The sequence below is a fragment of the Spinacia oleracea genome, chromosome 4 (assembly GCF_020520425.1).
Source record: "Spinacia oleracea cultivar Varoflay chromosome 4, BTI_SOV_V1, whole genome shotgun sequence".
Classification (NCBI taxonomy): domain Eukaryota; kingdom Viridiplantae; phylum Streptophyta; class Magnoliopsida; order Caryophyllales; family Amaranthaceae; genus Spinacia; species Spinacia oleracea.
The window spans coordinates 169,978,613-170,046,850 of record NC_079490.1 but is presented as its reverse complement, the minus strand read 5'-3'; the positions used below and the strand labels follow the sequence as shown (position 1 = coordinate 170,046,850).

General features: G+C 36.5%; 6 protein-coding genes, 1 long non-coding RNA gene and 1 other non-coding gene across 10 annotated transcripts; 6 read left to right on the top strand and 2 right to left on the bottom strand.

The window, feature by feature from the left end:
- Nucleotides 1-14,832: 14,832 nt before the first annotated feature.
- On the bottom strand, nucleotides 14,833-15,670 carry LOC130472160 (uncharacterized). Its single transcript, XM_056842630.1, has 2 exons — nucleotides 15,252-15,670; nucleotides 14,833-15,163 (listed from the first exon to the last, which is right to left on the bottom strand). The coding sequence occupies exons 1-2, from the start codon at nucleotides 15,668-15,670 to the stop codon at nucleotides 14,833-14,835; spliced, it is 750 nt and encodes a 249-aa protein (XP_056698608.1).
- Nucleotides 15,671-20,285: 4,615 nt separating this feature from the next.
- Nucleotides 20,286-23,247, top strand: LOC110805374 ((R,S)-reticuline 7-O-methyltransferase-like). Its single transcript, XM_022010963.2, has 2 exons — nucleotides 20,286-21,116; nucleotides 22,461-23,247. The coding sequence occupies exons 1-2, from the start codon at nucleotides 20,367-20,369 to the stop codon at nucleotides 22,761-22,763; spliced, it is 1,053 nt and encodes a 350-aa protein (XP_021866655.2). The 5' UTR covers nucleotides 20,286-20,366; the 3' UTR covers nucleotides 22,764-23,247.
- A 1,456-nt stretch (nucleotides 23,248-24,703) lies between these two features.
- On the top strand, nucleotides 24,704-26,776 carry LOC130459936 (uncharacterized). Its single transcript, XR_008919684.1, has 3 exons — nucleotides 24,704-24,912; nucleotides 26,067-26,134; nucleotides 26,574-26,776. It is a non-coding gene; the product is annotated as an uncharacterized lncRNA (long non-coding RNA).
- Nucleotides 26,777-28,111: 1,335 nt separating this feature from the next.
- LOC110805383 (uncharacterized) lies at nucleotides 28,112-31,400 on the top strand. Of its 3 annotated transcripts, none has more exons than XM_056842806.1 (3): nucleotides 28,112-28,253; nucleotides 28,472-28,700; nucleotides 29,324-29,883. In XM_056842806.1, the coding sequence occupies exons 1-3, from the start codon at nucleotides 28,248-28,250 to the stop codon at nucleotides 29,530-29,532; spliced, it is 444 nt and encodes a 147-aa protein (XP_056698784.1). In that variant the 5' UTR covers nucleotides 28,112-28,247; the 3' UTR covers nucleotides 29,533-29,883. The 3 variants fall into 3 exon arrangements, 2 of the variants coding, with proteins under 2 accessions (XP_056698784.1, XP_021866669.1); XM_022010977.2 differs by lacking the exon at nucleotides 29,324-29,883 and adding an exon at nucleotides 31,124-31,400 and having other exon boundaries at nucleotides 28,155-28,253; XR_002538002.2 differs by lacking the exons at nucleotides 28,112-28,253; nucleotides 29,324-29,883 and adding exons at nucleotides 29,890-30,085; nucleotides 31,124-31,400 and having other exon boundaries at nucleotides 28,330-28,700.
- Nucleotides 31,401-50,287: 18,887 nt separating this feature from the next.
- LOC110805378 ((R,S)-reticuline 7-O-methyltransferase) lies at nucleotides 50,288-53,043 on the top strand. The gene is made up of 2 exons (XM_022010966.2): nucleotides 50,288-51,145; nucleotides 52,418-53,043. The coding sequence occupies exons 1-2, from the start codon at nucleotides 50,396-50,398 to the stop codon at nucleotides 52,718-52,720; spliced, it is 1,053 nt and encodes a 350-aa protein (XP_021866658.2). The 5' UTR covers nucleotides 50,288-50,395; the 3' UTR covers nucleotides 52,721-53,043.
- A 7,461-nt stretch (nucleotides 53,044-60,504) lies between these two features.
- LOC110805366 (uncharacterized) lies at nucleotides 60,505-61,905 on the top strand. Its single transcript, XM_022010955.2, has one exon. The coding sequence runs from the start codon at nucleotides 60,505-60,507 to the stop codon at nucleotides 61,903-61,905; it is 1,401 nt and encodes a 466-aa protein (XP_021866647.2).
- LOC130460152 (small nucleolar RNA R71) lies at nucleotides 61,051-61,157 on the bottom strand. The gene has a single exon (XR_008920096.1). It is a non-coding gene; the product is annotated as a small nucleolar RNA R71 (small nucleolar RNA).
- A 144-nt stretch (nucleotides 61,906-62,049) lies between the features above and the next one.
- On the top strand, nucleotides 62,050-63,964 carry LOC110805368 (uncharacterized). The gene is made up of 3 exons (XM_022010956.2): nucleotides 62,050-62,673; nucleotides 63,563-63,613; nucleotides 63,893-63,964. The coding sequence occupies exons 1-3, from the start codon at nucleotides 62,050-62,052 to the stop codon at nucleotides 63,962-63,964; spliced, it is 747 nt and encodes a 248-aa protein (XP_021866648.2).
- The last annotated feature ends 4,274 nt before the right edge of the window (nucleotides 63,965-68,238 follow it).

Below are 68,238 nucleotides of genomic sequence, written 5' to 3'. Positions count from 1 at the left end.
TTTATGGATTTAATGAACCACATTTTCAAACCATACCTTGACGAGTTTGTAGTTGTTTCCATTGATGATATTTTGGTACATTCTAAGAGTAATGAGGAACACGAGGAGCATCGGAGAAAAGTGTTAGATATGTTGATTGAAAACCAGTTATATGCTAAGTTGTCAAAGTGTAAATTCTGGCTTAAGGAAATATCGTTTTTAGGTCATATTATTTCTGAGAAAGGTGTATCTGTTGATCATGAGAAAGTAAAAGCAATCGTGGAATACCCTAGACCAACCAATGTCCCTGAAGTATGAAATTTTATGGGTTTAGCTGAAGGTTATCGAAAATTTATCTAAGATTTCTCTAAGGTTGCCTTACCCACAATCCGATGGGTTAGAAAGAATATCAAATTTATGGGGAATGATGATTGTAAATCTGCAATTTCAGAACTTAATAGACGTATCACAATTCCTATATCCTTGCCTTCCATCCGGAACTAAGAGATTTGTTATTTATATTAATACTTCTAAACATGGAATATGATGTGTCGAAATGGAACAGGAAGGTCATAGATGATTCTCTCGCCAACTCCAAGTCCCTGAATAGAACTACCTTAATTATGATCTTGATATACAATACCCTACCAGAAAAGCTAATGTTATTATAGATGCTTGAGTCAAAATCTTACCTAAATTCGATCCTACCTTTCTACGAGCCAACCAAGATGATCTGTAAAACCTAGAAGTTAAGATGTTAAGAATAAAGGAAATGTTTGTCTAAATGCGTTAAGTCAGTACCGAGACCAACTTTGATGGATGAGACTAAGGAAATATTTGTTAGGGAAGTCAAGTTCCTTAAGGATAAAGGAAACGTTTGCTTAAATGCGAGGCCAACTTTGAATTATGAGATTAGGAAAGCACGAATTAAGGATTTGCAATAGGAACAAATGATCGTTGTGAAAGTCATGACCATTAGGTTCGAGATTATTCTGAGCTATCACCATCAGCTACACGTACTAAAAGATCGTCTATTGACAACGAACATAGAACCATTGACATTGTTAGCATGCTTTAGGAACCCATGATTGGAGAAGATTCTTTGGCAAAACCACATGAAAAAGGCATAAATGTTACCAATGGTCCTTGTAATTCTCTTTTCTAATTATTTTGTATGATATTCGTTGGCATTCCTTCATTTATTTATTATTTGTCATACATGTTTAGAGTTTATACCAAATAGGTTGACATGTGTATGATAGTGAGTACTGAGTAACCTGAGAGTTCAGGCATATTGAGATGATGTAATGAAAGGATGATAGGTTGGAGATTATGAAGAAGATTGACATTGATGCGTATGAGAGAATAAGAGTAAATTACTCCAATGACTAAGAGACAAAAGGGTCGAAAATGAAAGGTTATCAGACAACTAGGGGAGAGAGAAAATTTTAGTTGCCTATAGTAAGTGCCCAAATATATTTCGAGAAGGAACCATGATAGACCTTTAATAAGAGAACAAGATTTTAGTTTTCAATGAGATGAGAAGAGTTAATTTGCGGAAATCATTTTAAGAATGATAACATGAAAATGTTACCTTGGGAACCCCAATCTTACGTGCAAGAAACGATAATGTATGAGTATTATTGAGGATTAAGGTAAGTTATCATTATGCGTCATATTCTGGTATCAATGGAATTGGTGCAAAAGTATTTTTGAAGGTTCGTTGAGCTATTAAGAATATAGTAGAGGTTGTAAACCAAATACCATAAAGTTAGCTGAAATTATTTTGGGATTATCAATTGTATGAGATATCTTGACGAATCACAATTAAGACCTGTGCTTTGATACATTTAGTAAACCTGCCTACGTATAGTTTAAGAATTATGGAGGAAACAAATTTGAGGAAAATACAGGAGTTCATGAAGTTTTGAAATATGTCAAATTGGCAAGAAAGTAGTTTCGAAGGCTATGAAATGGCAATCTAGAGTGAACAACCTAAACTAATCTATGCTAAAGTATATACCGTATATTTTGAGTATATGTAGAAATCTAAACCAGGCTATGCTCAAAGACATAGTCACGTAATTTGGGCTGAGCCCTCCATTGTGAAAGAATTTGACTTAGGTGGGAAATTGTTGAACACCATTGTTTTGAAGTGAAATCAAAGAAACGCATGTTGAAGGACTAAAAGATGATTGATATGCCTCTAGTAAGGAAGCTAAGAAGTTAAGTAGAAATGTTATGAACCCAACATGAGTTATGACAAAAGACCCATCTGAGTTGACACATGGATAAGATCTTGAGGATTCTACCAAAATAAGTTATCAAGAATTAATCTGTCAATAAGGTTGATGATATCAATGAATGTTAGAAATTCGAAAAGAATTATGAATGATTGAGGAATGCAATGGAATTGGGATTAGGAAATCAACATATGACATGTCTATAGGACCAGGTAATATGAACTAAGTTTTCTGGGAGCAAGATTGTTCCAAATAAAGGCACGCTTGAGGGCTTAGCATTCTCCTAAAAGAAAAAAAAATCCGAGGTTTTATAAACTATAAAGGATAAGTAGCAACGCCACATGTCTAACGATGTATTTTTAGTCACGTGTTTGGACTCAAACCCCTGCAACGAACGTGGTCAACGAAGTTATTTAACGTAGAAGAAAAGATCGAATATCGAAATCTAAACGAGTGAAGTAATGAAACTCAACGACAAGATTTCTGAAACAAAGAAGCCCAGTAGCAAATGAAAGCGAAATATCTTCAAATAGTTGCCAGAGAACGATATGATGTACGAATCTCCATGTTTTCTGTGAATGTGTAATATATCAACCATGCTTATGCGTGAGATCAAATGATTGGTTATGACATGCATGTTTTCGATTAGTGAATGACGAGTAGAACAATTAAATATGACTCGTATGATTTTAAGAATGGCAAGATCGACTGAGCTCCAGTTTCGAGGACGAAACTTTTTCTAAGGGGGTAAGGATGTAATACCCCGAAATTTTTAAACATGATTTTATTAAAATTAAAAATATTTATTAGCTTGATTTTGTTTTAAATAATTACGAATAATCGAATTTCGTTATTTTAATCGTTTTTACGATTTATTTTAAACGATAAATTTATAAACGAAGATTTATTTATTTTTCGTTAACGATAAATTTTATAAAATTATTTTAATTAAACATTTCTATTTTTAGTAAGTTTCAAAAATAGCAACAATTTCTGAAATTTTGGCCAAATAATGTGAAATTACGAAATTGCCCTTAAAAGAGCCAAAATCATCTTTTTTTCTTTTTCTGCTTGCTTTCCACGCACAAATGAGTGAAGAAATTTTCTTCCTTCTCCTCTTCCCTTGCTCGCCACGTACAAAGCAAAAGGAAACATTTTCCTTCATTCCTCTCTTTCCCACAATTCAGTCCATGTTCATTCCTTCCCATTTACTCTACATGGATACAAATTCAGTTTCTATTTCCTAATTGAAATTCAATATCAAAAATCAAAACAACAACCAATTTCACTCCCCTTTTGATTTCTCTGATTCGGACCAACGACCACCACCATAACCACCATTGTCCGCCACCTCAACCACCGTTAAACACCGCAACAACGACCCAGAACCGTCCCAATCACCGTCGGCCACCACCGCACACCCATATCGTCTCCCCTGCCTCTCCCTTTTCTCTTCGCTGCACCACCAACACCGACACCACGCCACCACACCACAAGTCTACAAACACATTACCACCTCCTAAACCCAACTCCATCCTCAATCTCCGGCGATACGCCGCCCAAAACCACCGCAAAACCCCACCCCCAAACTCCCCTGTTCTCTCGCCTCCTTCGCACTTCCCCTCCCTTTCTTTCGTCGTCCTACCGCCGCAGACCAGCCACCACCACCTTCGCCTTCACCGGAGATTTCTGGCGCCACCAAACCTAGCCCCATCTCCCCTCCTATTCGTGCTCTGCTCCGCCGTGCACCGCCTCCTTTCTCTTCGACTCTCCTGTTCCCCCTCCCCTGTTCGCACACCCCTCCTTTTCTTCCTCTTATCCGCGAGCCACAGCCACGCGGTCAGAACCGCCCAGCCACGTTGGAGTTTCCCCGTCGCCGACAACCGAGCCCAGCCACCCCAACTCCCTTCCTCCTCCGTGCCTTCCCTGTTTCACGCCCCTCCCATGTTTCTATTTCCCTTCCCAGAAAACCGAGAATCATGTTTCTAAGTGAAACATTGATTCTTATTCACCTCAAAGTCTCAAACTCGTATTTGAGTTGGGCTATTTTACTTTGGGCCTTTGGTGAGTTAAAAATTGAATAACTATTTCAGATTTCCTATTATTAAATTTCAGAATCTCTAAATTATTAATTTTCATGTTTTAATAAATTTTTATCATATAATTATTTACTAATAAATTGTTATTATTTTTAAGGTTTAATTATCGAATATCGATTTTACTAAAATAAATTACTAGCTTGAGTTAACAAAAACGGAATTTAAATAAGATTTTCATGAAAATCGATTTATCAAATATATATGTATTTCGATTGAAAATTTAATTAATAATAACATTTTCGTTAAAATTCGAAATTATAATTTATTAAAATTCGTTATTTATAAATTCATTACTTATAAAATTTATGATTTATAAAATATTAATTTTAATTATTTATCGATCTAATACTAATTCAATTATTTACTATTTTTAAAGAAATTGGACTCGGAGCTCAGGACGAACGAACCAGCGAAAATCCTTAGCCAAAATCGTGGAAGTGAGGTAACGGCTATTGCTAGTACCCGCAATTCCCTTATAAATGTAATTATGAAATTACAACGTATGATTGATTTATTAAATGAATGTTTTGACATGTTTTATGAATTGCGGGAAATAAAATATGATTTTATTGAATAATTTATTATAATATGATTTGATGGAATTATTCCTTATTTTATGATTGATTATAAAATGCTATGATGATTGATTGAATTTCTCATAAAATGTTGTTTATAAGAAACCAGGAAAGAAAGGATGTTTGATCTTATGATCCAAAGGAATTATGTTACTTCAACTGAAGTAAAAAGACTAAAATGTAAAATTAAACGAAACATGATAAATGAAAGTGAAATTCCTAGTCCGTTTGGCAGTATATGTTCACAGGTTACGATTCTCGGTCATGCATGTACCCATGGGGCATCCGCCCATTGAGCCAAGGCTCTCATGTTTTTCGGGCCAAGGCCCCATGTTTTATGGACAGCGGTCCATCGTGGAAGACGTTCCACCATGTCATACTTGCCACGACTAGCATGTGCACCCTAAAGTTATGAATGAATTAAATAAAGGACTTTATAAAATGCTTTACATTATTCTATTCTCCCTGTGTTATTAAATAAAATGAATTGAAATGAATTTACGTTGCTAGAATAGTTCGTTACTGAGTCTTCGGCTCACCGTTTTTGTTTTCTGTTTTAGGTACTGCTGGGAACGATGGAAACGAGTAGTGGCGAGGATTTCACTTTAATAATATTCACCTAGTTACGCTTAACGTTTTAATAGTTTAATTAAAGACTCGTAGTAAGTTATGTACTTTTACCTTGGGAATACAAAACAAGTATTATGTTAATTTTGGAGTTTAAATAGCTTATGATTTGATGGTTGCCTTGTAATTCCCAAGAGGGAGTTACGGCAGGTAATGTCCCGACCGAATTAGGTTAATTCCGCTGCTAATTATGCTTTATTAAATGAATTAGAGGTTGGGGTGTTACAGTTTGGTATCAGAGCCAAGGTTCTGGACCATAAGTGCTAGACCTTACGGGTTTCGCACGAAATAGAATTCATTAGGCTTTAAGTAAAAGAGTTTTAAAGAATAAGTTTAAAATGGGACATTCTTAAAATTTTGTTAAGTTAAAATGAATATGAGTGTGAGTGTAGGAACGGGATGAACGGGTTTATTTTCAACGATTTATTTGCTTCAACTTGTTAAATGTTGTCTATCGAGGCTATGAATAATGTCACCTAAGGCTCGCAACGAGCAATCTGTTCACAATGATTATGCCATATCGATGCAGTTATGAGTGTTTTCTTTCCTAGTGATTGTGAATTAGAAATTGTCTTATGATGTTAGAGAAAGTTGAATTTTAGTATCCTTTGATCTATCTAGATCTGATGTAATTTGGGAATGAATTAGTTGACTGAATGTGAAGCTAACAATAATTTTTTTTGGGGGCATAGTGTGACCAAAATGGCAAATGAGGATAGGATTTCGTCCCAAATGTTAGTAAAGAAAACCAATGATTCAAACTGTCTCTGCTTTGAAAACCCCTGATGACCGATGGTGAGTTTTTCTGGTTATCCTTGTAGTGTTGTCGATCACGTACCCATCACCGATACAACTATCGTCCGAGAATAGACAAATGTTTTCTAGAAAAGAAACATAGTATGCCTCGACCGAGAGAATTAAATTTTAGCATTAAAGTAATCACAAGACCCACCCTTATTCTTAAAGCACCTATAGAATGACTCCGACTGAGTTGCAAAGAATTGAAGAAACAATTAAATGATTTATTTGGATAGGGGTATATTCAACTGAGTGATTCACTTTTGGGAGCCCTGCCATATTTATGAGGAAAAATGATGAAACATCGAGGTTATGCATAGATTATAGAGAGTTGGACAAAAATAAATATCCTTTATTCCGCATTGATGATTTGTTTGACCAACTTCGAGGTACAAAAGTGTTTTCAAAGATAGATTTGAGGTCTCGATACCATCGACTTTATAATAAACTTGAGGATATTCCAAGAACAACTTTTAGAACCAACTATGGTCACCATGAGTTTGTTGTAATACCTTTTGGGTTAACTAATGCATCAGCTGTATTTATGGATTTAATGAACCACATTTTCAAACCATACCTTGACGAGTTTGTAGTTGTTTCCATTGATGATATTTTGGTACATTCTAAGAGTAATGAGGAACACGAGGAGCATCGGAGAAAAGTGTTAGATATGTTGATTGAAAACCAGTTATATGCTAAGTTGTCAAAGTGTAAATTCTGGCTTAAGGAAATATCGTTTTTAGGTCATATTATTTCTGAGAAAGGTGTATCTGTTGATCATGAGAAAGTAAAAGCAATCGTGGAATACCCTAGACCAACCAATGTCCCTGAAGTATGAAATTTTATGGGTTTAGCTGAAGGTTATCGAAAATTTATCTAAGATTTCTCTAAGGTTGCCTTACCCACAATCCGATGGGTTAGAAAGAATATCAAATTTATGGGGAATGATGATTGTAAATCTGCAATTTCAGAACTTAATAGACGTATCACAATTCCTATATCCTTGCCTTCCATCCGGAACTAAGAGATTTGTTATTTATATTAATACTTCTAAACATGGAATATGATGTGTCGAAATGGAACAGGAAGGTCATAGATGATTCTCTCGCCAACTCCAAGTCCCTGAATAGAACTACCTTAATTATGATCTTGATATACAATACCCTACCAGAAAAGCTAATGTTATTATAGATGCTTGAGTCAAAATCTTACCTAAATTCGATCCTACCTTTCTACGAGCCAACCAAGATGATCTGTAAAACCTAGAAGTTAAGATGTTAAGAATAAAGGAAATGTTTGTCTAAATGCGTTAAGTCAGTACCGAGACCAACTTTGATTGATGAGACTAAGGAAATATTTGTTAGGGAAGTCAAGTTCCTTAAGGATAAAGGAAACGTTTGCTTAAATGCGAGGCCAACTTTGAATTATGAGATTAGGAAAGCACGAATTAAGGATTTGCAATAGGAACAAATGATCGTTGTGAAAGTCATGACCATTAGGTTCGAGATTATTCTGAGCTATCACCATCAGCTACACGTACTAAAAGATCGTCTATTGACAACGAACATAGAACCATTGACATTGTTAGCATGCTTTAGGAACCCATGATTGGAGAAGATTCTTTGGCAAAACCACATGAAAAAGGCATAAATGTTACCAATGGTCCTTGTAATTCTCTTTTCTAATTATTTTGTATGATATTCGTTGGCATTCCTTCATTTATTTATTATTTGTCATACATGTTTAGAGTTTATACCAAATAGGTTGACATGTGTATGATAGTGAGTACTGAGTAACCTGAGAGTTCAGGCATATTGAGATGATGTAATGAAAGGATGATAGGTTGGAGATTATGAAGAAGATTGACATTGATGCGTATGAGAGAATAAGAGTAAATTACTCCAATGACTAAGAGACAAAAGGGTCGAAAATGAAAGGTTATCAGACAACTAGGGGAGAGAGAAAATTTTAGTTGCCTATAGTAAGTGCCCAAATATATTTCGAGAAGGAACCATGATAGACCTTTAATAAGAGAACAAGATTTTAGTTTTCAATGAGATGAGAAGAGTTAATTTGCGGAAATCATTTTAAGAATGATAACATGAAAATGTTACCTTGGGAACCCCAATCTTACGTGCAAGAAACGATAATGTATGAGTATTATTGAGGATTAAGGTAAGTTATCATTATGCGTCATATTCTGGTATCAATGGAATTGGTGCAAAAGTATTTTTGAAGGTTCGTTGAGCTATTAAGAATATAGTAGAGGTTGTAAACCAAATACCATAAAGTTAGCTGAAATTATTTTGGGATTATCAATTGTATGAGATATCTTGACGAATCACAATTAAGACCTGTGCTTTGATACATTTAGTAAACCTGCCTACGTATAGTTTAAGAATTATGGAGGAAACAAATTTGAGGAAAATACAGGAGTTCATGAAGTTTTGAAATATGTCAAATTGGCAAGAAAGTAGTTTCGAAGGCTATGAAATGGCAATCTAGAGTGAACAACCTAGACTAATCTATGCTAAAGTATATACCGTATATTTTGAGTATATGTAGAAATCTAAACCAGGCTATGCTCAAAGACATAGTCACGTAATTTGGGCTGAGCCCTCCATTGTGAAAGAATTTGACTTAGGTGGGAAATTGTTGAACACCATTGTTTTGAAGTGAAATCAAAGAAACGCATGTTGAAGGACTAAAAGATGATTGATATGCCTCTAGTAAGGAAGCTAAGAAGTTAAGTAGAAATGTTATGAACCCAACATGAGTTATGACAAAAGACCCATCTGAGTTGACACATGGATAAGATCTTGAGGATTCTACCAAAATAAGTTATCAAGAATTAATCTGTCAATAAGGTTGATGATATCAATGAATGTTAGAAATTCGAAAAGAATTATGAATGATTGAGGAATGCAATGGAATTGGGATTAGGAAATCAACATATGACATGTCTATAGGACCAGGTAATATGAACTAAGTTTTCTGGGAGCAAGATTGTTCCAAATAAAGGCACGCTTGAGGGCTTAGCATTCTCCTAAAAGAAAAAAAAATCCGAGGTTTTATAAACTATAAAGGATAAGTAGCAACGCCACATGTCTAACGATGTATTTTTAGTCACGTGTTTGGACTCAAACCCCTGCAACGAACGTGGTCAACGAAGTTATTTAACGTAGAAGAAAAGATCGAATATCGAAATCTAAACGAGTGAAGTAATGAAACTCAACGACAAGATTTCTGAAACAAAGAAGCCCAGTAGCAAATGAAAGCGAAATATCTTCAAATAGTTGCCAGAGAACGATATGATGTACGAATCTCCATGTTTTCTGTGAATGTGTAATATATCAACCATGCTTATGCGTGAGATCAAATGATTGGTTATGACATGCATGTTTTCGATTAGTGAATGACGAGTAGAACAATTAAATATGACTCGTATGATTTTAAGAATGGCAAGATCGACTGAGCTCCAGTTTCGAGGACGAAACTTTTTCTAAGGGGGTAAGGATGTAATACCCCGAAATTTTTAAACATGATTTTATTAAAATTAAAAATATTTATTAGCTTGATTTTGTTTTAAATAATTACGAATAATCGAATTTCGTTATTTTAATCGTTTTTACGATTTATTTTAAACGATAAATTTATAAACGAAGATTTATTTATTTTTCGTTAACGATAAATTTTATAAAATTATTTTAATTAAACATTTCTATTTTTAGTAAGTTTCAAAAATAGCAACAATTTCTGAAATTTTGGCCAAATAATGTGAAATTACGAAATTGCCCTTAAAAGAGCCAAAATCATCTTTTTTTTCTTTTTCTGCTTGCTTTCCACGCACAAATGAGTGAAGAAATTTTCTTCCTTCTCCTCTTCCCTTGCTCGCCACGTACAAAGCAAAAGGAAACATTTTCCTTCATTCCTCTCTTTCCCACAATTCAGTCCATGTTCATTCCTTCCCATTTACTCTACATGGATACAAATTCAGTTTCTATTTCCTAATTGAAATTCAATATCAAAAATCAAAACAACAACCAATTTCACTCCCCTTTTGATTTCTCTGATTCGGACCAACGACCACCACCATAACCACCATTGTCCGCCACCTCAACCACCGTTAAACACCGCAACAACGACCCAGAACCGTCCCAATCACCGTCGGCCACCACCGCACACCCATATCGTCTCCCCTGCCTCTCCCTTTTCTCTTCGCTGCACCACCAACACCGACACCACGCCACCACACCACAAGTACACAAACACATTACCACCTCCTAAACCCAACTCCATCCTCAATCTCCGGCGATACGCCGCCCAGAACCACCGCAAAACCCCACCCCCAAACTCCCATGTTCTCTCGCCTCCTTCGCACTTCCCCTCCCTTTCTTTCGTCGTCCTACCGCCGCAGACCAGCCACCACCACCTTCGCCTTCACCGGAGATTTCTGGCGCCACCAAACCTAGCCCCATCTCCCCTCCTATTCGTGCTCTGCTCCGCCGTGCACCGCCTCCTTTCTCTTCGACTCTCCTGTTCTCCCTCCCCTGTTCGCACACCCCTCCTTTTCTTCCTCTTATCCGCGAGCCACAGCCACGCGGTCAGAACAGCCCAGCCACGCTGGAGTTTCCCCGTCGCCGACAAACGAGCCCAGCCACCCCAACTCCCTTCCTCCTCCGTGCCTTCCCTGTTTCACGCCCCTCCCCTGTTTCTATTTCCCTTCCCAGAAAACCGAGAATCATGTTTCTAAGTGAAACATTGATTCTTATTCACCTCAAAGTCTCAAACTCGTATTTGAGTTGGGCTATTTTACTTTGGGCCTTTGGTGAGTTAAAAATTGAATAACTATTTCAGATTTCCTATTATTAAATTTCAGAATCTCTAAATTATTAATTTTCATGTTTTAATAAATTTTTATCATATAATTATTTACTAATAAATTGTTATTATTTTTCAGGTTTAATTATCGAATATCGATTTTACTAAAATAAATTACTAGCTTGAGTTAACAAAAACGGAATTTAAATAAGATTTTCATGAAAATCGATTTATCAAATATATATGTATTTCGATTGAAAATTTAATTAATAATAACATTTTCGTTAAAATTCGAAATTATAATTTATTAAAATTCGTTATTTATAAATTCATTACTTATAAAATTTATGATTTATAAAATATTAATTTTAAATTATTTATCGATCTAATACTAATTCAATTATTTACTATTTTTAAAGAAATTGGACTCGGAGCTCAGGACGAACGAACCAGCGAAAATCCTTAGCCAAAATCGTGGAAGTGAGGTAACGGCTATTGCTAGTACCCGCAATTCCCTTATAAATGTAATTATGAAATTACAACGTATGATTGATTTATTAAATGAATGTTTTGACATGTTTTATGAATTGCGGGAAATAAAATATGATTTTATTGAATAATTTATTATAATATGATTTGATGGAATTATTCCTTATTTTATGATTGATTATAAAATGCTATGATGATTGATTGAATTTCTCATAAAATGTTGTTTATAAGAAACCAGGAAAGAAAGGATGTTTGATCTTATGATCCAAAGGAATTATGTTACTTCAACTGAAGTAAAAAGACTAAAATGTAAAATTAAACGAAACATGATAAATGAAAGTGAAATTCCTAGTCCGTTTGGCAGTATATGTTCACAGGTTACGATTCTCGGTCATGCATGTACCCATGGGGCATCCGCCCATTGAGCCAAGGCTCTCATGTTTTTCGGGCCAAGGCCCCATGTTTTATGGACAGCGGTCCATCGTGGAAGACGTTCCACCATGTCATACTTGCCACGACTAGCATGTGCACCCTAAAGTTATGAATGAATTAAATAAAGGACTTTATAAAATGCTTTACATTATTCTATTCTCCCTGTGTTATTAAATAAAATGAATTGAAATGAATTTACGTTGCTAGAATAGTTCGTTACTGAGTCTTCGGCTCACCGTTTTTGTTTTCTGTTTTAGGTACTGCTGGGAACGATGGAAACGAGTAGTGGCGAGGATTTCACTTTAATAATATTCACCTAGTTACGCTTAACGTTTTAATAGTTTAATTAAAGACTCGTAGTAAGTTATGTACTTTTACCTTGGGAATACAAAACAAGTATTATGTTAATTTTGGAGTTTAAATAGCTTATGATTGATGGTTGCCTTGTAATTCCCAAGAGGGAGTTACGGCAGGTAATGTCCCGACCGAATTAGGTTAATTCCGCTGCTAATTATGCTTTATTAAATGAATTAGAGGTTGGGGTGTTACAGTTTGGTATCAGAGCCAAGGTTCTGGACCATAAGTGCTAGACCTTACGGGTTTCGCACGAAATAGAATTCATTAGGCTTTAAGTAAAAGAGTTTTAAAGAATAAGTTTAAAATGGGACATTCTTAAAATTTTGTTAAGTTAAAATGAATATGAGTGTGAGTGTAGGAACGGGATGAACGGGTTTATTTTCAACGATTTATTTGCTTCAACTTGTTAAATGTTGTCTATCGAGGCTATGAATAATGTCACCTAAGGCTCGCAACGAGCAATCTGTTCACAATGATTATGCCATATCGATGCAGTTATGAGTGTTTTCTTTCCTAGTGATTGTGAATTAGAAATTGTCTTATGATGTTAGAGAAAGTTGAATTTTAGTATCCTTTGATCTATCTAGATCTGATGTAATTTGGGAATGAATTAGTTGACTGAGTGTGAAGCTAACAATAATTTTTTTTGGGGGCATAGTGTGACCAAAATGGCAAATGAGGATAGGATTTCGTCCCAAATGTTAGTAAATAAAACCAATGATTCAAACTGTCTCTGCTTTGAAAACCCCTGATGACCGATGGTGAGTTTTTCTGGTTATCCTTGTAGTGTTGTCGATCACGTACCCATCACCGATACAACTATCGTCCGAGAATAGACAAATGTTTTCTAGAAAAGAAACATAGTATGCCTCGACCGAGAGAATTAAATTTTAGCATTAAAGTAATCACAAGACCCACCCTTATTCTTAAAGCACCTATAGAATGACTCCAACTGAGTTGCAAAGAATTGAAGAAACAATTAAATGATTTATTTGGATAGGGGTATATTCAACTGAGTGATTCACTTTTGGGAGCCCTGCCATATTTATGAGGAAAAATGATGAAACATCGAGGTTATGCATAGATTATAGAGAGTTGGACAAAAATAAATATCCTTTATTCCGCATTGATGATTTGTTTGACCAACTTCGAGGTACAAAAGTGTTTTCAAAGATAGATTTGAGGTCTCGATACCATCGACTTTAATGTGAAGCCATTTGAATAATGTGAAGCACTTTCTTTGGAATGAGGAACACCTGACTCCAATAAGTCTGAACATTTAAAAGCACTGCTCTAATCAGCTGCAATCTGCCCGCATAACTGAGCAATTTTGCAGTCCAAGAATTGATACGTTGAAGAACTTTAAGGATCAGAGGCTGACATTGCATAACAGATAACTTCTTAGTAGATAAAGGGACTCCCAAGTATTTGAAAGGGAAATCACCCTTCACAAACTGGAATTCCTCCAGAATACCATGCTGCACATCAGGACATACACCACCAAAGTAAATCGAGCTTTTGTTCAGGTTAGCCTTCAAACCAGAAGTAGTAGAAAACAACTGGAAAGCCTTATAAAGCTCTCTCACAGAATTTGCATCACCCCTTGAGAACAATAACAGATCATCAGCGAAGCAAACATGAGTGATGTTAAGCTTCTTGCATCTAGGATGATACTGAAATAGAGCATCATCTTTCAGAGATGAGAGACATCTATTTAAATAATCCATACAGATGACAAACAAATAAGGAGAAATCGGATCTCCCTGTCTGAGCCCTTTTTTTTGCTTTCATAGGCTCCGTGACTTCACCATTGACATTAAACATATAAGACACAGTGCACAAACACTCCATAATCCAATCAACAAACTTGTGTGGAAACCCAAGAAAAAAAATCAAATATCTGACAAAAGGCCACTCGACTGAATCATAAGCCTTCTAGAGATCGATCTTGATCATACATCGAGGAGTAATGTGTTTTCTATTGTACCCCTTAACCAATTCATGACTGAGGATAATGTTATCTGAAATAACCCTACCCTTTACAAATGCTGACTGACTCCCATCTATAAGACTAGGCAAAATATTCTGCAATTTGTTAGCTAGTACTTTGGAAATAATTTTATAAAGGATGGTACAACAAGCAATGGGTCGAAAATCTCTCACACGCACAACATTCTCAATTTATGGAATAAGTGTAACCAAAGTACCGTTTACCTGAGCTGGCATTTGACAGCAGTTAAAGAAGTCCTGAACAGCCACAACAATGCTATTTCCAGTGATGTTCCACGTACTTTGGTAGAACTGAGCAGTAAAACCATCAATCCCGGGAGCTTTACTCTTGTCCATCCCAAAGATAGCGTGTTTAACCTCCAAGCTTGTTACAGGAGCACACAAGGAAAGCTGATGTTGAGCCTAGAGCAAAGGCCCCTTCTCAACAATGGTTATGTCAACCATAGGAATGCTTTGGGCAGCAGTACCCATAAGCTTCCTATAGAAATCCACTATCTCCTCCTTAATTGAGCCCTGCAGACACACTCGGCTACCATCATCCTTCAATAACACCTTTATGGCATTCATACTTCTTCTCTCCTTAATAAAAGCATGAAAGTATTTAGTGTTGGAGTCACCTAGCTGAATCCAGTCCACTCTTGACTTTTGTTGCCAGATTTTCTCTTCTATCAAGCTCCATTTCTCCAAATTTTCCAAGTCCGACTTCTCTTCAGAAATCATTGAAATTATCAAGCTGCAAATCATATTGAGTCTGCTTTAATTTTTCTCTCAAAGTCTCAACTCGTTGAGTAACACCCTTGAAATGTTTGACATTAAGTTGCCTCAAATCAGGCTTTAAGTGCTTCAACTTAAACCAAATGTCTAAAAGAGGGTGCTTATGTTGTTGAATTCTCCATTGTGCATCAACAAGCTCATAAAATTCATTCACCTCAGTAAAGACATTGAGAAACTTGAACAAAGTATGCCTCTGCACCTGACTGTTCTCGAAATTGATTAGAATAGGGCAATGGTCAGACACATTCATGTCCAAGACTTCAGCAGTTACCATATGAAACTTATCTAACCAAAGTTGATTAGCCAAGCATCTATCCATTCTGGACACTATTCTGTTAGAACCATACTGATTATTACACCACGTATAATATGCACCAACAGTATGTACTTGGAACAACTTATTACTCTGAGTGCACATTTCAAAGTCCATGATCCCTGACCTCACTGGCAATAACAACATCTCCATTCAATCTATCATCTGTAATCACCACTAACAAGTAACGGCCCAGCGCACTGTTGAGCCATTTTAGAAAGGAAATCCCACAAAGATTTTCTCAATTCTTGGCTATTACAACCATAAACAGCAACAATAAACAAAGTAACATCATTGCCTATGATTTCCGCTTTAACACATAATGCTTGATCACAACTATCAATAAAATGAACATTCACCACCCTAGGATTCCAACCAAACCAAATCCTACCATTACTAGCATACTGATAGTTATGAAAAACACTCCATTTAGGGATCATTTTAGCCTTTATTTTCTCAAACTTACTAAGCTTAACTCTTGTCTCTAGAAATGCACACATATCAACTTTATTCTTCAACAAAAATGCTTTATTTTGTTTATGGGGTTTATTACACCCTCTGGCATTCCAAGTAATAAACCTCATGGTGGACCAGAGAGGAGAAGGTCCTCGCCCTGAACTTGTTTTCCAGTTAGCACCATATCATCAGAACCTCCAGTTACCTCAATAGGCAGAGATGCAAAATTATTTCCGATAATTACAGGAGTACCATTCTTCTGTTGCTGTACCGGCCTTGAAGCAGATCTCCGTGCCACCGTTGCCCAAGTCTCAGTAGCTTTTTCAGTTGCAGTAACAAGAACATGATCAGTAACAAGAACAGGATCAGCCTGCTGCCCACCAACAACAGGTGTGTTCTTAGCTAATGTTTGTCACTTTTACGCATGACAATACATAACTTTGATCATTAATATCTTTTTTTTTATTTTTAAGCAAAAATTAATATTTTAAAAATACACATGAAGACTAATCTAACAAGATCTCACATGACTATGTTTCGGATTCGGGGCGAATTTTGAGTGGATAGGTTCCAGTCCCCTTCCAATTGTTGTTGCGGGGGATCGAACACGGGTCCTCCCTACCAAGTTCAGCCTCAATCACCACTTAACCAACAGTCAATTGGCGACAAAGTATAATATGTGAATAGTGTAGAAATCACAAACGTTACGAGTATTAAAAATCGAAAGAAGTATGATATTTTTTTTCTTATAATATCAGTATGGCAATAATTATACCGATTAACGTAAAATTTTGGCGTACAGATTTTTTTTTTTATTTTTAAAGTGCATTAAAAACTTATTTGCAACTCCATTGGTTGCATTGCATATATCATTACCCTAAAAAATCATAGACAATAAGTCAATAATCAGCATCCACTTGATTGTTAACCTATCATGTAGTAATGGTTCTCTTCTTTTAATGATGTGTTATGTACCGAACTTCAGATGATCGTTTGCAAGGATGAGTGAGTTATTTTTTTGTGAGGGATAGCTCATTTTCTTTCATCACGTATCAAATAAACTAAAAACCCTATGTTGTGAATATAACAATAAATTATGTTTATATGGATGTCAATATATGACCTTTAACTCTAATCCGAGTACATTAGAAATCAAGATATACATTGAGATTAAACCAACAACAATTAAAAAAAAAAAAAAAAATTTTACATAATGGTAAATCAACGTGGCCAAAGTAAATAAATAAATAAGTAGTGTAAATATCAAAGTCATGCTTCCGTTGAGAAACATAATAAGTATAGGTTATCCTCGTGCAATCTAGTCTTGTCATATCTAATAATTAGTTTAAGTCAAATTTAATCAGGTCCAATTAATTACAATCAGGATCAATCAAGTCCAGTAAATTTGGATAAAATCAGATAAATTTAGTTCAAGTAAGTTCGATCATAAGATTTAAGCAAAGGGATCCACCCCAAGTTAGTTTTCTATGTAAACATGCACTTCCTCCGTTATCTTTTGGTTGTTCAATTTTGTCTAGACACGTTTGTCAATGCACAACTTTGACCATTTATATATTTGATTGTCTATCATTAAAAAATTTAAAAAAGTTGATATATTAAAAACATGTGTCGAGACGAATATACCAGGACCCAACACGAGTACATTACTATGTTTTTAATTGGGAAAATTTGTAATTAATAATCCAACATTTGCCCGGTTTTCTTTAATTAAGCCTACCTATGCGATATTTCTAAATAATCCAACCTTTATGACCCAACTACTATTATTAAGCCTGGATGACCGGTTACCTGCTACAAAGTCAAGGAAAATTTGTAATTATTAATCCAACCTTTGCTCGATTTTCTTTAATTAAGCCTACCTATGCGATATTTCTAAATAATCCAACCTTTATGACCCAACTACTATTATTAAGCTTTGATGACCGGTTACCTGCTACAAAGTCAACGTTAAAAACGTTGACAACCTAAAGTTGGTTTCCCTGCTAAAATATTGGACACGTCATCATCACTTGCCACCTAAACAAGGATTTCATTTTTTTCCAAAAAACCCTTAACCCTTCTCTTCTCTTCTCTGTACCGTGTTTCAATTCTTCTCTCCTCCATTACTGCTGCTTCAACCACAATTGTACTGGTTCATGACATCATCAACGATTTTCTTGTGGAAATAGGTGACTTCATCCACGCGCATTCAAATTTCGTCTCCAAAATCGTACAATTGAAGGTGAACTTACGAACCTTAGCGTTTTTGTTCCTGTTTTGGTAAATTTTGAATTTTGGGCTTCCTTGATGGTCAGTTCGTAAAAACCCGAGCTGTTGCAATAATATAGTTTTTTTTTTTTTATGTTGGGGGATGTTGGTTATTGTGGTCTTGTTGAAATTTTAGAAAGAAAAAAAGACCTTGAATTTGATGAAGATCCAGTTCCAACAAGCAATTGCTTTACCCCAGCCATAGCAATTGCTGATTATTTTTGATGAACTTCAAAATGGAGAGGTATGAGGGATCGACAATGGTGGAGAAGAGGTAGAAGAGAAATAATGGAGAGGAGTTCAGAGATGAAGCAGAAAATCGCAGAGGAGAGAGGAACGAAAATTTAAATAGCAATTAAAGAAAATAAGGGGAAAAAAAATTATAATTGTTATATGCCACGTAAGGGTGAATACCGCCTATAGCAGGTTAGTAACTTGTTAGGCTTAATAATAGTAGTTGGGTCATAAAGGTTGGATTATTTTGAAATATCGCATAGGTAGGCTTAATTAAAGAAAATCGGGCAAAAATTGGATTAATAATTACAAATTTTCTTTTTAATTGTGCATATATAAACAACATAAGTCAAAGTTGATCATGTGAATAGTAACAAAAGTCAATATGGTACAAACGCTAAAAAACGGATGAAGCATTGCATTATCACATCTATACTATGGAGTATTCCTAACCTGAAGTCAAAGCAAATAAATGATTTTCGTCAAGTGCCATCTCTAGACCTAGTTGTTGGAACCCAATGGTTAGGGTCAAGTTAACATGTTTTTTTTGTTGGATTAAGATCTTTAATTCTTTATTGAACAAGGTCAATATAAGGTCAAACTTATAGCCTAATAAATTTTGAATATTAAGTTAGTTTGATATAAAAAAATTTATATGTATAGCTTTTGTATTCGGTTGTATTAACATCTAGCTCCCTCTTTTAATTCATTTTCATTGCTTGTTTATACCCCTATCGCCTGTTATTGATTATGACCCGCTTTAGTCTACCAATTATTGGCCCGTTAAAAGGAACTTTTCATAATTCGGCCGGTTTTGACCAACACCGACCCTCCCAATAACCAGGACTAGTCACCTTCTACTGACTATGGGACACGATCGATTGGTGCCACGTACATTAAATGTGAAGTCTTAAAGTGAGATGAGTATTTTCTCTATTTTCGGGCTACACATGTACAGTACTGTTTTTGTGGAATGATATTTTTCAAAAATGTTGGAAATTTATGCTACCATATTATTAGTATATTACTGACACTAGCTGGTAAGCCCATCTAGAACATGGACCTCAGTCAATTTTGGTGTAAAACCCAAACGGATCCTATTTGGACCGTCGTCTTATTGGAATGACCGGATGACAATGTGGAAGCTAAGAAAAGCATGTCCAAAACAAACAAAAAAAACTAAGAAAAGCAAGAGGTTGGGGAACTAAAATTAAATGGATGGATAGTTTAATATTTCATACCAATGAGATTTTGGCTGATTGGTCTAAGAGTGAAGACTAAATGTCCGTGTGTTTGAATTTCGCTTACATTTGTGATTTTATATAGCTCAAACTCACTGAAGAAAATAAAATATTACTCCTGCGTTCTTTTAAAAAAATACACCACTTCGCTTTTTGAGTCTTTTTTTTTTTAAATAAAATGCATGACTTTCGTTTGATAACTTACATATTGTACTCCGTATTACTTATCTCTTTCATCAATCTCCACTCATAATATTTTATTATCTATCTCTAGCTTATGGTCTTAAGTAGAGGTTGGCGTAGCGGGTATCAGATATGTGCGGGGAAACACATATCACCCCACGACATGACAAAATACATTCACAACATGACAAAATAGAAAAAAGACTAATAGATAAAGAAAACACACTTACACCATTTAATAATAATTTTACATCAACGTCCTAAAACTATGTGTCCAATACAAGTGATACATTTGAAAAAGAAAACAGAGAAAGTAATAGCATATGAGATGATCCGTTTAATTCCCCCTATAAATAGCTACACTCCATTTGTGTAACACTATCAACATTCAAAAGTATAACCCACACCTACATAGTACATACACATACTCCATAGTATTATTTGCTTTTAAACCTAGGCACAATAAAATGGATCTCGTCAAAGCCCATGGCGAGGTATACAACCACCTCTTTGCTTACGCAGACACCCTAGTGCTAAGATCTGCTGTAGAGCTCCACATCGCAGATATCATACACTCGCACGGCCAACCAATGAGCATAACCCAAATAGCCTCAAAACTCGAGTCATCTCCCTCCCCAAATATCCCCTACCTGACACGTGTAATGCGTGTACTAGCCCGTAACAAAATCTTCACCGTCGAAAATAAAAAAGAAAACATAAACATAACACCCTTGTACGGTCTAACCGAAACAGCAAAGTGTTTGTTACACGATCAAGAGTTAAGCTTTGCTCCGACCCTTTTGACCTTCACCGACCCTTCGATCATGGCCGGGTGGTACGAGATAGGCCGTACGATCAAGGAAGGTGGGACCCCATTTGTGAAAGCTCATGGGGAATCGTTCTGGGAGATGACACGTGAAAATCCTGAGTTTAATAAGTTGTTCAGTAGTGGGATGAGTGCTGTTACTAAGCCTGCATTAGATGCTATAATTAAAGGGTTTAAGGATGAGTTTAGTAGGTTGGAGGGTAGTCTTGTTGATGTTGGAGGTGGGACCGGATATTTAGTGGCAAATATTGTTGAAGCATATCCTCATATTAAAGGTGTTAACTTTGATCTTCCTCAAACTATTGTAAATGCTCCTCAATACCCTGGTGTCACTCATGTTGGTGGTGACATGTTTGATCGGATTCCTCCTGCTGACAATGTTATCATTAAGGTATGTCTATGACTTTGTACAAAAACAGACATCAGGAATGATATCATAATATTAGGAAAAAAAACCCTCCTACAATAATATTAGGAAAAAAAAGCACTAAAAAAATTAACGGTTTAGGTATGGAAAAAACTATACTTCTATTTGTTTATAGATTACAGTGCTAATGATACCACGTAATAATAATTTGCTAAAAAAAAACTTTTGATAATATTTTCCTCAAATCGTGTACTACGAATATTATATCCATGCATGACACGTGATCTAACCTTTTAATATTACCCACTCCACTTTTGTCATGTCACTCATAAACATTCACGTACATCTTTAACTCTTACTCCCTTTGTGGCTCTGTCTCTAATTGTTTGCAACATGATTCAATAGTGCTTTAATTATTGAGAATTTGTTGTATAGAATTGAGAAGAGATTAAAGTAGTGGTGGGCCAAATGTATTTTATGTGAGAGTAAAATTATGATCTCGTGAGCTTTTATGTTAATGTGACAATCTTTTAGGTACGTCCTAAAATGGCAAATGGGGCAAACAAAAAGGAACGGAGGAGTAAGTTATATATTCACACATTGAAACAATCTAAATAGTTCCTCCATTCTTATTTACATGATACAATCAAGGTCTAGACTCTATTCACACAAGTTCATTTGATTTTTTTTTTTGTAAAAAACATAGTGGTCATGTTAGATTTGTCTCAATAAATATTTTTTTAATTATCTACTTTTGATAATTTTTTCTTATCCATAATTAAAGATATTAATGTTTAAAATCTTACATTGATAAACGTGACTAAATAATTGTTTCATGTAAATAAGAACATAGGGATTACTAGATCAATAGATTGTGTCTAAGTTTAAATAGCATATAAGATCTCACATAATTATATATTTTTTCTTGTATGGTCGGACGTTATAAAGTTTGACAAAATTGGACGAGAGATGTTGCATTTGCTCGATGATGACGAATTCGACTAAAAATTTCTTCGAAAATGATAAGATGTGTCACAATGATGATCGACATGGAATGCTTATTTGTCATGATTTAAATTGAAAACTAAAATATTTAACTTATACTATGTATATCCTATTATACATGTTTAGAAAAAAGTTAGGAAAATTTTAATATTCTAATTTGTTTATTTCTCTATATCGAATACCTAATTTACATATTTTTATATTAAAAATACTGCATTGATAGTAAAAATATTATAATGACTCATAACCTGCGTGACTCCTATATGTACCAATTAAACTCCGACACGTAAGATTGCGACTTACGACCTTTAACATAAAAATAAATAAAAAGAGACTAAACACTAATTTCTTTCTTTTATGTAGTCTGTTTTACATGATTGGGGGGATGAAGAAGCATTGATAATCCTAAAAAAGTGTCAAGAAGCAGTTGCCCAAAAGAAAGGAAAGGTGATTATTGTTGAAATTGTTCTTCATCCAGATCGACATTTGATGTCCGATAATGCAGCTATTGCCATTGATCTTTTAATGATGGTTAATTGCGGTGGTGCAAAAGAAAGAACTGAAGATGAATGGAAGATTTTGTTGAACAAAGCTGGGTTTACTCACTTCAACTTCATCCCACTTCAAGCTACACTCTCCTTTTCCATTATCGAGGCCTTTAATTAGTGCCAACGTCTCATCTGTCTTGTTTTACTTGCTCTATTTTGACCGGAAAAATTAACTCTCGCAAAATTGGTCAAATAGAAAAAATAAAATGAAGCGGAAGGGAGTATAATTAAGTCAATTTCAACGTCTTCAACAAATAAAATAATATACCGATAATACAAACAATGCGGAGTATTTAAGTTGTTACTAGCTTTGTATTAGAATCCAACAATCTTTTACTTGTGATTTTCTTTATCTAATGTTTTCTAGTATTTTTTCTCTTAAGTTTTTAGGCTTTTGATTAGATTATTATATTTCTGTCAATCAAGTGTTTACTGATGTAGTTTTTCGTTTATTCAAAATAAATCTCTGTAAGATATAATTTTAGGACGACGCCGCTCCCTCCTCGTCCCCCCCCCCCTCTCAAACCATAGCTTTCGTAAGCAAATTTTGAATGGGCTTCCATTGATTATAATAAGTGGAAATTTGATAATTCGGTTGTTTTTCTTTAAGTTTGTTTGTGATGTTTTTAGGTTTTAATGACGCTTCCTCTTCCTGCGAGGAACTTCTTTCTCTTGAAATACAAGGTTTTGCTTCTCATCCTTTGAGGGAGAACTTTTTCTAGGTTTAAAGGGCTTTGCTACGCTATTGATTTATTATCGGCTACAAAATAGGCGGTAAGTGTAAGTTAAACCGGAATCGTAACATATCAACTCATATGGACTGTTAATATCAAATGAAATTTTTTAGTGTCAAGCTGTGCATGCGTCTATGCATTGGAAATTCATGCTACACTACTTCAGTAATCAGATTAATTGGTCTTGCAGAGAGAAGGGACATTGCAGGAGAATGGAATTTATATTGCACTGTGACATAAGCAATCAGACTTGTTCCTTTTATTTTGTGCGAATGAGCCAACAAGGACAATATAAATTACAAACAGGAGTGAGAGGAGTCGAACCTGAAACCTATTATACACAAGCCCTTAGATTTATTGCCTTATGCCTATATTAGCATATGGCCATCGTCGATCCACCCATTACAACAAACAGGATCAAAGAGGGCGAAAAAAGTCGCCCTCTTTGATCAAATTATCGCCCTTTTAACCTTTAAGGGCGAAATAAAAATCGCCCTGTTAGGTTCGTCCTATTAGCTTTCTAGGGTAACTCTATTTATTCGCCCTTTTTGATCAAAACCAAAGAGGGCAAATAATTTTCGCTTTCTTTGTTTGAAAACAAGGAAGGCAACTTAAATCTCGCCCTATTTGATTATTTTTCGCCCTCTAAAATAGTTTAAATAGGGCAATTCTGTTCGCCCTGTTTGTTCAAAATCAAAGAGGGCAACTTGATAAAGTCGCCCTCTTTGTTCTATTTTTTATTTTAAAATAAATAAATCTGGTTGAGGCTACCCAAAAACTTAGCTTATAAGTAACTATATATATTGCAACAAGCTTTAATCAATACGATACACAAACAATTAACTATTAAAGCTATAGCTATTACATGCTAATATCAAATGAGAAGTTTACTGTTTGTTAAAAGGGTTCCTTAGAGCAGACTGCAGAGCAAAGAAGCATCAACCGATAACAACACCCCAGCATAATTGTGAGTGATATCAGCCTACAAAAATTCCTTGATTTAGTACCAGCCAGCATCAAGATCCTGTAAACAGGCACTACTACAAAAGGCGTGGAATCTCGACGATATTGCCTCGACGCCGCGGGTAACCGCTGGAGTGAAATTTTAGGTTCTGTGGTTTGCCGACGGTTTTCCGCGTCTAAAGCATCCCTCGAGTTGTAAAACCGTCGAGAAATAAGTAAAAACTCACATGATCTGCACGTGGTCTCTTCTGTACTGCCCGCGACATCAAGGGAAAAAAAAATCCGCCGCTCGCACTAATCTTTTCATTCTCAAACCTAACTCGCCTCCTTCAATGAATCACTGTATAGTATTGCAGGAAACTTCCCTTTATCCCAGATCTACTCTCAAATCTTAATGGAGTTACAGACTCTTACACCTTCTCATTTGTTTTCCCTTCCGGTTGTAATTGTTTCTCTCTCAAATCTCGTATTTTTTTAACTTTACTTTTCTCTTAACTTGGAGGTATTATCCGACCATATCAATGGAATTTGCATCTTCTTCCATCTGATTTTAGGCAAGTCTTGCTCAAGGTAATGTAATTTATCCATCTGAATTTATCAATCTCTATTTTTTTTCATTCTTCAATAGTCTAGGTCTATATTTGTGTAATTTGGGGTTTAGGTTTTCACTGGGCTTAATTGGCGGCTCAAGAAATTTGGATAGGAAGATTTCGATTATTGATTTGCATACAGTTTGTTCAAATTTCGGATTTCAATATATGAAATTAGGTTGCAGATAGGATGAGGAAAGCTATATCCAAATCTGATTCATGATATCGACTCGGTTAGAAATTAGAATGATCGAATACTTGTATTATAGCAGTTATTTTTAGTTGAAAATTGCTTAACGTATTAAATGTTTTTCTTTGACAAAAGGGTTTGCTTACATTGCTAGTTCCCCCTCCAACTTATTGAGCTCGTTTAATTTTATTTAAAGGAAATAAAAATAATCTGATGTATGATTCTACAAATTATATGGATTAGATTAAATTTCTAAGGTTTCCATGTTCTAAGTTGATCGTATAGCTGCAATTGAATGGTGTTCAAAATTCTGGGTTTTCATTGCATATAATATAATTGCTTATAAGTTATATCAGGCTTTGCTTTTGATGAATTTGAACAGTAGACCCTGCGTCACTTTGGGAGCCTTTATTAACATAAGAGTGTGTTAAGATCATAGCAAAGTATGTTCAAATTTCAAAGTTACATGATGGGTTATCACACTATGTATGTTTGGTTTAATCATTATAAGCATAAAGGTTACTTGGGCAGACTAAGAGGGGAATGCGAATACCCATTTTCACGAGTTTGGTACTAGACTTGTTTCTATTTCACAAATCTAGATGATAATGATTGTTTGAGCATCTGCTGAATTTAGATTAACTTTATATTTCTTGATCGAGTTAGATAAATTAAAGTAGTCTTTCTTGTTCTTTTATTTGTTATTTATTATTTATGTGTGTGTGTGGGGTGGGGGGGTATTTTGACGTGGCAAAGTGCTGTTGTGGTTTAGCTTAACTATACTATGAATCTAGGCCATTTAAAGCAAAACTTACAGTTGAGTATACCTCTTCTATATCGTAGGAACATTGGGATAGATATTTGTGATTATGTATGAAATTGTGAGTCTCTCAGTGGAAATTGTTCACTAATTAATGTTGCATCTTGCATATTCTACAATGCAGCGATTACTGCCAATTTTGCCGATGAACCCAAAACAGCTAGTGCTTCTCTTGCTAAGGCTGCCAAGCATGTAATTTTTCTGGGTTTTTGTTTTTTATTCAACCCTTTTTTGTGTATTTTTTTCAATTAATTTTTCTTTGTTTATTAGTGAAATGTATGTGCAAGTTTAGAATTGATCGTCTTAACCTGAAATATTGCCTTTTGGTTGATGAAATTTGAACTGTAATGAATGGATTTGTGCCCATTTTAAGCTCATTATTTTGATGTTCATGTGCTTTTCTTGAGTATGGTATTCTAATTGAATTTATCGAAGGAGCTATTTTTTACTCGTAGTTTTTCAGATCAGCTTCAGATATGACGAACTTTTCTTTTTATTCTTGTGTAGTTGTAAGTTTGAGATTTGTGCAACCCCAATAACTACCTTGTTGCACTGCCAGAACTATTTTTTCTTCTGCTTTTCAATGGACTTGTGTCAACACTCATTTCTTATCTAACTTGCTCTTTTATAGTTTGATGCCTTGGTCAATGCCCTGCCACTAGTTGAGGGAGGTGAAGAGGATCAACTGAAAAGAATCGTTGATCTTCAGGTATCGTAGTAGCTGATTTTCTGTGAAATGCTCAAGCAATATAGAGCCTGGTAAAGCGGTTTTTCTTGTGTATTTACCCGGCAGAAAATGATGTTGTTGGACAAGAATGGCAGAAGCAACTGGAAGCTGCAGGTAATGCCTTAATCTTTAGTTTTTTTTTTTCATTCAGAGTAATTTTCAACTTATGCATTGTCTACTCCTTCCTTGAATTTTTTCCTGCGTGAAATAAATCTCCTGTCATGAATTGTACTTGAGCTTAAGGATAATTGTATTTTCATCTTCTGTAGTTTAGTTTCCTACATGAACAAGGTGACTTTCTTGACAATGCTGGCCTAGTGTACCACCCTGACCCTAGATTTGCACACATCTGTTGTTGCAGTTAATACAACCATAACTCTGTAAGCACAATTTAAACTTCGCTTCAAACTATACTGTAGGAAGGGTATAGCAGCGTCATAAAAATTTGCAATTCTTTACGTATGCCTTCTCATCAAATTTCAAACGAGGATCTGGGTCAGTTTGCTTACTCCTTGATACACGAGGCTGACTTATTTATTTGTGTATCACTGTATCTGCATTAATTAATATTTACCACTGTATCTTATGAGTAATTACCGAGGTAACTGTCACTCTATTAGCACTTACTACTAGTACTTAAAATCGAAGGATGCTCTGGTTTCATTAGGGGCATTATGGAATTCCTGATGGTACTTTTATGTACATGATTAAAGCTATTAACAAGGAATATCATAGTTTTACTCTATTTAATAATATAACGCTATGGCTCCATATATCTGACCCTAAACCTGCCTTAGACGGAAATCCCACTAGAGGTATCAATGCAATTGTAATGACCTCAGGCAAGATAATCAAACAGAACCCTGGTATCTGTCAAAATGATATTAATTGGACTATGTACACTATGAAATCTGGCAGATATATCACACCTCAACTAGAAAGGGAAATCAGAGAAGTGAAAGAAGTTGAATCAAGAAATCATAAAACTATTCGGAACTCTCACAACTGTATGAGAAGTATAAAACTCAGGGTTAGTTGGGCTTTTTAGTTATTATTGTGTTCAGTTCTTATTTTCCCAAACCTTTTGGCAATGCCAAGAATCATCCGAGTATTCTTTTTTGTAGCCTCATGAATCTATTAGTGCTATATGATGTCATGTGTACTTTTAGCAGAGTAATCTAGATGATAACCGTTTTCCACGTGCAGGATTTAAGATTCTAGCATTCTTGCTCAATCAATTTGGAGGCAAAGTACCTGGCTCAATTCCCGAGATTAAGAATTTTGTGTGTACAAGATTCAAAGCCGAATACCCCATTTTTTATAAGGTTCGTTAGTGAAATCACCAACTTAGAATAGTTAGAGAACCATACTTGCCTAGTTACTGACACCATGACCGCTACTGCTACTGACTGCAACAACTGGACATGAATGGTCCAAATACAGACATAGTTTACAGTTCCTCAAGTTCAGTGCTGGGGGGTTTTTGGTGACTTGGTCTACTGGAATTACGAGAAGTTTTTGGTGGACAAAGAGGGCAAGGTTGTAGAGTGATACACACCTACAACATCCCCTCTCGGGATGAAGGTATGATCCCGAATTCTTTCATTTCAGTTTCTGTTTAACTTTATAAAACTGAACTTTACGAAACAGAACAGAATAGAACATGTCATTTGAGTAGTGTTCATGAATTATCTTGTTCAACAGTCAAAAGAGTAAGCCTGATGTAGAGGAAAAAGAACTAGTCAAAACAATCTAGGACCCTGATGTTTACATTTAATTTTCTACCCTGATATTAAATTCAGGTTGTACAGCAACATATGGCTCCTTTATCTATAATGTCTAAACAGGAAACCGCCGACACCAAAACCCTAAAAAAGAAAAAGAAAAACGAACACTTCTCGTCGATCAGTTGCTCGATCTTAGTCTGGTACCTTCGAAATTCTCATGGTACCTTCAACCCTCCATTGAAATCGAAATTCTCACAGTACCCTCTGAATTGCGGAAGATTACAAGCTTTCTCACTTTCACCAGGTATGTTCTATGTTCTTTTCCATCGATTTTTAATGTTTTCTGTTTGGTTATGGTGAATCTGTTGATAATTGATATATCTTTTTTTTATGGATGATAATGATTCTGATTGAAATTTCGAAAAAAATAACCGAAAGAAGTTATAATTTGATGGAAACTATAGGGTTAAGGTGGGTTTGAATCTAAATTTTAAGGCTGAATAAGAGATTATTTTTACCAGTTGAGTTTCTGACTTTCTTATTTTCAATTATTATGGGTTTAATTTCGTGTTATATGTTGGATTATTATAAGTTTTGAGGTAAATTTGGGATTTTTTGGGTAAATTTGTTTTGATTGGAAATCGTTGCTGTGATTTTATGTTATTTTTGCCTAGAGTTATGATTAATTTAGCAAGGTTTGTTTAGCATTACCTTAGAATACTAAAGAAACTTACTGAATTTCTTGGTGTTTCTTAGTAATATGACTTATAATATCTCCAGGTGTGTCTTAAAAAGTATTATTGTGGAAATTCTAGTTTTTTGGGGGTCTTTAACAAGCAACAACTGACTGAACTGTATTAGTCATTAATGTATGTAACACAAAACTGAACTTTACGAAATAGAACTTGACTGAACTTTATGAAATAGAACAAAACAGAACTGAACAGAATACTGGAGGGTTAGGGGTTGATGGGTTTGAAGACAGAGGTTGCAGGGCTGATGGGTCAGATATGGGCTGCAGGATCAAGTTCAAATTTAGATTTTATCGTCAGGTTCAGGTTTGGGCTGCAGGGTCAGGTTCAAGCTACCTGAAGACACGAAAACACTACCTACATTGGTCTGGGGATGTTGATTAACTTTAAGTGGTAGAGGCTGTGAACACTCTTAATATTTCCCATTAGTGCTTGTGCCTGAACTATCTAGCTAGTGTTCCTTCTTGTTTGTAGTTCTTTACCTTGGGTTATTCTGTAGTCTACCTGTATTTTTTCTTAGGATAATTATTTTCTTGCTCATATAAATTAGGTTTTATTTGTTTTAAGTCACTAATAATTACTGCTAGGAGTTGATTAGTATAAAGAAATCAAAACTGAAAATCTGCATTGTATCTTTATCTGGTGCATTCACTCTAAAATCCTAGAATAGCCTTTGATTTGAGATGTTAATTATACCGGTTATTTACTAATTGATTATCGCCATTGGGCACCAAATTGAAGGAACAAACGAACAGAAGAATCTAGTGAAGAGAAAACTGCTTGTGTCAGAGAGAAGACTTGTAGGCTTGTGTTCGGAAAATACCAAGCTTTCTTAAATAAGGATCACTCCATCAACATCAGAAGTTCACTCAATTTACTATCAAAAGGCAAAGCTACTAAAATGGTATTTCTGCAACAATTTTAACTAGAACAGTAGGTATGCACTTGTTCTAACACTCTATCTAGAGCAGTTTTGCTATAAATTCACTCAAAGAGTAGTTGTTTATGATTTTCATTCTTATAAACACAAATAGGACACACAGATCAGTGTCTGCAACACCAATAGCTTCCAATCTATCTCGGTTTTGTAGTGTACGTTGACTGCAAGCACAGATTGAATTTGTGATTAGGCACAAACATTCTATTCCAACCTCCGGGCGATTTTCTGCCGATAACCACTTAACATATCATTAGTCTTTTAACTTCAAGCTTTTAGTGTGTTTATAGTTCAAGCTTTTAGGCAAACCCTCCGGTATTATTTAAACCCTTTCACTTAGAATTTTCTACTGCTTTCTATATCTGATTATGTGAAGTTTGTGATCCATGGACTAACTATAATTAGTTAAGATCTAACGAACTTTACTAAACTGAACTGAACTGAACTTCTGCCTGCCTTATGCTAATTCTAAAAACTCAAAAGAAGAAACTGGCAGAGACCAGCACCAAGCCCTTTTCTGCGACATCATAACAAAAGGAAATTCTTGCTATATAACCTGGTATATATTGATTATTGTTGATTCTTGGAAATGTTTGTTGTCCAACTTATGCTTAGTAATACTACTCGATTGATTGTTATGATTGATGATTATGGGGTCGGTCAAAACTCAGCTAAAACTGAAACTCTTTCAGTTTAGACTAAGCCCTTTGTTTTTTTTATACAGAGCAGGAACATTAACTTGCTCTTATTTTAACGAGTCATCTCTAACAGGTCGTCTTTATAAACAAAAGCAAGCAAAAAACAAATAAGTTAGGTACGATTAAGAGTCACTAACGTGAGCAACACAACTCAACTGAACTTTATAGTACAGAACAAAGTATAAACACAATCCTCTCACTTATGCAGAGTAATGAATTATATGAAGTTCATATATTTGTTGCTGGTCATTGTTCATTCTTTACAGTGGACATATATTTCTAATTTATTTTTACACCGTGAGAGAAACTATTCCTTACCATTATTAATTTTTTTTTGAAGGTCCGTGATGCGTTTGGAGATTATGGTGGTTGAAGAAAGGAATCAAAGCTCCTTCAACATTGAAGCCCATCTTCTTGAATTTATAGGCTTTGAATTGCCTTTCTTTTGAAGATGATATTTTAGAATAATAGGTCAATTGGAGTTGTAATATACATTGAAGACGTTATGCTGTTTTGGTATACTAGGTAAATAGTTTGGATCATATATAAAATTTGATGATATGTTTATGACGTATTATTATATAATTTAATATAAGTATATATATATCTTTAAGTTATTGACATCTCGTCATTTCAATTTTGCTAGCTATATAGTTTTGTATGATTTGAAGTTTAAGACTGTATTTGCTTCGTGCAAAAAAAAAAAAAAAAAATTGAAAACAAAAATCTCGACGCTTTTAACCGTCAAAAACTATTTCCCGCAAAATGTTAAACTTAACTCGCAAAAATATTTAGGACGCAGGATAGCGTCGAGAAAATACATTAACTACGACAAAAAGCGGCGACAATCTCGACGCAGGGATGCGTCAACATCTAATTTTAGACAACAAAACCCGTCGAGATTCTCGACGAAAAGGAGCGTCGAGAAGTTCTCTACGCCTAAATTCTCGACGCTGATGTGGAAAAAAAGCGTCGAAAAACAACGCGTTTTGTAGTAGTGAGGTAGGAGTATGTTAGAATAGATCCTTAGTACATCCACAGTTGAATCTGTCAGCTCAGCCAGAATTTTCTGATATGTTGGATCTGATCTAGTTTGAAAGAATGTGGCATTAGGCACACCAAACTAGGATGATAAATTACAAAGTAGTATAATAATCTTAAAAATGTAAGCATAAATTACCAAAGAGAAGTGCATCCAGGCTCTTATTTGGCATATATTCATACACAAGCATTTTTTCTTCTCCTTCTATACAGGATCTTAGCAACTTGACAAGATTTCTGTGTAAGACAACAAGGTATAACATCAGTACATGTAGTACGTGTACCCAAAAACTTATCTTATCAATAAGGTATTCACATTACTAGGCCTGCATGCTTATCCTAAGACAACAAGCAGAACATAAGTTTTATCCACATGCAACACATAGCATCATCCAAAATCATGTTAAACGAGCCAATAGACTACAAAGACAGAAAATGGATCTAAATTACTCAATGTTCTCTTCATAGCATGTCATTTGGACTAGACCCCATAAAACCAACATGTTGATCGGTCTATCAACCTTACCTAACAAACAAATTATGCTAAACTTTAGTGGAGAAAATATAACATCAGTACGTGTGGTGTACTCGACCTTTTGATTGGAATATATCTCCTCTGATATTCATATTAGGTTTCGATGTTTTGGCATTTCTCTTTAAGACCATAACCCCATCCATTAATTGATAATAGAAAGACTACATACCCTTATCTGAAAAGATTAAGCATGTCCCAATAGTTTCTTCATATTCTCCTATCTGCAGACAGACAGAGAGATAATCTTAGCCCTCATTAGAACCAGCGAGATTCTCTATGCCTTAAATAGTAAGTCATACTGAAAGTTGAGCTCAAACACACATCAAGGATATCTACAAAAATAGCTCATCAAGGATCAATTTTTATCCAACTTGGGTTGGTCTGTAGAATATTTTCATCAGAATCACCTTTGATAAAACAAGACAAATAAGAAAGACAAGATTGTACAACTAAAGAAAGGCCATGAACTTACCAGCTTTAGTTTAATTTTCATGTCTGAAACCATGTCACATCAAACTAATCATGTTTTCAACCGCTTGCAAAAATAATGATATATTTATAATTGCTGGGTACATTATAGCATTAAACTATGGAATATGTTTTGCGAACAACTTTTAACCTCTAAATTGTCGCAGTGACACCTATCGAAAAGAAATGAGGAAAATAAACCAAATTGAGACCCTAAACTTGATTCAGTGTTAAAAGCAGTGTTCCTCAAAAAACTGACACGTGAGAGAACTACACAATTCATTACATTAGGATTGACTATTGAGGGTAATGAAAAGAGTAATTAATTTTGGCAGCATCTCCCCATAAAATACTTGTATTTACCCCAACCCCCACAAGTATATATTCACAATAATTTCGATTTCATTTCAAGTATCAAATATTACCTCTTTATGTTAAGGATTCAAGGCCAATTTTCTCCATGATTAACTTAAGCTTTTGTTCCAGTTCTTCTTGTTTCTTCTTAGCTTCGTTTTCCTTTCTCAAAGTTTCAGCTTTATGATGCTCAAATTCAGCTCGCATCGTGTTGTTCTTATTCTGGAGTTGCACTACTGTGAGGGGGTCAAAAAAGCACGAGGCTAATGCGTGACCTCGTCCCTCGTGGGTGTGACTTTTCTTTTTTGTCAAATCAAGTGTAATTGGATTTCCTGTGAGTTTACACCCAATTGACTAGTAATATAGGAGTCGCCATTCAGTTTTTAACGACAATGAGAAAAACTGACAAAACCCGGTTATTGTGACATAAAGGGAGTGCAATTATGTTTGACCACGACGGCCGTAGGTTCCCTTGTGATCCCTGGTGTGGGGATCTCTCAACATACACCCGCAAGGTAGAGATTGGGGGTTCGGGGGACTGTAACTACCGAGAGGAGTACTCGCTCTTCGATAACTCCAGAGGCAGGATATCCTTACTAGCTCAGCATAAATAATTGAAGGGACATGCGTTAACTATTAAACTAATCTGAGTTGATTTTAACAATATGCAACATATAATACTAGATCGATCGTGATTATCTGGTTTAGATTGTTTTAAGGGACCTAGCATGATAATCCAATTTCCCAACATATTATCTTTATTAGGCGTGATAGAACAATTAGATTTGATTAGTTTAACAGTTCATAAAAGGGCGAGGAAAGCAATTAAATCATGCGAAGGGGCACATTACGACGCACCCTTGAGAGGTGCGTCACGGTTCTCAGAAAACTAACCACTTTGACTTTGCTATTTCTCCTTTTATTTAACGAATCTCAAGTTACGGAACAGGATACGTTCTGTTCGATTTTTGGATCGGTTGCGACAGAACGCGTGATCAATTTCGCAGCGTGAGGCTTAGGCTTAGGGGTTGAAGTCAATACTCAGAATATGAATTGTCTTTTCACGTCGAATTTGGGGCTATATTTATAGAAAAGAGTTTGTGGAAAGATAGGATTTTAGATTTCTAATCCACGAAGAATTAGGAAAGAACACGTCCCAGGTAACTTCAGCGCCCAGAGCTGGGCGCCGAAGATTTCGGCGCCTAGAGCCAGGCGTTGAAAATAGGGTCTGGGCCGTTTTCTTTGTCAGTTTTGGACTCTTAGAATCCGGAGTGTTTGAGACTTATTCGAGTCTTTTAGCGCGTATTAACTTTATGACGGAATGCGTCTGGCCCCGTTACGAACTCTAGGCTCGTTAGGATTTTAATTAATACGTAACTCTTATTTTCGAATCATATTAGGAATAGGATTCTTCTTGTAATTTCTATCACATTTAGGATTTATGTTGGAGTGTAACACCTAATTCTGACAGGTTTCTATCTTTTATGACTTGCCACTTTTAACAACTACCCATTACGTCAGTTACTATTTTTAGCAGGTTTCCATAAATAGCAGGTTTCTATAAATAGCAGGTTTCGGGTGAAATGAAAAGGGTGATTGAGATTCGTTATTTTATAGGAGATGCGTTGCCAAGTGTAGATTTATGTTCTCATCATCGAACCTTCCCTTTCGGGAATGGGGACAAAAGTAGCTGTCTACAATTAGCCCCCACTTTAACTGAGTCTCGGGATGAGACGATGGTCAAAGTACTTAACGGAGTGCGTCACACAAGCCATGGTGTATGTGACCTGTTTTGCGAGGGTCTCACGAGCCCCCGAGTGATAACATTTGACTTAAGGGTCATCACTTGAAGTGTCGACATATCCCTCACGTGTCATTGGGATTTATCAACGGATAGTATAGAAACTCCCTCACTTTGTCATTGGAAGTATCTAAAGATGCGTAGAAACTCCCTCACTTTGTTATTGGGAGTAGCTACAGACGTTTTCGAAATCAAAGCTATAAAGTGTAATTGGGCCTGGCCAAGCCCAATCACGAGGTAAAAATGATTTTTAAAGATTCTCATTTTCAGGGTTAGCTAAACGAGAAAACCCCTTTGTTTTTATTGGACGTAAAATGAAGGAAAATCCAGCACATCGTTCTTTTTTGGAAAAACGGAAAACCAATCCTTTAATTTTTGGAAAAAAAGGAAAACTACTCACATCGTTCTTTTTTGGAAAAACGGAAAACCAATCCTTTTAAAAAAAGGGAAAACTACTCACATCGTTCTTTTTTTTTGGAAAAACGGAAAACCAATCCTTTAAAAAAAAAGGAAAACTACTCACATCGTTCTTTTTTGGAAAAACGGAAAACCAATCCTTTTAAAAAAAGGAAAACTACTCACATCGTTCTTTTTTGGAAAAACGGAAAACCAATCCTTTAAAAAAAGGGAAAACTACTCACATCGTTCTTTTTTGGAAAAACGGAAAACCAATCCTTTAAAAAAAGGGAAAACTACTCACATCGTTCTTTTTTTTTTTTGGAAAAAACGGAAAACCAATCCAGAAAAAAGTTATTGCTGCAGCAACTAAGGACCTGCGCGGTTAGTGACGCAGACCCCGCCGGCTAAAGATGGCGAGCCTGTTTTTTGGTTCATCGTGATTTCTTTTGAGAATTTCTTTTATTCATTCTTGCAAGAGCGAATTCTTTCGAGGGATGCTCGGATTTAGTTGTAACCTAAATGTGGGTTGACAACGGGCTTAGACGGACCTTCGTCTTGTGGTCGTCTTCTTTTGTGGTTTCGAGCTAGTCTTTACGGCTCGATTTTTGCCACCGCTTGGTCTTTGATCAGAGGACCATGTACAAGTATCAACGGCGACCTTTACTCTGAGGTCAGAATCCATTTTTTTTTCTTTTGAGATTATCCAAACATGGGACTGTGCATGGCGTCTGGGGATATGATTTTGACTTCGCACACTCTTTGTTGGAGTATATATTTTCTTTCGAGCCCCCAAGTACCCGGGCTTGACGGTCATTTCTTGCCGAGAGAGGTACGTATTTTATAACGTCCTTTAATCATGTTTGGGGTCGTGCTCGTATGTGCGAGCGACCTTTATAGTGGTATGCTATTTTGACGAAGTCGTGGAGTGCGACTTCATTTTCCGGGCGACGAAGTTTATTTTCTAATAATATCCGGTTTAGCTTGGCTCGGATTAATCTTTTGACAAACAGACATTTTTTGGGAAACCAACGAATTAACAATATTTTTTGGTGTTTCGAAGAATGACCTTGATATTTATTTTTCTCATATTTGTTTTGAAAAGTGTACACATATATTCCTTGAGACGAGTCTAAGTTTCGACCAAGTTTCAACATTCATTTTCACTATTTGGGGGCTAACGGTGCTTTTGGGCTTGATCTTGATTGCAATAGGGCCTCGTGTCTACCAACATGGTTTTCAGTCCTTTCTTGTTCCGCGTTTTGTGAGATCCGGGCCTTGGGCTGCATTTTTAGCGCCCAAGGCTAGGCGTTAATCATTTCGGCGCCCAGCCGTGGACGCTGAAAGTCTTTTCCTGGCGATTTTTGGCTTTCGGATTTCTTAGCGCGTTTCCGAATGGGATCAGGATGTCATTTGACGTCTTCAGCTATATATAGGGGTTAGATACGTCCCTCTTTTCCATCACTCTCAATCTTCTTCTCTCTTGTAGTTGCTTAGCTTTAATTCCTCCTTGCTTTTGTCATGTCGATTCCTCCCTTCTCCCTCCAACGAGCTGTGAGGCGTTGGCTAAGAGCCCTTACTCCTACAGAAAAGGCTTTGTTGAAAGAATACCACTTAGAGGCACTTTTAGGCTTACAACAAATTAATATTGACTATAACTTTCTGTATGCTGCCCTGAGCTTTTGGGATTCCGATCATCATGTTTTTGTCTTTCGGGGCAATGAAATATGTCCTTTGCCAGATGAATTTGCTGCGATCCTTGGTTATCCTACTAATGCTACTCCTGCCACCCCTGGCACCATTGAAGAGGGTAAAACAACCATAGGGACTTTCCTAGGACTAGATGCTAAAATGCTCGCTGAGATTGTTGTAGGTGATGAGGTTGATTTGGAAAAGCTTGTAAAACATCACTTTAGGCCTAGTAAAAATATGACCGAACAGAAATTGAACATTCGAGCTCTTGTATTTTTCTTGTTGAATCATTATTTGCTGTCGAATAACAATGGTGAGTTCGGTGACATAAGGTTGATCCCCTTGATTAGCTAGATGGAAAGTTGCTATTCTATTATGCTGTTGGTTGTCGCCGAGACTCTGCTGAGTGCGGATGAGTTGAAGAAGAATGCCAAATCTGAATATTTTAAGGGAAGCCCCCTATTGCTGCAGGTAATCGATCTTTTCTTTGCGCACATATATGTTTTTTTGCATATTTTTTACTCGTCCTGCCTGGAGTTGAGTTTCAGCGCCCAGGGCTGGGCGTTAGAATTTTCGGCACCTGATCCTGGGCGTTGAAACTGCGCCCTAGGTTCCGTTTATTTTTTATTTATTTTTTTGATTTGATCGTGCCCGTTTTTTGCAGATTTGGCTCATGGAACGACTTAGGATTTTAGAAACTCCTGTCGATCCTAAACATTATCGCCCTATAGCCTTGGGTAACCGAAAGTATTTGCACCGAGGCCAGGACGAGGCCGAGTGGGCTTCCTTTTTTATTCATGGTATCTGTTCTATTAAGTGGGTGGTACCGTGGTGGGGTTTGATTACTATGACGGGGGGTTCTGATGTGTCGGTTTATGTTTCTTTGTTGGGGCTATCTCGGCCCATTTATATCTTTCCTTACCGAGTCATGCGTCAATACGGCTTAAGGCAGACTATCCCCTTTTCTGATACGGTACCACCTAAAGTAGTATCGGCCTTTTCACAAGCACGGGTTCAAGCATGGGCTAAGTATTATGATGGTCTCCCGCGTTGGGCCGTCGCTACAAATGGCTTTGTGGGTCTTTCTGAAAACTACAAGTTGTGGATGAGTTCCGATGATAAAGCTGTGAGGACCGAGGCTCGAAATGGGGAGCCGGCTGAGCTTTTAATACCTCGTATTAAGGTTAGATATGAGGGCCGTGATTCTGCCAATCCTCGCACCCGTGGTATTAAGACTGTGAAAGCTCGTCCTGATCAAAAGCGAAAGGAAGTTCCTCCCCGTTCTAGTTCTAGGCCTAAGAAGATGCCTAACATGAAGGGGCCTGCTGTTGCTAAAAGAAATGCAAGCTCTCGCGGAGATCGTCGCCGGAATAATGTATGGGTTAGGAAGGCTCAGCCGCTAGTAGAAACATTGACTAATCTAGTTGATGTCGATAATCCTTCCCCCACCATTGTCTGTGCCCTTAAGGCTGAGCGGGCTATAGCTGTTCAAACTGAGAATGTTTCTGAAGCCTTGGCATCTTTGGAAGTTAGTGTCCAGGAGCCGGTTCTTATGGAGATTGATATAGGGGCAGCGCAGAAAACTGTGGGGGTGGACCCTGCGAACATTGCCCTCTACAAGACTTTATTTGATGATTCGGAAGAACTAGAGTAGTGTAGTTCTTGCTAGGGTGTAGGTGCCCTTTATTAATTTCACTTGTGTTTGTTTTTTCCTTCTTAGCACTTTTGTTTTCCTTCTTATCATTTTTTAATAAAGGCGTATTTTATTTTTACTTTTTTTTGCTTCTCCCTTTTTTTTTTTTTTTTTTTTTATATATATGTCTAACACTTTTGCACAATGTATACTCCCTCCGTCCCGGAATACTCGACCCGGTTTGACCGGCACAGAGTTTAAGGGACTTGAATTGACTTATTTAATTTAATAGGTAGTAGTGATAGTGGGGTATTATTTTAATTTAGTTAGTGGGAAATGTGTAAAGGGGTGGGGTTGGGGGAGAGTAGGGGTTGAATTTTTAATTATTTTTTGTATGGAGTAGGGGGTAGGTGGGTTAATAGGGGTGGAGTGAGAAATAATATAATATTGTTAGAATATTTCCATTTTTAGAAACAGGTCAAGTATTAAGGGACGGCCCGATAAGGAAAACAGGTCAAGTATTCCGGGACGGAGGGAGTATATGTTTTTTACTTGATTGGACCGAATCCATAAATAGGATTGCCTACGTACCTTTGTTAAATATTTTTTAACTTAGAATCAGGTCGCGCGTATTTCTGGCTAGAATAAATTCTAGGATGCCGAATTTTAATAGATATGCCCTGAGGTGGAAACATATTATTTAATCGGTAAAATGAGTGAAGTATTATCATTATTTTAGTCTGTTGTTTTTTGCCGACTGAGCTGGAAACATAAAAATGAAATTCCATGTGTTTTTTGTACGGCTATTTTTTGGTACGCATATCTGGATACGTGCTGTACCCCCCAAGTGTTCGTTATTTTTCCGTTATGTGCGGATAAAATGACGAGCACTTCTGAAAAGTTTAGGCAGGCAGAGAGTTTCAACGCCCTGGCTGGGGCGTCAAAGATTTCGGCGCCCAGCCCCGGGCGCTGAAAATGATTTCTGGGCGGTCTTTTCGACGCTTTGCTTCACATGTTCTTGCATTTATTTCTTTTCTCTTTGTTTTGTGCTTTACCTTTTTACTCGTATGAAAAATCAATTTTGACACTATTTCGGAGGCTTTTTTGACTGTTAGCGTGAGACACATTTTTGTCCGGATTAATTTTTTTTATTCGTGACTCGAAATGGTTTCGAGAGTGGGGTTAGTGTGTGGCAGATATGAAGATCTTCGTGTAGGATTTTTGAGTGGGCTGAGGTGCGTGTCGATGCGGGGGGCGGTGTTTATTTTTTATGAGTTTATTTTTTTGAGCAACATTTGCATTATTTTGATTTCCTTTTTGATTCCTTTGGGTTGCATGGGTTAGACCCTCATGTTGTGGTAATATGATAGGGTGGCTTATTTTGGGGATTCCTTTTTTGATGAATTTCGGTGTCATGATTCAAGACCGAGTGGACCTTGTTTATTGGGCCTAGAGTGGGCCGCCTCTTTGTTTTTGTATTTGCAAGTACATTTGGTGTTTCTTTAGTGTTAGAATAAAAGTTTTTAGGAGAAATCTTACGCCTTTATTAATTTGGAAAGTAAGGAAAACACTGAAACAAAGTTAACCTATATTCTAAGGGGTCTTAGGACCATCTAAAGCCTTTATTTTTTTTCCATCAATCTAAAGAATTACTAGACGCTTTTTTTTTTTACTAAGATGCTCTCTATGGCTCAAGCCTTGGGTTTAATCTCGTAAAACTTTGGTCCTCCGCCGGTACTCATCTTGAATTCTATCCCTTTTGTGTTGGCCCACTGACATGTCTTCACCCATCCGTTCTCGGCCTCTTCTAGTGTTGATGCAAGAGAGATTAACTGGGTTGGATCGAAACCTTCATCTTGTGAAGCTAGGGTAGTCATCACAGTTTCGTTCTCCATAGTCCTCGATTCATTAAACAATGTCCATAGAGCCTGGTTGTCAACATTTCAGCTGTTTTGGTCTTGGTGAGGTGAGGTGCCTCATCCAAGGTATGGGAAATCTCAAATCTGGGCCAAGTTTTAGTAAAGAGGTCCTGGCCCGATACTTGAGACAGGTAGACATCTTCAGCATCATCATCCCACACACCGCACACTTCTCTCTCGATTTGATCCATAGGGACCATGGCGAGTGGTGCACCTTGGGGCGTAATATACGCCGTAGGGTCAAAGTTCATATTTTCTGGTTGGTCAAGAGAGATGTGACAAGAACCGAGTGGGCTCTTGTTGTTGTTGGGTTTGCCAACGTTGGGGAGAGGTATTATTTCCTCTATCATATCCTGGATCGTGTTTTTTAGTCTCCAGCAGTTTTCAGTATCATGCCCATTCCCTTGATGGAACTCGCAGCGAGCGCCCTCGACCCAGTACTTACTTTTGACTGGAGGGTCAGGTGTGGGGCCTATGGGCCTTAGTTTTCCTTGATTGGTTAGTCTTTGGTAAGCTTGTACTAGAGTCGACCCGAGTGGGGCAAACTTTCGATTTCGGGTCCACCCTCCCGGGCTCCTTCGGGTTGGAGTTTCTTTCACAACATGGACCTCTTGGGCTTGGGGCATGGGGCCCCCGTGGTAGGTGCTACCCTTGTATGCAGGTTTGCTTTGTACTGTTTTTGTGAGGTCATCCTCGGTCTCCATTCCTACTTCATAAACCCTCTTGAAGGTATCACGGCTTAAGTATCTAAGATGTGGTTTGTAAGTTGTGTCCCGGTTGTCAATGATTTTTTGGACTAATTCGGTTTCGGGAGGCCAAATGACCAGTAATGCAAAATGTTAGGCTTGCGCAGCCGCTAAGGATTCGTTTTCCATTTTCAGTTGGTTCATGAGTAGGGTCATTTTGGTCATTTGGTTCTGTAGCTCTTCTATAGACATATTTGAGGGTGCGAATCGAGGTTGGGGAAGCGGAGATCCTTGAAATGAGGGATGACGGACGGAGCTTGGAGTCATTAAACCTGGTGTTGGTGATGTATCTTCGAGACGTACTAACCTTTGATTTTCAGATCGGCACCAAGTGGCAGGACCAGCCCTATGCATAAGATAAGCTAAAGTTTAGGCCCCAAAGTTTTAATCATTACTTAGTCTAGACTCTTGACTCTATCTATTGGTTTTTTCGCTCTTTCTTTTGTTGGTACACTTTTGGTTTTTCTTTTGGTCATTCTTTGGATTTTCGAAACACTTGCCCGTGTGACATTCATAGTTATTAGCATGCTCGGTTTTGGTGCCAAGCATTGTCATCGTAGGAGACCTAATCAACGACACAAAGAGTTATTTATTTTTATTCATTTTTTTAGTCGCTTTAAGAATCGAGTGCTTTTCACACGCCCTTGCAGCAATTTTTTTACGAATAGTTTTTTTTGCTACGTATTTTTTGCGCGGGCACCGAGGCTGCTGCTGTAGGGGAATACAGTTAAACATAATAACATGTGCGGAACAATCCCCAAAACCAGGAAACATGTATAAAGCACAGATTAAGCAAACTTACATTCGAAGCGTGTTTTCCACAATAATCTGTCAACGATAACGAACAAAGAACTCCACTTGTCGTTCCTCTACTTGGTTCACCGACACGATCAGATCCGTCTTGATAATCGTAGCTTAGACAATTGATCAAGAGATTTGCTTTTTGGGATGAACACACTATGGAGGCACAGAGAGAATTAGGGTTCTCTGTTTTCTCCTAGGGTTGTGTGTAATCTGAATTGTGATTGTGCTAAGTTGGAAATTAGGTTGTAAGGTTATTTACATAACCTTACTAACCGACCAAGTCAAGAGGCAAGGCCGGCTAGCAAGCCCGCAAGCCAAAACACACGGACACGCACAGCCAGTGGGCCGTGGGCCGCGCTGCTACTGTGTCGTGGTCTCGGCCCGCATGCACGCGCACAGCTCCGCGCCACAAGGGCCTCGCTGCTGCTGCGTTTCTTTGCTTGCACGCCTATGCGCGCGCCCATGGGCCTCGAGTGCTTCGTGCACTCGGCTCGTGGGCCGCTCCTTGTATTCGCGATTAAATATATTTCTGATATATTTATTTATCGTTTCGTATACGACGAATCACCGTCGTACGATACGATTTATTCGTTTCGCCTAGCTTACGAATATCCGCGATACGATATATGATTCCAATGCAAGGTCGTATCGTATAATACGTTTCCAACTTAAATCCCGAAAAGCTATTAAATGAATTTCCGATTCATTTAATCCGGTGATCTGTTACGTGTCATTGGTGTGACCTTGTAGGTTCAGTCAAGAGTAAGTTGTGAGTTCAATATCCATTAGAACTCACTGATCGGAAGCATTGCTCCAGCTAGCTGTTCCGATCACTTGATCTCACTGAATTAATTGTTCGCAATTAATCTAAACCTTGGTATTAGACTTAATGCACCTTGGGTGAAGGACATATTTCCTTCAATCTCCCACTTGTCATTCAGACAAGTGTGCATCCACATTCCTTTTTCGCTTAGTGTTACTTACTGAACATAAGGTAAGATCCAAGCCATCCTTATTAGGTCCAGAAGTGTTTCTCGGATTACAGAGTTCAACTGTCAAACTTTTGCAGAAGGTTAAGCCTAACCATTCTGAGCACGGCCATGCATTTTACAGTATCTAACTCTCCGAGAGGCCTTGTTACACAACAACATCATATCCTATCAAAGATAGGAGGACAATCCATTCTTGCAATCTATGAACACTCACTTTGATTCATAGTACGCCCAATAACTGCTTTTATAGCCTCCTTTTACGGTGCGACGTTTAGCTAGTATCAAAGCGAACTAATTCTAACGAGCAGACATAATCGCTCATGTTCTGAGGAACGGTTTCTAATCACCATTAATGAGAACTACCTATGACATGACTTTAATCTCTTAAAGCGTTCTCATGGTCAATCCGATACAAGATCCAATAAGTATCTATGCAAAAGATTCTGACATCCAGTCACTCTAGTTCAAGAAACAGAACTAAGTAATATACTTGCAATCTAATCTTTATTAGTCATTGGTCGTCCACCTTTCAATGACCTGGATTAGGGATCTTTTGTGACTTCAATATTCAAGTTCAATTATGGGTGTTTCTTTGTCAAAGAATCCATCTTGACATCCCATTTGAATGATTCGAATCACATGGACTTATCATTTAATTCTAAACCACAATTAAATGAATATGAAATAAATAAATTTCATAAATATGAAATGGTTAAACCAATTGTTTTAAACATAGATCTAACAGATGTTCTAAAACAATACTTAGAAAATCAAAGTCATTCTCCAACATGCTTGATTCCCATGGTTGCTACATGTGCGTTGTGTTTCACTTGTGGCAACGGTTTAGTCAATGGATCCGCGACGTTGTCGTTAGTTCCAACCTTGCAAATCTCGATTTCCTTTTCTTTCAACGATCTCTCGAAGTATATGAAATCGCCGCAGTACGTGCTTGGACTTCTGGTGGCTCCTAGGCTCCTTTGCCTGGGCAATGGCTCCGCTATTGTCGCAATACAAAGCCACTGGTCCTTTAATGGAGGGGACAACACCAAGTTCTTCGATGAACTTCCGAATCCAAACAGCTTCCTTTGCTGCTTCTGAGGCAGCAATGTACTCGGCTTCAGTTGTAGAATCCGCAATAGTGCTTTGCTTAGCACTTTTCCAGCTTACTGTTCCGCCGTTGAGGCAGAACACAAACCCAGACTGTGATCTGAAATTATCTCTGTTGGTTTGAAAGCTTGTGTCCGTATAGCCCTTAACAATCAACTCATCTGTACCACCATAAACCAGAAACTGATCCTTAGTCCTTTTCAGGTACTTTAGGATGTTCTTGGAAGCAGTCCAATGCGCCTCACCTGGTTCTGACTGGTACCTGCTCGTTGCACTGAGTGCAAACGAAACATCCGGCCTTGTACAAATCATAGCATACATGATGGATCCAATAACCGAAGCGTGTGGAATTCCACTCATCTTTCTACGCTCATCAGATGTTTTGGGACACTGATTCTTGCTTAGATATACGCCATGTGACATGGGTAGATGGCCTCTCTTGGCTTCCATCATATTGAACATAGCTAGCACTTTGTCAATGTAAGTACTTTGGCTTAGTCCAATCATCCTCTTAGATCTATCCCTATAGATCTTGATGCCCAATATGTACTGTGCCTCTCCTAAGTCCTTCATTGAGAAACACTTCCCGAGCCAAGTCTTTACAGACTCCAACATAGGAATGTCGTTTCCAATAAGCAGTATGTCGTCAACATACAAGACTAGGAATGCAATTTTACTCCCACTGACCTTCTTGTATACACAAGATTCGTCCTGATTCTTGATGAAGCCAAACTTATTGACTGCTTCATCAAATAGTTTATTCCAACTCCTTGACGCCTGCTTTAGTCCGTAGATGGACTTCTTAAGCTTGCATACCTTTCCTTGGTTCTTTTGATCGACAAAACCCTCCGGCTGTGTCATGAACACAATCTCTTCAAGAACACCGTTCAAGAAGGCAGTTTTGACATCCATTTGCCATATTTCATAGTCATGAAAAGCGGCAATCGCAAGGATTATCCGAATAGACTTAAGCATCGCGACTGGAGAAAAGGTTTCATCGTAGTCAACGCCGTGAACTTGCCTGTAACCTTTTTCTACCAATCTAGCCTTGTATATGTATACAATTCCATCTTTGTCTTTCTTCAACTTGAAGACCCATTTGCATCCGATAGGTGTGAACCCATCCGGCAAATCAACCAAATCCCAGACTTGATTTTCAGACATGGAGTCTATTTCAGATTGAAATTAACCCAACAACAATTAAAAAAAAAAAAGTACTTTACATAATGGTAAAAAGACGTGGTTAGAGTAAATAAAAAAAAAATGTAACTATCGAAGTCATGCTTCCGTTGAGAAACAGAATAAGTATAAGTTTCATTTACGTTAAAGAATTTCCAATATGTTTCTTCGAGTCCAATAAGTTTACTCTCTTAAGGTTATCCTTGTGCAATCTAGTCTAATCATATCTAATAATTAGTTTCAATCAAATTTAATTAGGTCCAATTAATTACAATCGGGTTCAATCAAGCCCAATAAGTTTGGATAAAATCAGATAAATTTAGTTCAGATAAGTTCGATCATGAGATTTCCGGCAAAAGGTATCACTCTAAGTTAGTTGTCTATGTAAACATGCACTTTCTCTGTTTTCTTTTGGCTGTTCAATTTTGTCTGGGCACATTTGCCAATGTACAACTTTGACCTTTATACATTTGACTGTCTATCATTCAAAAATTATAAAAAGTTGATATATTAAAAACATGTGTCGAGACGAATATACCAGGACCCAATAGGAGTACTATGTTTTTAATTGTGCAGATACAAACAACATAAGTCAAAGTTGATCATGTGAATAGTAACTAAAGTAGCTATGGTACAAACGCTAAAAAACGGATGAAGCATTGCATTATCACATCTATACTATGTAGTATTCCTAAACCGAAGCAAATAAATGATATATTTCGTCAAGTGTGATCTCTAGACCTAGTTATTGGAACTCAATAGTTATGAGGTTAGGGTCAAGTTAATATAATTTTTTTTAGTAGATTTAGATTTTTACTCTACAAGGTCAATATAAAGTTAAACTTATAGCCCAAGAATTTTGAATATTAAGTTAGTTACAGTATGATATAAAAAATCATACGTATAGCTTTGTATTCAGTTATATTAACATATGACTCCCTCTTTTAATTAATTTTCATTGCTTGTTTATAGCCCTGCCCCCTATCGCCCTGTTATCAACTCCAACCCACTTTAGTCTACCAATTATTAGCCCGTTAAAAAAAACTTTTCATACTTCGTAATTCAGCCCACTTTGACCCACACCTACCAGGCTACTCTCCCAATAACCAGGACTAGTCACCTTCTACTGACTATGACATAATCGATGGGTACCACGTACATTAAATGTGAAGTCTTAATGTGAGATGAGTATTGTCTCTATTTTTTTGGGGCTACACATGTACTGTTTTTGTGGAATGATATTTTTCAAAAATGTTGAATTTTCTACCATGATATACTGACACTAACTGGTAAGCCCATCTAGAACATGGACCTCGTCAAATTTGGTGTGAAACCCAAACGGATCCTATTTGGACCGTCGTCTTATTGGAATGCCCATGTGGAATCTAAGGCCCTGTTCTTTAGAGCTGAATTGAATTGAATTGAACTGAATTGAACTTAACTGAATGCTCCTGAACTGAACTGAACTGAATGCTCCTGAACTGAACTGAACTGAACTGAATGCTCCTGAACTGAACTCAACTGAACTTAACTTAACAGAATAAATAATAAATAATAAATAATAAATAATAAATAATAAATAATAAATAATAAATAATAAATAATAAATAATAAATAATAAATAATAAATAATAATAATAATAATAATAATAATAAATAATAAATAATAAATAATAAATAATAATAATAATAATAATAAATAATAAATAATAAATAATAAATAATAAATAATAAATAATAAATAATAATAATAAATAATAAATAATAAATAATAAATAATAAATAATAAATAATAAATAATAAATAATAAATAATAAATAATAAATAATAAATAATAAATAATAAATAATAAATAATAAATAATAAATAATAATAATAAATAATAAATAATAAATAATAAATAATAAATAATAAATAATAATAACTAATAATAAATAATAAATAATAAAAAATAAAAAATATTAACTAATAACTAAAGAATAATTATTAATTAATAACTAAATAAATATATAATAAATAATAATAATAATCTGTAATTGATTACTAAATAATTACAATAAATGACAAATATTAATAATAATAATAATAATAATAATTCATAGTTAATAACTAGTAACTAAATAATTAATAACTAATAATCCGTAACTAATTAATAAAAATAATAATAAATTATATTAATTATTAATAAATAGTTAGTTATAAATAATAATAATAATAATAATAAGTAATATAAAAATATAAATATTAATATAAATATAAATAATAAGTAATATAATAATATAATAATATAAATATAAATAATAATATAAGTAATATTAATAATAATAATAATAATAATAATAATATTATTATTATTATTATTATTATTATTATTATTATTATTATTTTAAATTGAATTGAATTAAACTGAATTAAACTGAACTGAACTTAATGCTCCTGAACTGAACTGAACTGAACTGCACTGAACTGAACTGAACTGAACTGAATGCTCCTGAACTGAACTGAACTGCCAAATAAGTCCTGAAACTGAAATTAAGCCAAAAAGATCAGGGCCTAAGAAAGTACGAGGTTGGGGAACTGAAATTAAATGGATGAAGATAGTAACTATTTTATACTCCCTCAGTCTCTTAATACTCAATCTGTTTTGATCGGACACGCTTGTCAATGTACAATTTTAAAAACCAATTTCTTTAATTACATATTATAAAAACTTATAAAAATATTAATATTATACTCCATCTGTTCTTATTTATATGACACAATTATTTAGTCACGTTTGCCAATACAAGATTTCAAACATTAATATTTTCAATTATGGATAAGAAAAAATTATAAAAAGTTGATATTTAAAAAATATTTATTGAGACGAATCAAACAAGACCCCACACGACTATGTTTTTTATTAAGTATAAATCACAAATTGAAATCAAAGGAGCTTGTGTGAATAGTGTCAAAACCTCAATTGTGTCATATAAATAAGAATAGAGGAAGTATTATATACTAACATTTATTTTCATATACTAGAAATAAAATAGAGTCAAAATGAATTACGTAAATAGTTTTAGTTAAATTGGGTCGAATATCAAGGGACGAAAGGACTAGCAATGAGGTTTTGGCTCGTTGGTGAAGAGTGAAAACTAAATGTTTGCGTGTTTAATTTTTCCTTTCATTTGTGATTTTATGTCATTGTTTCTCAAAAGTACCAGAAAAAATAAAGTACTACTCCCTACCATCTTGACTTTTTGAGTGTTTTTTTTATATATATAAAAATGCTCGACTTCTACCTTTGATAACTTACTACTTTCTCTGTTTTTAAATATTAGTCATCTTTTGATTTTTTCACTCGTTTCAAATCAATATTTAAATGTAAACATATCTAAATACGTACGGTAAGTAAATATAAAAATTTGATACGGAGTATTGTTTAACTATACATTGAGACGAACAAACAATATCCCACGTGAATATATTTTGAAATACGTATTGGTAATAAATTAGAAGATTTTCTTCAATTGTAAATAGTGATAAGATTTCAAAATGGACTAATATTCGAGAACGGAGGGAGTACTATATTTTACTCCGTATTATTTATCTCTTTCATTAATCTCCATTTATAATATTTTATTGTCTATCAACCAGAGCAAACTCTAATGTAGGAATCAACCAGAGCTTCATCCTCCGGAATCGACCAACTTTGAGACTGAGATACAACCTTAAGTGGTTGATTTGGTTTAACAGGTAACAGATGCGTCATGATCGATTCACGTGTGTCTCTATGACACTTTCCTCTAAAGCTTCATGGTCAACAATATTGTTAGCATAAAAAGGTTGTTGACAATTTGAGAGGAATTCCCCTGCGAATACAAATTGAAGGCGGGATGCTGATCGTTGTCAAGGTTAAGATCAAAATCATCAACATTTTTTGAATTTTGAGAGTAGTATTATGGTCCATTTTATTTTTGAAAAATATGCAAGCACACTAATAACAACAATAATTTTAATAGTAAATATACCTTCTAGTAACAATAATAATAATAATAATAATAATAATAATAATAATGACAATAATAATAATACTAATAATAATAATAATAATAATAATAATGATAAAACTAATAAATAAATACCGGAAATAAGATTATCGAAAATATTCAATAATTTTTCCAATGTATCACAAGTTATAGTAATACTTTGTATGAAAAGTGATTTTGATGATTTTAAAGAGAGAAAAATGAATTTTTGAAAGTGTGTCGAAATATAGCAAAATGAGTCTCTATTTTATGTTCGTTGGTATAATTTTTTTAAAATTATTTTTGGCTAAATTAGCCGTTAAACAATAGATCGTTACAATTTGAACTTAATTGTGTGATTGGCCGGTAAATCTGACTAGGACACATGGCAGGCGCCCATTGGGTATGCTGACGCTCCCAATCAGATTTGTTGATTTTTTTTTTAATTTTTTTTTTGGAAATTTGTGGAAAAACGGTAACAATTGATGACCTGTCCTTTTCAAACGGTAACAATATTTTTGTGAAAGCATGACTTTCTAACTGAAATATTCAGTGGCGGGGCCATCATTTATGGCGAGCAAAATGGGAAAACAGAATGTGGCGTGAGGTAATTTTCTTTTGCTCCTGAGCAATTATTCGCCTCCTCGATCATTAATGTGACCCGTGATTTTTTTTTGTGAGCAATATTTTTCCCAATTGCTGGGAGTACTCTTATCAACATCATGGTCTACATTGTTGTTTGACTTTTATAAACCGAAAAAGTACTCTCATAGAAGATAATTCGTTAAATTTTCTTTTTCTTTTTCTTTTTCTTTTTCTTATAAATAGCTAGACTCCTTTTGTTACACAATATCAACATTCAACAGTATAACCCACACCTACATAATAAGTATACGCCAAAATATTGCTTTTAATAAGCTACAATAGAAACACAAATGGATCTCGTCAAAGCCCATGGCGAAGTATACAGCCACCTCTTTGCTTACGCAGACACCCTAGTGCTAAGATCTGCTGTAGAGCTCCGCATTGCAGATATCATACACTCTCACGGCCAACCAATGAGCGTACCCGAAATAGCCTCAAAACTCGAGTCATCTCCCTCCCCAAATATCCCCTACCTGACACGTGTCATGCGTGTGCTAACCCGTAACAAAATCTTCACCGTCGAAAATAAAAAAGAAAACATAAACATAACACCCTTGTATGGTCTAACCGAAACAGCAAAGTGTCTGTTACACGATCAAGAGTTAAGCTTTGCCCCGACCCTTTTGACTTTCACCGACCCTTCGATCATGGCCGGGTGGTACGAGATAGGCCGTACGATCAAGGAAGGTGGGACCCCATTTGTGAAGGCTCATGGGGAATCGTTCTGGGAGATGACACGAGAAAATCCTGAATTTAATAAGTTGTTTAGTAGTGGGATGAGTGCTGTTACTAAGCCTGCATTAGATGCTATAATTAAAGGGTTTAAGGATGGGTTTAGTAGGTTGGAGGGTAGTCTTGTTGATGTTGGAGGTGGGACTGGATATTTAGTGGCTAATATTGTTGAAGCATATCCTCATATTAAAGGTGTTAACTTTGATCTTCCTCAAACTATTGTAAATGCTCCTAAACACTCTGGGGTTACTCATGTTGGAGGTGACATGTTTGACGAGATCCCTTCTGCTGATAATGTTATCATCAAGGTACGTCTACAACCATTTGTATAAAAACAGATATCAAGAGTGACACAGGTTGTTGTAAAATTTTCCCGCCAAAAGTCCTCTTAAAATAATATGCAGTAATAAAAAAAACTCATCTTTTTTAATTAACGGTTTATGTATTGAAAAACAATATTTCTATTTGTTTATAGATTACTGTGCTGATGATACCACGTAATAATAATTTGCTAAAAATGACTTTTGATAATATTTTACTCAAATCTTGTACTATGTATATTATGTTCATGCGTGACAAGTGATCTAACCTATTACTCCATTTGTTCCTATTAATGTTCACTTTGAGAGAATTCACGATAGTTAAGGAAAATGAAAAGTTGGTAAGAGAAATAATGATTGGAATTGTTTTTGGGGGAAATGATCGCAATTTAGAAGGTGGACCATGGTGCACCTTAAGAACACTAGTATATAATTGAAAGAACATCTGGTTACGATAAAAGAACCTGAGTATTTTTTTTATTTAGGTTTTTAATAAATAGTAAAATAATATATTATTTTTATAACAAAAAAGTGAAATATTATATTGCATGTTCTTTTGCCGTAGTGTCATGTTCTTTTGCTTATGCACATATGTTCTTTTGGTGCACCATGCTCTATGTGCACCACGGTCCATAGTTCACGGATTGAGAAATGATAAAGAGATAATTGTTTATTGATAAAGTACAAATAAAAATGGATGTGGGGATGGAAAAGTGAGAAAAGTGTAAAATGTGTAAGAAAAAACAATCATGATTTATGAAAAAGTGAGAAAAATGTATGGAAAAGTGTAGTCCAAAAATGAAAACTGGACACTTATAAGGAAACGCTGTTTTTGGAAAGTGGACACTTAAATATGAACGGAGGAAGTAATATTAATTACCTACTCCACTTTTGTTATGTCGCTCCTAAACATTCAAGTACATCTTAACTTTTACTCCCTGTGTCCCTAATTGTTTGCCCTATGACTCAATAGTGTTTTTATTAAGAATTGGTTGTGTAGAATTGAAACTTTAGTGGTGGGCAAAATGTATTTTATGTGAGATCTAGTAAAATTGTGGTCCCATGTCTTTCATGATAATGTGACAATATTTTAGGGACGTCTTAAAATGACAAATGGAGCAAACAAAAAGGGACAGATGGAGAAAGTTAAATATATTTTCACACATTGAAACAATCCAAGTACTTCAAATTAGATTGTGTCTAAGTTTAAATAGCATATAATTAAGATCTCACATAACACTTTCTTTCTTTTTTATGTAGTCTGTTTTACATGATTGGGGGGATGAAGAAGCATTGATAATCCTAAAGAAGTGTCAAGAAGCAGTTGCCCAAAAGAAAGGAAAAGTGATTATTGTGGAAATAGTTCTTCATCCAGATCGAAATTTGATGTGCGATGATGCAGCTATTGCCATTGATCTTTTAATGATGGTTAATTGCGGTGGTGCAAAAGAAAGAACTGAAGATGAATGGAAGATTTTGTTGAACAAAGCTGGGTTTACTCACTTCAACTTCATCCCACTTCAAGCTACACTCTCCTTTTCCATTATCGAGGCCTTTAATTAGTGTCAACGTAACTCATCTGTCTTGTTTTACTTGCTTTATTTTTGACCGGAAAAATTAATTCTCACAAATATTGGTCAAATGAAACAAGTAAATTGAGGCGGAGAGAGTATAATTAAGTAAATTTAAACGTTTTCAACAAATAAAATAATGTAGCGATAATAAAACAATGCGGAGTATTTAAATTGTAACTAGCTTTGTATTAGAATCCAACAATCTTTTACTTGTGATTTTCTTTATCCAATGTTTTCTAGTACTTTTTTCTTAAGCTTTTAGGCTTTTGATAAGATTATTATATTTATGTCAATCCAGTGTTTATTGATGTAGTTTTTAGTTTGTTCAAAATAAATCAATCTCTACAATAATATATGATGACACCGCTCCCTCTTCTCTCAAACCCCCCCAACCCCAACCCCAACCCCAACCCCCTCCCTCAAACCATATAGCCTTCGTTAGTGAATTTTGAAGGGGCATTTATTGATTCTTATCGGTGGAAATTAAGCTCAATCTTTGTTAATTTAGTTGTTTTTCTTTAAGTTTGTTTGTGGTATTTTTAGGTTTTTAATGACGCTTCCTTCTCCTGCGAGTAACTTCTTTCTCTTGAAATACAAGGTTTTGCTTCTCATCCTTTGAGGGAAAACTTTTTCTAGGTTTAAAGGGCTTTGCTACGCTATTGATTTATTATCGGCTACAAAATAGGCGGTAAGTGCAAGTTAAATCGGAATCGTAACATATATATCAACTCATATGGACTGTTAATATCAAATGAAATTTTGTTAATGTCAAGTTGTGCATGCGTCTATGCATTGGAAATTCATGCTGCACTACTTCAGTAATCAGATTAATTAGTCTTGCAGAGAGAAGGGACATTGCAGGAGAATGGAATTTATGTTGCATTGTGACATAAGCAATCAGACTTTTTCCTTTTTTTTGCGAATGAACCCACAAGAATTATATAAATTACAAACAGGAGTGAGAGGAGTCGAACCTAAAACCTATCATACACAAGCCCTTAGATTTATTGCCTTATGCCTATGTTAGCATGTGGCCATCGTCGATCCACCATGATATCGTATAACAAATATTTTCAACACTAACCTACTTTACAAGCATAATTTAATTAGATGTCATCCTTATAGATGGCATGTAATGTACGTATACGCAACAAGCTATTAGAAGATTACAAGCTATTTAATTGAATGATAAAACCTTCCAAATCATTAATCTAACTACTACGATACGACAAGGTGACATTAATTTCACGCGTTTGTTTGGGCATCTTTCGGTCCCATATATGCATGAGTCGCTTGACACATATGACACCCAATCAAATTGCTTCTATTTTTTTTTTTTTTTTTGTCAGAAAGAGTTACTTCATTAATTACTTAACATCAAAAGATTATCTAGAGTTTGTTCACATAGCCCCGCTTCTTATGGAGGCAAAAATACAGCCATTTATGACATTACTACGAAACAAGCATGCTTCTAAAAAATAAGTTTCATTGTCAATAGAGATATCATTAGCTAAACATGGTGGGGGATATATCAACGCCTTGATCCAACAGACTCAGTCGGGCCTTGACCTTCTTTACCACGTAGTCCATCTCCATGAGTTGTTCCCTTCTTCTGAATTTCACATAAAAGCTTCCTTGGGTTCTTTGCAATGCCCTACATTTACCATATAAGTTAGTAAGACTCGAAGTTGGAGCTTGGTCATGGTTTATACCCTCTACTGATGCTTTGCAATCTGAATAGATGGTGACATTCTGACATCTGTTGTTTATAACCCATGAGACTGCCAAAAGGATTGTTTGTGTTTCTGCAGTTATGGCTGAGGTTGTGGAGAATGTACCAGCAATTCCAGCCCTAAAAATGTGGTTTGAGTCCCTGCAAACAATAGCATAGGAAGCAAAGAGAGTGGAAATACAAAAGGTAGCATCACATATAACAATTAACTCAGAGTGGGGCTTAGGTTCTATATGCATTGGTTTAGTTTGATGGTTATTCTTGGTGGCTAGGTTTGAAAATTCATTTGAAAGCCAGATGGTTTGTTGGCATCAAGGGGTAATGCTTTTGTTTTCTTTCTGGAAGGTCCATAGGTTTCTTCTTATCCATATCCTCCACAAGCAATAGGCAAAAGTAGTTTGGGGGGAGGTGGTAAGATTCAAATCAGTATCATTATCCTTTAGGTTTTCCAGAAGTCAGGTTTCAAAATCAGAGTTTATATGACTAACTTTGGAATTGCTTCTATTTATTATTGCTTATATTATGTAATCCAATTACACGTGGGTGCTTATGAACATTTAATGTGTTTTTTTGGGTGATTTAATGTAATTTTATGGACACCCTTCTTCATCGATTATTGTCAAATATTGTGTAATCTCGTACTATTCTCATTAATCACAAACGTATATATAGTACAACTCAGTAACCTAAACCCTAGGTTACATATTAGCTAACATACCATAGTTAGGACTCTACAGAATATTCACAGAATAATATCTAATATATCTTAACATCCCCCCTCAAGGTGGAGCATGAAGATCTCGAATGCCCATCTTGTTAAAAAAAAACTCAAATTACGCCTTCCCCAACGCTTTGGTGAAAATATCTGCTAACTGAATCTTCGTCGACACATACGACGGACTGATGATCCCTTCCTTGATTGCATCCCGAATGAAATGACAATCTGACTCGATGTGTTTTGTCCTTTCATGAAACACCGGATTCTGTGCGATATGCAACGCAGACTGACTGTCGCAGTACATACTCATACCTTGGTCGTGTGTCACCCCCAAGTCGCATAGTAGTTGTTTCAACCACTTCAATTCACACGTCAGAGCTGCCATCGACCGATATTCTGCCTCAGCAGACGACTGAGAAACAGTATGTTGTTTCTTGGTCTTCCAAGAAACTGGCGACATACCAAGTAACACAAACCATCCAGTCACCGACCGACGCGTCAGCGGACAACCCGCCCAATCCGAATCGCACCACCTCTCCAACTGCAACGCACTATCCGATCGGAGTAATATACCTTGACCCGGGCACTTCTTCAAGTATCTCACTACCCCCAAAGCTGCTTCCCAATGTGCCTCCTTTGGTGCTTGCATGAATTGGGATAGGACATGTACGGAGTAAGTGACGTCTGGTCGTGTGACAGCCAAATAAACCAGACGTCCGATCAGATGCCTATACTTCTCACCATCCGACAGGTCTGGCCCGTCTGCCAATGCCAACTTATGATTCTGGTCCATAGGAAAATCCACATGCTTTGCTCCCAACAATCCGACCTTTGAGATGATGTCAAGAGCGTATTTTCTCTGACACACATAAAACCCCTGACTACTACGTGCCTACTCTAACCACAGAAAATACATCAGAGCACCGAGATCTTTCATTTTAAAACACTCACTCAAATATGCCTTGAAGCTCTCAAGCGCAGACTTATTATTGCTTGCGATAATCATGTCATCCACATATATAAGTACACTTAGCTGCAACGTCCCCTTAGAAAGAGAAAATAGCGAATAATCCGACAACGACTGTCGAAATCCATAGCGCGTCAGAGCAGTCGACAGCTTCTGAAACCAACATCGAGGAGCCTGTTTCAACCCATACAACGACTTTCTCATTCGGCACACCTTGTCGGAGTTATTCTTCTGAAATCCAGGAGGAATATTCATATAGATCTCTTCCTCTAAGTCACCGTGGAAGAAAGCGTTATGAACGTCCATCTGATGCACGTCCCAATTTTTGACAGCTGCGACGGCTAAGAAAGTTCGAAATGTCGCCATCTTTGCGACTGGAGCAAATGTCTCATTATAGTCCAATCCCTCCTCCTTATGATTCCCTGGACATACCAATCGTGCCTTTAACCTCAACAAATTTCCATCCTCGTCACGTTTCTCAGTGTACACCCACTTACTCCCTAGTGCCTTCTTCCCTTCCGGCAAGTTTTCCAATGTCCATGTCCCCTGTTCCTCCAACGCATTAATCTCTGCAGCCATTGCTCGACGCCACCCCTCATGTTGCATCGCCTGTTTAAATGTCTTAGGAGCTTTCCCCTCTTGTAACGCTGCAATATAGTTTCTGTGTTTTGACGAAAAACGCTCATAATTAACAAAGTATGTAATAGGATAAGGAGTACATGAGGACGATGTTGCCGTAGGTATTGTGTCAGAAGTACTATATTTTTTCCGTATTGTATGCATCACACAATCTTTAAGCTTTGTCGACGGAAACTTCGCACGCTTCCCCCTTCCTAACTCCGTATCCTCCACACCCTGCATTGTCTCACTCTAATCGCTACCCGTCGTCTCACCAACACTTGTCGTCTGTGAGACAACTTCTGACCCCACTCGACTTAGTATAGCATGTTGCTGCTCCTCCCTCACAGGAGACAAGACCTCCTCCGTGTCACCCGCAGGCGACGACATCTCCTCAGTGGCACCTGTAGGCGACGGCACCTCCTCAGTGTAACCTGCAGACGACGACACCTCCTGAGCACATCCAGTCCCACTCTCATCCAAACCCCACTGGGCAAACACCCCATCACCATCATGCATTGCAGGCAACATAGTCGACGTGTCTGCGAATGGAAACGTCCGTTCATGAAATTTGACATCCCTTGAGACAAAAAACTCGTGTGTCTCTAGGTCGTACAGTTGCCATCCCTTCCTGCCAAACGGGTAACCAAGAAACACACATTTGTGACCACGAGACGCAAACTTATCCCCTTTACTCCGGAGATTATACGCATAACACAGACACCCAAATACCTGGATAGACACATACGATGGTGGTTTTCCAAATAACATCTCATAAGGGGTTTTATTGTCAAGGACCGGTGTAGGTGTACGATTGATCAAGTGACAGGCAGCCAGAATACATTCTGATAAGTGGGTTTTTAACCCACTAAGGATGGTGTTTTTAGGTGGACTTTAGTGTTAGTTTAGTGGATTTTTATCTCTTTTTCCTTACTTTTTCCAATTTTCTTACTTTTCTTAGTTTCACTAGTTTTTATGGTTTTTAGGCATTTTTCTTCTTTGTTTTTCTTTGTGTCCCTTGTTTCCTTTCATCTTAAGCTCGGTTTGAGTTGACATTCTAGGTATGATTTGATTTGAAGCATATATAGAGAATGTAGTGAAATAAGAAAATTTCGGGTTCTACACATGTATAAGTGTACGGAGTATATATTTTAGCTTTCTAGTTCCTTCTCTTTATTTATTCACAAAAAAAAAAAAACGAAGAATAAAAAAAAAAAGGAAGAATTTTTTTTTTAAAAAAAGAGAAAAAGGAATAGAAAATCGAATTTTTTTTTACATATTTTGTTATTCAGTTTCGAATAAAAAGGTGTTGGTTCTGTTGTTGGCTTGGGTTGTAATCTCATTGATAGTGGATGTTGTTGGTATATATGCATTTTTTTTTATTTTTGAGCTCCAATTCCCCAAATGACATCTTCCTTGCCCTTAGAACCTTAGCCTTCCCTTTTTCAAGGATTTCATGATCCCCGTATCGTTTCACTTATGAGAGGAGAAAGGCAATAAGCAAATTCGTGGAAGGAATATCACTTGAGTCGACATGCTTTTTCTAGATTGAGTGTTGTTAATTGATTTTGCAACCCTTAAACACTGGAGCGACTCTCTTGTTTTTACTTTGCACAACTAAAGTGAGAAGCTACTTGTACATAATCGAGTCAAGCTTGGGGGAGAATTGTGGTAAGATTGGTTGTTTAGTTCCATGTGTTGCATTTGTGGTGGTTTTGTAAAACTTATGATTTAATGATTTTCGAAATGATTTCAATGTTTGTTTTTGTAAAGTTATGGCACTTGTGATTCCTGAGGAGGACACTTTCCAACTCCTTTGAGGTTCGTGTGTATTGCTTGGGGACAAGCAATTGGCAAGCTTGGGGGAGTTTGATAAGTGGGTTTTTAACCCACTAAGGATGGTGTTTTTAGGTGGACTTTAGTGTTAGTTTAGTGGATTTTTATCTCTTTTTCCTTACTTTTTCCAATTTTCTTACTTTTCTTAGTTTCACTAGTTTTTATGGTTTTTAGGCATTTTTCTTCTTTGTTTTTCTTTGTGTCCCTTGCTTCCTTTCCCTTTGTGTAGGTATTTGGTAATCCACGAGCATTTTGATGAGCCAAAGAGCCAAGAAAAGAGCCGGAGAAACCGGAAAATTAAGCCAAGGAGCCGAACTTGTGCACAACTGCCATACTAAAACGAGCATAACGTTTTTTATACTTAATATTTTCTTGTGATTCCAGTTGGAGATGAAAGTTTATTCCAAGAGCTTTGCAACGAGTGGTCACACAACTTATTTGGACGAGTAACGAAGAAGTTATGGCCATTTGAAGCAGGCTATGTTCGATTTTCCGCGAGAAGACTCATCCCGCCCGCGACGAGGACCATCCCGCCCGGGACAAGCCATCCCGCCCGCGACGAATTTTACCCCGGGCGGGATTTTGCTACTGGAACTCTTCGTTATTTTTTCCCAGCTCTCTCGTCCCGCCCGGGACAAGCCGTCCCGCCCGGGACGACGTGGTCTGCGATTTTTTATTTTGACGAATTCACCAATGTTAAAGGGATTATTATCGTTTTTGGCTGGGAACTGGAGGGACACTCTCTCATTTTTTTTAGATTCTCTCTCTAGAAAAACACTTAGTTGGTTTAATTTACTTGCTTAGTTAGATTAGTCTTCCAATTCAAGATCAAGAATCAAGATTGTAATTCACATTTTCAGCAATTTCCTCCATTGAAGCTTCATTGTAAACTCTAAACTTCTCTAATTTCTATTTCAATTAATCAAGTAGTGGTATTATTCAATTCTTGTTCTTACTTATTGATTTCCATTAATCTTTATCAACTTATTATCATGTATTACTCGATTATTGTTGTTGTTGGTTTGATTTCCATGGATTGTGAGTAGTAAATTTCTAGGGTTCGGGTGAACCCCTCTTTTGAGTCATGTACAATTGATTTATGCATGTGGGATTTTAGTGATTGTGGGATGTTTATTAGTTGATTGAAAGGGTTTTATTGTTAGTCTTCATGTTTGATCATCATTTAGACTTATTTCTAGTGTCCTCAACCAAGGATCGAAAGAAGAAATTGAGTGGTAGGCTCCCTTTTGATTGCTAGACTAAAAGACCATGAAAATAGGGCTCCCAAGTCTATGGGATTATATTGTCATCATAACTTACGTTTTATTGCTTGAATTCATGTTTTGCACCATGAAAATAGGTTGTAGCTCATGATCAAGTTATCCTTTCTAGCTCGATAGAGTAGTTAGGTGCCTTAGATGACTATCCACTAATTTATTCCCTAACATTGCTTCTAATCCTCATGCTTTTGAACCGTTCATGATTAAATTGAGTGGTGTTACCCGTACCTTAGTCTCTCTTAATTGAATTTTCATCCTTTAATTATCTTAGTTTGTCCTAATTAGTGTAGAACTCTTAACAAATCAAAGCACCCCCGACTTGACTTAGCTTTTATATTCGATAGCATTTGGTGGTTGATTCATAGGCTCTCTTGGGTTCGATCCTTTCTTACCCTTTCTACTTAGTTAGGAAGACCGAGTTAGGTTATTATTTGATAGGTTGGCGACGCTCTATCAAGTTTTTGGCGCCGTTGCCGGGGAGGCAATAGTCACATTGAATTGTTATTCGTTGAATGAGTCTAAGTCTTTTGTATCATAATTTTTCTTATTTTTTTTTGCAAATATTTTGTTATACTTTGTGATTGTCAATGCTAACGATCTCTTTAGCTTTGTTTGATTGTGCATGACACGAAAGAGCAAGCAATCACCTTTTATTCCTGTTGATCTTGAATTGGACAGAACTTTAAGGATAGTTAGGAGGCAACTACGAGGTGTTTCTCATCCTCAAATTATTTACACCGATTCAGAATCAGAAGAAGACATCATGGCAGATGATGGTCCTCCACGACCGCCTCCTCCGAAGCCACGCCTACTCCGAGATTATGGGCATCCGGAAAGTTTTGAGCTTCGTAGTGGAATTTTGCTACCCACTACGACGGTCAATAACTTTGAATTGTCACCCTCATTAATCCGGATGATAAAGCTTGATCAATTTGGAGGGGCACCAACCGAATGTCCTTTTACACATTTGGACAACTTCTATGAGCTTTGTGCTACTATTAAGCAAAATGGTGTTACCGATGAGTTTGTCAAGATGCATATGTTCCATTTTTCTCTTCGTGATAAGGCAAAGCATTGGTTGAGAACGGTTCCGGAAGGTTCTTTGACTACTTGGAATGAGGTCACAAAGGCTTTTCTTGATAAATATTGTCCACCCGAGAAGGCCGCCGAATTGAGGCGGAAGATCACAAATTTCACTCAAGAAGAGGATGAGACTTTGAGTGAGGCATGGGAGCGATTCAAGGAGTATGTTAGATCATGCCCTCACCATGGTTTCAACCAATGGCTTGTTGTTCAAAGCTTCTATGATGGCCTACATCCTACATCGAGATCTCACCTAGATGCAGGTGCCGGTGGTCAAATTAAGAAGCTTCCGGTGGAGAAGATGATTGAGGAAATAGCAAAACTCCATGCATGGGGTAGTGATAGAAGAGCTACTCCGAAGAAAAGTGTTGGTGGGAAGCATGAGGTTGACACCATTGATTTCTTGAACTCAAAATTTGACATGCTAGCAAAGAGGCTTGAAAAATCTAACATGGGTTCTACATGTGCTCCGGTCCAAGTAATGTCTTGTGAGATTTGTGGAGGTGTTGATCATCTCTCTTCTTATTGTAACTCCACCATGGAGCAAGCGGCGGCCATAAATCCAAGATTTGATCCTTATTCTCAAACATACAATTCGGGGTGGAGACACCACCCAAATTTCTCATACAAGTACAATCAAGGGATTCAACCACCTCCTCCTCCTCAACAACAACAAGCTCCTCAACGCCCAACACCCATTCCACCATATAGGCCACCGGGTTTCAATCAAGGTGCTTACAACCAAGGTGGGTACAATCAAGGAGCTTCATCTCAACCTAAGCCTCAATTCAATCAAGCTCCTCCTCAAAAGTCAAATCTTGAGTCCATCATGGAGACTTTCATTGCTCATCAAACCAAGACAAATGTGGATATCGACAAGCGCCTAAGTGAGGTAACTTCTTCGGTCCAACAACTCCAAGCCCACAACAAGATCATATAGACTCAATTGGGTCAAATTGCACAACATGTGGGAAGTTCTTCTTCAAGTTCCGGTCCTCAACTTCCGAGCCAAACTGTTTTGAACCCAAAAGAGCACATAAAAGCAATCACTTTGAGATCGGGAAAAGGCTATGAAGGTTCGGTCATGAGAGAAGAGGTAGCCACAAAGAGAGATGAGGGATGTGGAGAAGAAGAGAAAGTTGAGAGTGAAAGAGTGCAAAGTGAGAAAAGTGAGCAAACACAATGTGAGAAGAGTGACTCAAAGAGTGAAGAGGTTGTGATTAAAGAGAGTGAAAAAGCTCCCATGAAGCCCTACAAGCCACCCATCCCTTTTCCTCATAGGGTGGTTGAGAAGAAGTTGAATGAGAAATATTCTAAGTTTCTTGATGTCATGAAGGGGTTACAAGTGAACATTCCTTTCCTCCATGCCATGGCACAAATGCCAACTTATGCAAAGTTTTTGAAAGAACTTCTTACCAACAAGGCAAAGCTTGAAGAAGCAACCGTTTCTCTTCCTATGGAAGTGAGTGCTATCATTCAAAACAAGCTTCTAGAAAAGCATAGTGATCCGGGTAGCTTCTCAATACCGGTAAAGATTGGTGATCTAGAGCCAAAGAATGCCCTTTGTGATCTTGGGGCAAGTGTTAGCCTTATGCCTCTCTCTATGGCTCAAAGGCTAAATGTTGGGGGAATGAAGCCTACACGGATGTCACTTCAACTAGCCGAACGTTCGGTTAGAACACCCTTGGGAGTTTTGGAAGATGTCCCTGTAATATCCCAATATTTTATTATCTCATAAATATTATTTTTAAGTTAAGATAAAGATATATTTATTTATTAAGTAAATTTCCTAATTTGTCAAGTCTTTCTTACAGTTTAGGAGAGTTTTAATACCTATTTTAATTACTTTAGGACTCTTAATTTTGCGCGTATAAATATTCTCTTTACCCTAATTATTTTCAAATAAAAACCCCTACTGTTCTATTTGTTTTCCTCCTCCGCCGTTTTGGTTTTGATCTCTCGATCATGCACATAGTTTGTGCACCATTATCATGATGAGTTTACTTAATCATCAATTAAAGTCAACCCATAATCATTTTCTTTCATCTAAATACATTTGGAATCATGGTTCTGTCATCCCAACAGCTCGCGCATCGTACCAACGAACGAGCAGCGATTTCGCGACTTACGCCTTATTGTACTATTGTTATTTGGGAAGGTAATCACGCGCACCTAGTCCTTCTATGTTGTTGTTATAACTATTATTATTTTTACTATGTGTAATCACACAGACCTAGTCAATTGATCGAGTTATTCATATTTATTAATTATTATGTGTAATCACGCTTAGTCCCTTTTAATTGTTTGTGTATATTATTAGTTGTAATCACACGTAATTAGTCTATTCGAATTATCTGTATATGTAAATTGTAATCACGCACACTTAGTCTCTTTAAATTATTCGTAATTAAGTATTGATTATTATATATAATCATGTATAGGTCTTTGGAGTTGTTTGTTATATATAGTATAAATTTTATGTCTAATTATAAGTGAATATTGTGATAACGTGTATTAGATAAATGCTCAACTCATGGATAATATTGTTGAGTTAGATTTCTTATTATATTAATCTCTATTATTTTGTATATGTGTAGATATCTAAGGGTCTAGTTTATTTGTGGATTGATATTGGAAATTTGGATTGGGTCAATCTATATATTCTAGAGTTTTAGATCGTTATAGAGTTTCTTGGCTTTATTAATTAATAGTTAGTAATCACACTTAGTCCCTTCTAATTGTTCGTGTATATTATTAGTTGTAATCACACGCACCTAGTCTATTTAGTTATTTATATATATTAATTACTGAGTTATTTATATATATTAATTATTATGTGTACTCTCGTAATGTTAGAAGTTGTTACATATATTATATGTGAAGTTTGCTTAATTGATTTATCAATGAGATCTTTGTGCATGACTTAGATTATTTTGCCTTTGATATATGCTTATATGGGTTACAGCTGCATTGTTTATATGTTAACTTCTAATACTTGATAAAGTGAATTAGCATAGTAGCCGTATAAGATTGAGACTGTAATGCTACAAGTGTTTTATATTGTACCATACGTCTAATTCTATTAGTCTCCGAGCTTAACGCTATACAACATTATTTTTATGGAAGTTTAGATTAATCATTTTGGGATGATAATTGATCATCTTGTAGTACAATTTCTCTTAAGATAATATATGAACCGGTTGGAAAGCACATTGTGCTTTATTATTTGGTCGGAGCCATAAGCACGACCCTAGGCTTAATCTACTCTATTGAGTTAAAAACACTCAATGGGGGGTGTGCACACTTAAAGACTAAGACCTGTTTGGTGGTTACATCCAATAGTCCAATACTATTGGGTGGTGGACTAGATTCACATTTTTCTGGTGGTTACATCCAATAGTTTAATATATACTAATGGGTGGTGGATGCGATCCACATCTCTCTGGTGGTTACATCCAATAGTTCAATATATACTATTGGGTGGTGGACTCGATCCACATTACTCAAATGGTGAACTTATAAGAAATTAAAAATAAACCCTTGTTACTTATGGTTATATGTACTAGTTTTATAAGAATTGTTTATCAATTTGTACTTATGTGTTTGTTAAATTATTATTATTATTATTATTATTATTATTATTATTATTATTATTATTATTATTCTTATTATTATTATTATTATTATTATATGTCTGGTTATTCAATAAGCGTTGATTACTCAGCTTTTGCTGACGTGTGTGTTTATTTGTTATGTGTGTTTGCGGCCATGTCTTTTTCTTATGGTGGCCCTGCGACGATCCTTTTGGAATTTGTCCTCTATGGTGAGCAGTCAATATTAACTGGAGCAGATTGATCGTGAAAGATCGCAATTCAAGATGAAGGAGCTCAAGTGTTATCGTATAGTCTTTTATGACAGTTTAATATTATTCAGTTGTACAATTGTAAATAGACCACCTAGTAATCGAGTTGTATTAGTTTGAGTTTTGTAAGCCTTAGCACTTGATAATGTGGTCAAGTGTGGCGGTGATACCTCCGATTTAGGTGTAAGCTTCCGCAATATTTTTATAAAGTCTTTTATATTCTTATTTATTTAAAGATTAGTAAATCGGGGGTGTTACAGTCCCGGTCCAAGTTGGAAGAGTTTTTGTGCCTTGTGATTTTGTCATTATGGAGATGGAAGAAGACTCCAAGGTTCCTCTTATTCTAGGAAGGCCTTTCCTTTCTACGGCGGGAGTTGTTATTGATGTGAAAGATGGGCGGTTGACTTTGAATGTTGGAGATGAGAAAATCACTTTTACTCTTCAACAAGCAATGAACTCACCCATGATGAATGAAGTCAACCGCATTGACACCTTGAAAGAGGACTTGAAGGAATTTAGAGAAATGATTGAAGTGAAAGACCCATTGCAAGCTATCATAATGGGAAGAGATTTTGAGGAAAGTGAGGAAGTAAAGGGGTACAAGATGCTCCTTGATGAAGCACCGGTCCACCGTGGAAAGTTCGAAATGCTACAAGTGGATGAAAAAAGGAGAGGACTACGCCTCCTCATAAGGTCGAACTCAAACCCCTTCCCCCTTCCCTTAAATATGTTTTTCTTGATGACAATGAGAACTACCCCGTTATTGTTAATGCTAATCTTGATAACACTTCTCTTGAAAAACTTTTGACTATCTTGAGAAAATTCCGAAGTGTTATTGGTTATACAATTGATGACATTAAGGGGATAAGTCCCTCATTGTGCATGCATAATATTTTGCTTGAAGATGATCATGCCTCCTCTATTGAACCACAACGAAGATTAAATCCAAACATGAAAGAAGTGGTGAAAAGTGAGGTTGTCAAACTACTTAAAGCGGGTATTATCTATCCTATCTCCGATAGTAAATGGGTAAGCCCGGTTCAAGTAGTTCCCAAAAAGGGAGGCATGACTATCATCAAGAATGAGAAAGGTGAGGCCATTTCTACAAGGTCGGTCACCGGGTGGAGAATGTGCATTGATTATAGAAAATTGAATAAATCCACCCGGAAAGATCACTTTCCCCTCCCTTTTATTGATCAAATATTGGAAAGATTGGCAAGCCATAGTCACTATTGTTTCTTGGATGGATTTTCAGGATTTTCCCAAATTCCTATCCAACCCGAGGATCAAGAGAAGACTACTTTTACATGTCCATTTGGCACCTATGCTTATCGAAGGATGCCTTTTGGATTATGTAATTCACCTTCGACTTTTCAAAGGTGTATGATGTCAATCTTTTCCGATATGCTTGAGTCTTCTATTGAGGTTTTCATGGATGATTTCTCAGTTTGTGGTTCATCTTTTGATATTTGTCTTGCTAACCTTGTTAAAGTTTTAAAAAGATGTCAAGAGGTGAACCTTGTATTGAATTGGGAAAAATGTCATTTTATGGTAGAAGAAGGTATTGTGCTTGGTCATGTGATTTCTAACAGGGGCATTGAGGTTGATCGTGCCAAAGTTGAGGTAATTGAGCGCCTCCCACCCCCAACCAATGTGAAAGGGGTGAGGAGCTTTCTTGGACACGCGAGATTTTACCGCCGGTTCATAAAGGATTTCTCCAAAATATCTAAGCCGCTCACTCAACTTTTGGTAAAAGATGCCCCCTTTGTGTTTACTAATGATTGTTTGCTAGCATTTGAAAGGTTGAAAAAAGCGTTGATTTCGGCACCAATTATCCAACCCCCAAATTGGGAGCTCCCTTTTGAGCTCATGTGTGATGCATCGGATTTTGCCGTTGGTTCGGTTCTTGGTCAAAGGAAGGATGGCAAGCTCCATGCCATATATTATACTAGCAAGACATTAGATGAAGCCCAAAGGAACTATGCCACTACGGAGAAAGAACTACTTGCCGTTGTTCATGCTATGGAGAAGTTTAGATCTTACTTGGTAGGCTCAAAGGTGATCATCTTCACCGATCACTCGGCCTTGAAATATTTGCTTGCCAAGAAAGATGCTAAACCAAGGTTGATAAGGTGGATCCTTCTATTGCAAGAGTTTGATATTGAAATCCGTGACAAGAAGGGTGCGGAAAATGTTGTAGCCGATCATCTCTCGCGGTTGACCTTGAATGAAGATGTGATTGATTCAATCCCAATTGATGATTCATTCCCCGATGATCAACTTTTTGCTATTCTTGATACTCCGGCCCCTTGGTTTGCGGATATTGAAAACTACTTGTCTTGCAACATTCTCCCTCCGGATCTCACTTATCAACAAAAGAGATGTTTTCTTCATGATGTTCGTCAATACTTTTGGGATGATCCTTTGTTATTCAAGCAAGGAGTTGATGGCCTATTTCGAAGATGTGTTCCCGACAATGAGATTGAAAGTGTTATCAACATGTGCCATTCCTCACCTTGTGGAGGGCATATGATTGCTAACAAGACAATGGCAAAAGTGTTGCAATGTGGATTCTTTTGGCCCACAATGTTCAAGGATGTGTGGGGTGTAGTCAAGGCTTGTGACCGGTGTCAAAGAACCGGCAATATCTCAAGGAGGAATGAAATGCCTCTAAACAACATTCTTGAATTGGAAATTTTTGATGTGTGGGGAGTAGATTTCATGGGGCCGTTTCCTTCATCTTTTGGAAACAAGTATATATTGGTTGCCGTTGATTATGTGTCTAAGTGGGTAGAAGCAATTGCATCTCCTACAAATGATGCAAAGGTGGTGGTGAAATTGTTCAAGAAAGTCATATTTCCGAGATTTGGAGTGCCACGTGCCATTATAAGTGATGGAGGGTCCCATTTTGCAAAGCGATCTTTCCAAGCTTTACTTGAGAAATATGGTGTGAAGCACAAGGTATCATTGGCATACCACCCCCAAACAAGTGGGCAAGCTGAAATCTCCAATAGACAAGTGAAGTTGATCTTGGAGAAAACGGTTGATAGGTCACGAAAGGATTGGTCTAGTCGGTTAGATGATGCATTGTGGGCCTATAGAACCGCTTTCAAGACCCCAATTGGTACCACTCCTTACAAGCTTGTGTATGGTAAGGCATGTCATTTACCGGTGGAACTTGAGCACCGAGCACATTGGGCAATCAAGCTCTTGAATTTTGATTTCCAAGCCGCGGGAGAGAAGAGGATGCTTGATCTCCATGCCTTGGAGGAGTTGAGAAGAGATGCATATGAGAATGCAAGGATCTACAAGGAGAAAACAAAGGCTTGGCATGACAAACATATCATCAAGAAAGAATTCAAGGTAGGAGATAAGGTATTAGTCTACAATTCTCGTTTGAGACTTATTCCG

What these genes read in the sequence shown, in the direction of transcription:
- LOC130472160 (XM_056842630.1), bottom strand. Translation starts at nt 15,670, where the DNA reads ATGGAGATGTTGTTATTGCCAGTGAGGTCAGGGATCATGGACTTTGAA. An exon ending in CACTTAAAGCCTGATTTGAG is followed by an intron (nt 15,164 to 15,251) that starts GCAACTTAATGT and finishes TATGATTTGCAG; the next exon opens with CTTGATAATTTCAATGATTT.
- LOC110805374 (XM_022010963.2), top strand. Translation starts at nt 20,367, where the DNA reads ATGGATCTCGTCAAAGCCCATGGCGAGGTATACAACCACCTCTTTGCT. An exon ending in CTGACAATGTTATCATTAAG is followed by an intron (nt 21,117 to 22,460) that starts GTATGTCTATGA and finishes TCTTTTATGTAG; the next exon opens with TCTGTTTTACATGATTGGGG.
- LOC110805383 (XM_056842806.1), top strand. An exon ending in AGCTTTCTCACTTTCACCAG is followed by an intron (nt 28,701 to 29,323) that starts GTATGTTCTATG and finishes TTTATGAAATAG; the next exon opens with AACAAAACAGAACTGAACAG.
- LOC110805378 (XM_022010966.2), top strand. Translation starts at nt 50,396, where the DNA reads ATGGATCTCGTCAAAGCCCATGGCGAAGTATACAGCCACCTCTTTGCT. An exon ending in CTGATAATGTTATCATCAAG is followed by an intron (nt 51,146 to 52,417) that starts GTACGTCTACAA and finishes TTTTTTATGTAG; the next exon opens with TCTGTTTTACATGATTGGGG.
- LOC110805366 (XM_022010955.2), top strand. Translation starts at nt 60,505, where the DNA reads ATGACACGAAAGAGCAAGCAATCACCTTTTATTCCTGTTGATCTTGAA.
- LOC110805368 (XM_022010956.2), top strand. Translation starts at nt 62,050, where the DNA reads ATGAGAGAAGAGGTAGCCACAAAGAGAGATGAGGGATGTGGAGAAGAA. An exon ending in GAGTTTTGGAAGATGTCCCT is followed by an intron (nt 62,674 to 63,562) that starts GTAATATCCCAA and finishes GTATATGTGTAG; the next exon opens with ATATCTAAGGGTCTAGTTTA. An exon ending in ATATTGGAAATTTGGATTGG is followed by an intron (nt 63,614 to 63,892) that starts GTCAATCTATAT and finishes TGCATGACTTAG; the next exon opens with ATTATTTTGCCTTTGATATA.